Here is a 72,089-nt window from a genome sequence, read left to right as displayed (position 1 = left end):
AAGATCTGTTGAAAGGGGATAATAGTATTAAATTTGTATTATAATTGTATTATATTCAGTAATAGCCGTATATCTCCAGTATATACGGCTATTTTGAATACCAGTATTCGGAAGTATACGGTATTCTGAATATTTTGGTCTCATATATTTCCAAATCCAATTAATTCTGATTTTTTTTTTTTTTGCACAGCCCTAATTATAGCTTGCCCTCAGAGCCAAATGGACCACATGCGGTTCCAGATGGCTCTCCGGGACCCTTGGCCCCCTGGTGATTCCCTAGATGAGCTAGTGGAGACCTGGTATAACAGGCTCACCCCAGCCATCGATGAAATCGCTCCCAGGCATCCTCTGCACCCCCGTTCAAAGCTGGCATCCTGGTATACACCAGGGCTACGGCAGATGAAACAGCGGCTCAGTTGGCTAGAGAGGCAGTGGTGGTGAGCTTGCAACAAAGCGTCAAGAACAGCTTATAGGTAGTATATGAGAACCTATGAGGTGGCAGTCAAGGCCACTAAGAAAATATATCTTATGACCATGATTACATTTGCAAATTCATGCCCAGCACAATTGTTTAGAACAATTCGGTCTCTAACTACCCTTCCATTGGGTATACCAAATGCTAGAAAATTGGATATTGGCTGTGAGGCATTCACGAACTTCTTTGCAGATAAAGTCTTGTCACTCTGCCATGACCTCTCGGCCACCATAGAAACAGTAAATGAACTCGAGGCTCCAAGCATGTCTCCTAGTCAGGTTTTGGATTATTTCACTCCACTCAGCTTGGAGGAAGTTGACAGGATACTCTCTACTGCACGCCCAACTACCTGTAGGTTGGACCCATGCCTTTCTTGGCTAATAAAAGCTGGCCAGGAGGAGCTACTGGTTCCCCTGCAGGAAATTGTCAACAGGTCCCTTCTTCAAGGAATCTTCCCCCAGCCTCTTAAGGAGGCTGTGGTATGCCCCCTTCTAAAAAAGCCATCTCTGGACCCGGCTGAATTGGCAAATTACTGGCCGGTGTCTAACTTGCCATTCTTAGGCAAGATTATCAAAAGGGCAGTGGCGGTGCAGCTTCAGAGTTTTCTGGATGACACTTCCGTGCTTAACCCACATCAATCCAGCTTTCATCCAGGTCATGGGACGAAGACGGTTCTGGTTGCCCTCACAGAAGATCTCCAGAGGCACCTGGATAGAGGTGGCTCGGTGGTGCTGATGTTATTGGACCTGTCGGCGGTGTTCGACACGGTTGATCATCAGCTGCTGACCCATCGCTTCGCCGATGCTGGGATTCATGGGTTTGCCTTGCAGTGGCTTTCCTCATTTCTCCAGGGTTGGGGACAGAGGGTGGCAGTTGGGGACAAACTATCCCGACGACACCCACTCACGTGTGGTGTGCGGCAGGGAGCAGTTCTTTCCCTGATGTTATTCAACATCTTCATCTGCCCCCTCGCCCAGGTTGCTCAGAGGTATGCCTGTGTTGAAAGGACATTATCAAGGACAGAATGAGCAGGCACATTGATGAACACGGGTTATTGAGGAAGACTCAGCATGGGTTCTGTAAGGGAAGATCTTGCCTCACTAACCTGTTACATTTCTTTGAGGGGGTGAACAAACATGTGGACAAAGGAGACCCGATAGATGTTGTTTACCTTGACTTCCAGAAAGCTTTTGATAAAGTTCCTCATCAAAGGCTCCTTAGAAAGCTTGAGAGTCATGGAGTAAAAGGACAGGTCCTCTTGTGGATCAAAAACTGGCTGAGTAATAGGAAGCAGAGAGTGAATATAAATGGGCAGTCTTCACAGTGGAGGACGGTAAGCAGTGAGGTGCCGCAGGGCTCGGTACTGGGTCCCATGTTCTTTAACTTGTTCATAAATGATTTAGAGTTGGGAGTGAACAGTGAAGTGGCCAAGTTTGCGGATGACACTAAATTGTTCAGGGTGGTGAGAACCAGACAGGATTGTGAGGAACTCCAAAGGGATCTGTTGAGGCTGGGTGAGTGGGCGTCAATGTGGCAGATGCGGTTCAATGTGGCCAAGTGCAAAGTAATGCACATTGGGGCCAAGAATCCCAGCTACAAAGTTGATGGGGTGTAAACTGGCAGAGACTGACCAAGAAAGAGATCTTAGGGTCGTGGTAGATAACTCACTGAAAATGTCAAGACAGTGTGCGATTGCAATAAAAAAGGCCAATGCCATGCTGGGAATTATTAGGAAGGGAATTGAAAACAAATCAGCCAGTATCATAATGCCCCTGTATAAATTGATGGTGCAGTCTCATTTGGAGTACTGTGTGCAGTTCTGGTCGCCGCACCTCAAAAAGGATATTATAGCATTGGAGAAAGTCCAGAAATGGGCAACTAGAATGATTAAAGGGCTGGAACACTTTCCCTATGAAGAAAGGTTGAAACGCTTGGGACTCTTTAGCTTGGAGAAACGTCGACTGCGGGGTGACATGATAGAGGTTTACAGGATAATGCATGGGATGGAGGAAGTAGAGAAAGAAGTACTTTTCTCCCTTTCTCACAATACAAGAACTCGTGGGCATTCGATGAAATTGCTGAGCAGACAAGTTAAAACGGATAAAAGGAAGTATTTCTTCACCCAAAGGGTGATTAACATGTGGAATTCACTGCCACAGGAGGTGGTGGTGGCCGCAAGCATAGCCAGCTTCAAGAGGGGTTTAGATAAAAATATGGAGCAGAGGTCCATCAGTGGCTATTAGCCACAGTGTGTGTGTGTATATATATATATATATATATATATATATATATATATATATATATATATATATATATATATATATATATATATATATATATTTGCCACTGTGTGACACAGAGTGTTGGACTGAATGGGCCATTGGCCTGATCTAACATGGCTTCTCTTATGTTCTTATAAGCGCTACACTGGCTACCAATAATGTACCGGATTCGCTTCAAGGTGCTGGTTTTAACCTTTAAAGTCCTATATGGCCAGGGTCCTGCATACCTTAGGGACCGCCTTTCCCCGTATATGCCCCAGGGAGCACTTTGGTCTGGGACTCAAAACCTGTTGACAGTCCCCAGCATCAGGGAAGCTAGGCTTCAGTCAACTAGAGCCAAGGCCTTTTCTGCGACTGCACCTATCTGGTGGAATGAGTTGCCAGAGGATGTTAGGGCCCTTTGAGAGCTCTCACAGCACTCTTCCACCTTGCTTTTCCATAAGGACAACTTACAGCAACGGACTAGGCCCATAAACTGGAACTTAGCATCATTCTGGACTTCCTACCACGCTATGGCAATTTGGGGTCCCTTGGAACATCTAACACTGACTATCCAGTCCTACTGCTACCATCAAAATTCAATTGCATCATGAATTATTGTATTAGCATCTATTGTCATATTGTTTTAACTGATATTTTAATGTTGTTTTTATGTCTTATGTATTATCGATGTTTTTATCTTGTTTGGTCATTTTTTACCCTAACCTGAGAGCCGCCCTGAGCCTGCCTTCGGTGGGGAGGGCGGGATATATATAAAATTAAATAAATAAATAAATGATCATGGTGGTTCCCATTCTGCTGTCTCTGCATGTTGGAGCAAGGCAACTCAGCATGTCTGCCTTCTCTCTCGCTCTCCTTTTGACTACAGTATGGATGTGAATTGAATCTACCTGAATAAATGTAAGTTTTACCTTTTGCAATATACTTCTTTGATTTATTGCATGCAGTGCCACATTTCTATTACTGTGGAACTCTAATATATTAATTAATATACATCCCCAATACTACAGAGGAAACTTCCATCCTGTCCTCAAAGTTCTCGTACTGAAGAGCTTTTAGACAAGGGCCTCCTATCCTTCTTTTCACACTCCACTTGGCTCACCCTTTATCTATTCCCTTAAACTGTTTCCACTACAAGTTATAATAGAACCCTCCCTTATTCCTTTCACCTTGCAGCTTCTTCCATTCTCCTCTCCAGCTCTGAAACTCATCTGCCTGCAGCCCTAGAACTGGCAGCTCCCCTCCCCTCTTATGCCACCTCCCCTGCCCCCTTTGAGGACATTGTGCTTCACATGCAATCATACACAGGGAAGGCATCTTCACATCTTTCCCTAGTTGCATATCAGCTGGACACTTTTGCTGCTTATGCACTTAACTGTTTTACTGTTTGCATAGCATTTAAGATCACCTCTATTCTTCCTGCAGTTATCCCTTGCAGCCAATAACATTGAACCATTTGCTTAGAAGTTATCTTTTCCTCCTATCTGAGACATCACTTTCAAACACCATCATATATACATAGGCTTAATGATTCCATGCCTAGGTTAGGCAAGGTGAAGGTGCACACAAGCATAACCTCTTATTCAGTGGTAACAATATGGAAAATGTTGTGCCACTGAAGCATGCCTACACTATCCCAAGGTTTAGGGATTGCTGAAAATGCCCCTACATCACTGAAAATGCCCTTTAAGGATCCTTGGTACCCCCCAAGCATAGAGAAAAATCCTTAAGGGCCTAGAGGTACATTTGCTGGATTAAGAGATCTCTAGAAAAAGTTCAGATTCTCTTATCTAATTTTGAGCTTCTCTAATGTGATTTGTTATTAATATTGCATTAGAGAATCTCAGCCAGAGCACTGGAAAATGTGCACCCAGAGACTAAGAAAAAAAATCTCTAGTGTCAGTGCTGGCTAAATCACAGAGAAGCACTTCTGCAGCACTGCAGTTTAGGGATCCTGGCAAATTCATTCCAGTGATGCATATTCTCCAGTACAGCTGGAGACTGGGACCACTGGGGGAAACGTTTGAAAACTGTGGAAGTGGACTTCTTCAGTACCATGAAACTTAGATGTTTGCCCCCATGTCCATGGTCTGCATGACTTAAAAAGTCTGCATCCCAACATGTGTTCCCATAACATTTGGAACCATCCTCCATAGTCTCTGCAAACGCTGAAAATAAACTAGCATTTTTTTTAAAAAAAAATTAGTGAGCGCAGAGCTGGGGAATGGAGAGGACCCTTTTTTTCTACTACTGACACTCTTCTCTTCAAGTTTTAAGGACCTTTGATGCCCCAGGAGTGGAGAAGGATCAAATCCTCCATTAAGACAGATCCAGGGAAATCACATCATTGTTACTGGAATACTGCAGGAATTAGATATATTCTTTTTTTTTTTTTTGGGGGGGGGGGCAAAATGTTAGTATTTACAACAACATCACTGTATTCATTCTCTGTGTTTGAAATGACCCCTTATCAACTGTGGGGTAGAAAGACTACCTTGAGCTCAGCTGATAGAGTCTGGAAAAGCAAATTTCTTCCACAGTGGAGCTGAAACACAAAGCACGCTGTCTCCTCTAGCCACTTACGTTGTGGCTCCCTACAGTGTCTAATTAATTGAAAAGGCTTTTAGAATGCTTGAAATTAATACAGCTTCACTGCTACTCACTTGCCTGGGGTGAGTAAGAATCCCTTCCAGAAGAATAATTTGGCACTCCTACCACTCGAAGCTAACCAATAGCACAAAGAGACATGGGGGTGGATAGACAAGAGAGTACGATGGTTTGGTGAGTTGTTAACTTTTTAATGTGCTTATCTGCAAAGAAGGACTAATGATTTAATGAATTAATCACAGATATTAATCAGTTAAAGCTTTCAGGCTGGCTGCTTTGATAGCTGCTTGTAGGTCAGAGTTATTCTCTGTGAGCAGCTTTTTTGTTTGGTCACCATTTGTTTCAGAAATCTGACAAAACTGGCTGATCAGAGATTCAGAGCAGAGATCAGCGTTAGAGCTTTGAACCCTTCAGGTGACTGGCCATGGCTTGAACATGGCTGATGGAATAAATAGAGCTCTCGTGCCACTGAAGCTCTTGATTCACTTTACTGTTGGCAGCCACAGAATGACTCATCAAATATATGGTAGTTTTGTTGTCTCTCGTTTTGCAAGCCAGAGTTGTTGTTCTTTTTTAAAATAAAGAAAATCAAAAGAGAAGGATATCCAGAAAGTGGAATGACAACCTTATCCATCCCAAAGTCTTGGCTTTTTCATTTAGGAAATATCATATTGATTTTTGTGATACAAAATGAACATGAGAACACAGACTAGCCCTGTTGGATCATCCATCTGGTCCAACATAATTTTGTGCCCAGCCACATGCCCTGGAAAGCCCACAAGCAGTGGTGCAGAATCTCAGATGTCAAAACTCCCCCCCAATTGCCACTAGACTTGCCAACCTCCAGGTGGGACCTGGAGATCTCTAGGAGTTACCACTGATTTCCAGACAATAGAAATAATTCCCTCTGAAGAAAACGGCTTTCTTGGAAGGTGGAATCTATTGTCTTTTCCAGGCTTCCTTGACTCCGTGAATCCATCTCATCTTGAGTCTTCCTCTTTTCCTGCTGCCTTCAACTTTCCCCACCATTATTGTCATTACCCCACTGAGGCCCATTTCCTCCCCAAACCTCACCATCTCCAGGCTCCACCCTCAAATCTCCAGGAGTTTCCCTATCCAAAATTGGCAACCCTAGTTGTTGCTTCCTCAGAAAATCAGAGATATTTTGCTTCTGAAAATGGAGGCTGCATCTTCCACTTGGGTCCTCCTAGCATCCTTCAGCTGCTCTGCTGTACCCCATCACAAGTTCAATACCTGACACTTCCGGTTTGTTTATTTATGTATTTCTAGACCATGTTTCCCCCACTAGTGTGGATATCAGATGGAATAAAATGAAAAGATACCAAGTAGCCTGTACCAAAGTTCTTTAAAAAACTGAGACCATAGCTTAGCAGTACAGCACATGCTTTGTGGTAAAGCATATATTTATTTATTCATTGACTTGTTTACTTCATTAATATTCCTTTGCTGAGCCTTAAGGCCGATATCATAAAATTAAAATCAATGAAATAAAAACAGTATAATGCATACCATAAGAAATGTAACAAAGTAGTATCTCATTGCCATAAACAATGTAATAAAACTGCCTGAGATTTTTGCAGAGACAATAAAATGACAAACTTATTCCCTTTATGAAAAGGCCTCTCAAATTAATTCAGTTGTACACAAGCTTCAATACCACCAGTTAAAGGATTTCATGCAGCAGGCCTGGGGGGGCCAGGAATAAACCCCTGAATTTGAAGCACTGGAGAGTTACTGACAGTCAGAAGAGATAATACTATGTACATGGCCGGCATATAGTAGGCCAGGTAGGCAGCTGCCTCAGGTGCTACCTGGCCTATGGGGCACCAGCTGCCCCTCCCCCCTCCCCTGAGTGTGCATCTAACACCACCGATTCCCCTTTGGGCAGGTGAAAGCACCAGGTCAGGACATGCCTGCACTCTTTGGAGCCTCCTCCCCTCAGATAAAGGGCAGGTTCACAATGTCCTGTCTTTTTTCTGGTATTATTTAGAGTTCAACTTTCTCACAGAGACTCAAGGCAGATTGTGTGTGTGTTAAGTGCTGTCAAGTTGCTTCCAATTTATGACAATCCTATGAATTAACAGCCTCCCAAACTACCTACTGGTAACAGCCTTGCTCAGGTTTTGCAGACCGAGGGCCCTGGCTTCTTTTATTAGAGTCTCATTTTGAGTCTTCCTATTTTCCCGCTGCCTTCAACTTTTCCTAGCATTATTGTCTTTTCCAGTGACTCTTGTCTTCTTATAATATGACTAAAGTCACACTGATCATTTTAGCTTCTAGGGAGAGTACTGGCTTGATTTAATCTAGGATCTGCTTATTTATCTTTTTGGCAGTCCGTAGTATTGGTAAAACTCTCCTCCAATGACACATTGCAGATCAATCCACTTTCTTCCTGTCAGCTTTCTTCATTGTCCAACTTTTACACCCACATATTGTAATAGGGAATACAATGGCATGAGTTACCTTAACCTTGGTCACCAATGACACATCTTTACACTTAACAAACTTTTCTAGTTCCTTCATGATTCAAGGTAGATTGCTCAGAGTAAATCAAATATAATAAACTGAGTGGGATATACAATAAACCATGTGATAGGATTTGGACTGGAAAAATCTGGAAACAAACAAAAATTTGAAACAGGGCTGAAACAAGCCTGAAACAAAGCATAAGCATTTAAACACAACAGGTTAAACAATGCAGAAATGACACCTGAAGCAACAGGGAGTGAAGTAACCAGCCATGCCATTCTAAGCAGTTATAACTTGCCAAGTCCAATGAAATCAATGGATTTGGAAGGTAGAATTTTGCTTAGTATGGCATTGTCTACAGCAGGGGTGGGGAACCTCTATCCCGAGGTCACTTGGTGTGGCCCTCAGGGATTGCTGGACCGAACCGAGCCATGTGGCAGCCTCCCTGGGGCCTGGCTGGCTAGTCAGGATTGTGGGGCCCAGCTGGGCTGTGCAGCAGCCTCCCCAGGGCCAGGCAGGGATCACAGGGCCCAGATGTACTGTGCATCAGCCTCCCTGGGGCCTGGCTGGCTGGCCAGAATTGCTGCAGGGCCTGGAAAAGTTACTGTCACAGTTCAGTTTGCACTTGATTATCCCAGATGATGTGACCGAATATGCTAATATTAGGAAATGTGGTCTAATATGCTACTGAGTTCCTGCTGGGCTTTTTCTACAAAAAAGCCCTGGACCTATGCATTTGCTTAGGGCGGGCGAGCTCTGTGTGTGTGTGTGTGTGCGCGTGCGCACCAGATTAGGCTATCCCCACATGACTTCAAATAGGAAAACAATTATCAGATGGAATAAAATGAAAAGATACCAAGTAGCCAGTACCCTGAATCATTCTCCCTCGGCGGAGTACTGTTTTTTAAGTTGATAATTTTTTATGGCCTGCGAATGATGTTATAAATATCCATATGGTCCTTGGCAGAAAAAAGGTTCCCCACCCCTGGTCTACAGGGAGTCTATGTAGGATTGCACTGTGATTATCACAAGAAGGCAGATGGCTTCACCTTGTGAAACTTGCCCTGCAGCAAACTATAGAAGAAAACTCTCAGTGGGGCGTAGCCTCTTACCCTCATACGGTTCCATATCACTGTTGTTTTCAATGAGATGATGACCTGTGAAGGTACAGAACAGATGGAGGAAAACAAGAAAATATCATTATCATGTAAACAGTATGTTAGATTTACATGGAATGATTGATTTGAGCAGATGTTGTTTTAGCCAGTTTCAGTTCTGAGTGTTATCATTCAGTCCTCTTGAAATGTTTTTATTTCTCTTGGTGTTTTGTGGACTTTAACCTTAGTGGTCCCATTTTGTTTGTTTGTCACATTCCAAAGACTGCAAAGTCGAAAGCATAAGATTTGAGACTGGGTACCATGAATCTGGATCTTTTCCAAGCTGTTCAAAATAGATAGACATCATCTTTCCTAAATTCAAGGTGCTTTACATTAAAATACAGCCAGATAATATAATTATCATTAAAACATTACAATATACCTCCCGAATGAGTCATATGTTTGCGGGTGCCATCAAGTTGCAAGCAATTTACAGCAAGTGACCCCAGCAAGGGACTTTCAAGGCAAGTGAGGTGGTTTGCCATTGCCTTTCTCTGGAGTCTTCCTTGGCAGTCCCTCATCCAAGTACCAACCTCGCTTAGCTACTGAGAACTGATGAGATGGGGCTCTACCAGGTCACCTCTCCTGCTATGGGTCTTACAGCTCTTTATAAGGCCAGAAAAATCATTCTTATTACCCTGCCTTCTTCAGAAGGTAAGCGGTAGATTCTTGATCATTTTCAAAAACAGCCTCGCATAAAATGAATTTTGCAAGTCAGTGTTTAAAATCATGAAATGGATGCTCAACCAGTGGGGTACAGCAATTAGATCTAAACTGCTCAGTGCAACAAAACACAAGAACAACATTACGGGAAATTTATGGTGGCATTTTGAACCAAACAGGCGTTCCTTTATTTTTTAAAGGCTGTTCCTCACAGCTGCCACATGGCTGAGGAGAACCCAGCTCTTAAAAAACAAGCACATCCAGTTTGGCCCTCAGAGCCAGGTCAGTGGACTCCCAACCTGATTCACATTACAAATCTCATGTAGATGAGCCCTTTATCTATTAAGACTACTGGGGCATCTGCTGGGTACCAAGAGAATGCTGGGCTACATGGACTTTTGGTCTGAATCCACATGACAGCTCTTATGATCTAAATTTCAGTGTGGCTACTTAGACCTAAGGAGTTTGTGGACTGCAGCAAAAAAAAAAAAGTTAGCATTTGTTTTGTTTTGTTCCTTCACCTCTGCCCTTTGTGAATTCTGTTATAAAGCATTTGTTGATGGGAATCACCCTCTGCTTCATTTTATATGCTTTTGAGGGTCCCCCCCCCCCATTTTATTAAATTCCAAGTAGTCTTCTGATTGTGGATAAGAATGATAGAACAAGTTTTGGATAGGGTGCATGCACTTCAAGGACTTGGCCCATTGTCTCAACAAGCAGCACATTAACATTTGTCTATCTGCAGGTAATGCTGAATATTTGCCCAGTTAATGGCTTTGAAATACCTTTTTTTTTCTCATATGTCACTTGCATTCATTAAAACCAAGACTCATGGTCCCTGAAGTAAAATTAAGTGGATTGTAATTGGAACACTGGCAAGAAACTGGAACATCCCCATTCCCAATGGTTTTGTTTTCACAGATGCACTGGACTCACATTGCTGTTGAAATATGAAATTTCCTGAATAAGGATGGGCATAAACTGGATCACGACTTAAAGTTTGTCATTAATTTTGGCTGGTTTGCAAAGCAGCATGAACATTCCATGGACTTTGATGTTGTTTCTGGTGGTTGGTGAATGTATACATTTCCAGACATACCATCTCCGCTCAATTAAACTGCTTACAAAACTTCCAAGCAACCCAGGGGGTAGAATTCTCCAGCCTTGGAAACACCAATAGGAGCCTTCCAAAGCTTAACAGTCACTTCTGGCTGGCAATAACAGAGCTCCCATTCTGCTCTGTGGGATCAGAAAGTGATATATCAGCTCATTTCCACACCCTCTCCTCTTTTGGCTATTGGCAGACAGAGAGGCAGGGAGCTTGTAAAAAGCAGGGTAGCAGAGCACATTCTGTCTCTCTGCTCACCAATCAGAGGGGCTAGTGGGTGCCTTGGCTGATAACCTACATTTAATACTCTCCTGATTATGAACTTTTCTCTCCTGCTGGGGTTTGAGTGTTAGGTGGACTCAAGGCTCATGGTCATGCAAGAGAGTTCAGGCCAGATGACAGCCTTGTGTGACCAATACTCCAGGGGATTGGCATTGGTGGTCTCAGGGAACTTGGCAAGGTTCTCTCTCACCATCACCTCTGTTGCAACCTCCATCATTGCATGCCTGGCATTCCTGCTGCTGGTCTCTCAGTTCTCCACTGGCATCCCATAGCGGGGCTTCTCCCTGGTTGGGGTCTTTGAGGCAAAGATGCTTGGCTGAGGATCCTCCACTTCCTCCCCAGCCTCTTTCACCTGCTGTCCCCTCTGGCCATGTCAGTTGACCTGTAACCTCTGCACTTCTTTGCAGAGTTCATGCTTCCATTGCAAGAGCTCTGCATTCAGGAGATCAAAACTGCCTTATATTTGGGGTCACAGATACAGGCCAGGTTGTACTTCCCTTTCTTGCAGAGAAGATGCAACCTGGGAATGATGCCCACCTGCAAATTCTCTGCCAAGGCCCTGACTCATTTGAGAATAGCCGTCTCCTTGAAGTCTGGCTCTAGTGCAGAGGCCAGTACCAGGTCCGGGCCCACAGGACTCCATCCAAAAGAACAGAGAGCAAATAATGTGCCACCTCCAGAACTGTGCTTTAGAACAGTAGTGTTCACTACCTTTTTGTTCACCATTTAATTCAATTATTTAGGAGAGCAATGACATAGGTACATTGGGCTGAGGCTCAGTTGTAGAGCATCTGCTTGGCATGTACAAGGTCCCAGCTTTAATACCTGATGTCTCCAATTAAAAATGTCAGGTAGTAGGTGATGTGAACGACCTCCACCTGAGACCCTAGAGAGCTGCTGCCAATCTGAGTAGACAATACTGACCTTGACTGATCAAAGCTCCAATTTTTATAAGGCAGCTTCATGGGTTCATCTACAAATTCCACTTAATTAATCCTTTTGGGGATAGAATATAAAACCCAGGGGATGCAGACAGCACCGTGTGTTTCTAAAAAAGGCTGAAAGCTCTTGAACAAGGGTAGACATGCAGCTCATTATACTGAACAGATAGTAACCAGCCATTGAAACGTAAAGCAGTTACAAAATTATCCCTGTCTAAATAAAAATATTGTGATATGTCTCTCCTCTGAAAGTGTCTAATAATAGCAGACTTCATCTGAAAAGGAATTCCACTAGACAGGGGTTCTACTTAAAGTTGCAAAGAGCCAGCAATTCCTGTCGGCTGTAATCAAACTTTTTAAGGTCCTTTGAATTAGACCCACAAGCAAACTTGCAGCTATTATAAATTGCCCAATATATGTCATAAAAGTCATAATTTCATTTCTGGCTAAACCTATGGGTTGCATTCTCTAAAAAGTTTGGCAGATGAGGAATGTGCATTCAAATTCAGGCATGAAGGAAAGTGTATATTTTTACATTAGGATCCTTAAATAGTTAAACGCTAAACTGAAATTTTCAGAGGGGGGGGATTGCTGATCAAGCTATATATTTCTGTTCTGACACATTCTGTTTCTTCTATTTGCTGCTGCTGTTGTTTTTACTTATTACTTTTAAAAGTAAAATATGATAGTTAAAGGGAACACAAGCATATAAATAAAATGTGGGGGGAAATATAGAAAAAATGTAGGAAAAAAAAAACATGAGAAAAGTTAAACCAAGTAGGTTTCATTGCAAAAACAACAGCACAATAAAACTGCCAATGAAAGAGGGAATAGCCAGTGAAATGGAAGCAACCCTAGAGTTACATCTATTACTTCAGAACATATTTATCCATGCATTATTTCAGTGTATGAACATAATATCAACCCCTCAATCCACACTTGGTTGGGCAAGAAACTGTAAACAGTCTTTATTATGCAAGACAGTGTGCATCACTAATCACTTAAAATGGAAAAGTCTATATATTAACATATTATTTCCAAACAAACAGAAGAACTTTTTAATAATAATAATAATAATAATAATAATAATAATAATAATAATAATAAATTTATTCTTATATCCCGCTCTCCCCCGCCAAAGGGGGAGGGCGGGATATAAAACTTCTGACTGAATTATTCCCATTATTCTACAACTAACAAAGACACAAAGCCAACATCGAGTTTTAAGAAGCACACAACTTCCATTCACTGCAATGGGTCCTGGGCAGAGAATCCCACAGGAATTAATAGAAACTGCACAGCAGTCATGCTCTCATGATTGCTCCCAATACTACAAAATATGGTTAATACATTATGGAGGCTTAAATACTGGGTGCCTTGGCTGAGGACCCAGACTTTTGAACCTTACATTTATCCCAAAAGCACTTTACTAGGGGCATCTTTTTCAGGGGGCTATAACTTGATGGATGTTCTCTGGACCTGTGTGTTTGAGCCTTGAAGGGGGTGGAGGTAGGCTGTAAGAGTTGTGGGCACACTTTCTCTGCTCATGTTGTATGGCCAATGTGCTCACCAAGCTGTCATGGGATTACTTTGGAGAGCCTCGGTAAAAACTCTGGGGAAGTCTGCCTTTCGATCATTCAGAACCTGCTTTTGGAGACTTGGGGGTTGTGAACATGGGGGGGGGGGGAGAGATGCTTGCCTTTCTTCCAGTGTCTGACTGTGGGTAGGTGGGGGGGGGGTGTTGCCCAGGAGAAGTTTCCCTGTGAGTTTGGTGTTACTGACCTATTCCTGAGCAGTTCTATAGACACCTGTAACTGCAGCTGTCTTTTCGTAAGAACACAAGAAGAGCCCTGTTGGATTAGACCAATCCAACATCCTATCTCACTCAGTGGCCAACCAGTTCCTCCACAACAGGGAAAAGAGGCCATCCCCTGATGTTGCCTCCTGGCTCTGGGATTCAGAGGCTTAGAGCCTCTGAATGTGGAGGTTCCCTTCAGTCACCATGGCTAGTAGCCATTGAAAAAATTATATTCCATGAAATCTATCTAATCCCTTTTTAAGGCTGTTTTAAGGCTGTTTATCCCTGTGGCCATCCTTTGGCAGCAAACCCCACTTTCAATGTTTCAATGTTTCATTGTTTCATTGGATACCCTCGAGTTCTAGTATTTTGGGAGAGAGAAAAGTTCTGTTTGTCAACTCGCTACATCCCATATATAATTTTACAAACCTCTGTCATGTCCTCCTTAGTTGTCTCTTTTCTAAACTGAAAAGTCCCAGACTCTTCAGCCTTTCCAGAGAGAGCACTAGGGAGACATTTTCGGGGGGGTCTGTAATTGGAACCCCAGAAATGTAATCCACCCCTAAATTGGAGAGATTGTAGAGGGGTGGGTGGAAGGGTGAGGTTCCCTGCGCATTTGGTGCAATCAACTTGCTTTCTATACACTTTTGAACCTGCACCTGACACTTTTCCTGGGTTATCTTCTTTGGGAGGTCATAACTTAGACCCTCTAAGACCAATCTGCACATAACTTAGAGAGCATGTAGAGAAGCATCAAGAGGAGGCCCCCTGTACATTTAATGCCTCTAGCTTGCACAGGGTCTGTTCTATACACTCCTGAGTCTCCTGAACCTGCAGCTGTCATTTCCCCAGAAAGCATGTGGGATACCCTTTTGGGGGGGGGGGGCTGTAAGTCAGACCCCCTAAGTCCAGTCTTCATCAGACTTGGAGAAACGGTAGAGTCAGTTAGAAATCTTATGTGAGTTTGGTGTCTGTAGCATGCCAGTGTGGGTGTTCTACCACATCACAAAACACGGGTTTTTTTTTTTTTTTTGAGCAGGAATGCACAGGAATGCAGTTCCGGCTGACTTGGTGTCAGGGGGTGTGGCCTAATATGCAAATGAGTTCCTGCTGGGCTTTTTCTACTAAAAAAGCCCTAACAAAACACATGAACTGAACCAGTTCATTTAGCCCCTAAAAGTTTGTGATGGTCTGTGGTTCATGAACCAGGCACACCTTGAACTGAGCTGCATTTTTTTGGTGTGTGCCTATCCCTATTCTTAAAACTGATGTCAAGAATTGTGGTTAAGAAATTTCTCATCTTAATCCTGGAAATCCTGGCAGCCATTCCAATTCTGTCATGCTGTTGACAAATTTGTGTACATCATGTTTATAGGAACAAGTACTCTGTACTCAGAGGCTATCTGCATTCTTGCCATATTTTAGTGTTTTTCGCATCAAAATTATCTGTATTCTTCAAATATTTTTACCCCCTTGTGCACTCTGCTGGAAATCTCAGGGAAAACTCAGTAATTTGTTGAAATATACAAGTGCAGAGTCCAAAAAGTGAACTGAGTAATGTAAGGCTTCTTTTAGTTTTTATACTGTTGTTTCTTTCTAATAGAACGACTTGTGAGACATCCAGATTGTTTAAATAAGACAATGCCAGTATTTCTGTAAGTTTATTGTACATAAGGCCATGCCTATCCAGGGGATATTTTAAAAGTGGCTGTCAATGAAGGTCCTATTTGCTCTTGTTCTTCTCATCCTTTGCTTCCTGTCACTTTTATAGCTCAGCATCTTGGTAAAGCTGGCACATAAAGAAATGAGATGAGTTGAATCATTTAATTGCACTCACAAACCACTACTGGTGTTATCAAGAAACTACTAGTACCTTTCATTACAAGATGGAGAGTGGTGATGTCATATTAAATTGGAGTATAGTCAGGACAAGGAGTAACCTAACTATATAGTAACCAAAAGGTATTTTGGATATCAGATAACAATTTAGTTATTTATTTAGGGAAACATGTATACCCTGCCTTTCCTTGTGGGTTAAGGCAGCTTACAGTAATAGTTTTTTTTTTAATCCAATTAAAGCCAAAATAAAATATGAAACCCTAAATCTCTTCATCCCTTCTCAACCTTAAAAGTTGTCTGCCAATTCAAACCCCCTCAAAAGTCCTGGGAAACAGGTGGGCCTTGCAGTGTCTCCTGAAATGTCTTGAGAAGGCTCCCCACCTTTTCAGGGAGCCCATTCAACAGATTAGGAGCCATGACAAAAAAGGCCTAGGCTCTAGCTGATGCCAGACAGGTGACCCTAAGTGATGGAATAGCCAACAGATGACTCCCTGAGAACTGTAGTTAGCACACAGAGACTTATAGAAAGAGACAGCTCCATGAACCTAATATTTTATAGTAACTTTTAATAATGTGACTACAACTGGGTAGAAATAAAACCTTCACATGTGATTGTTACTTTAAAAAATTCCAGTCAACCAGTGTGGTGTAGTGTAGGGATTGGGCCTCAGTTTCAGTGGGAGCTCACAGGAGCGCAGCTCCTGAACCTTTCTGAGAGTTCCACCTCCACCTTCTGAGAGTTCCACCTCCTTGTCCATTGAATAGTATGTGCAGCTGCATAACAATCTCTGGATGAGCTCCACCACCTATTTTTCTACAAAATGACCCCTGGTAGGGATCATAGAGCTGTACTAGGTTTGGGGCAAACCAAGTCCAAACCATGCTTGCAACAGCAACAACAAAATCACTGGATGACTTTCAGCCTATCATTCTTGCTCAGCCTAACCTACCTGATGAGTTGTTGTGAGGATAAAATGGAAGAGGGGAAAATGGTATACACTGCCCTGAGCTCCTTGGAGAATGGTCAAGATTAAAAAAAAACCCTGTAATTATTAGTAATAGATCCAAGCGGGCAGCCGTGTTGGTCTGAAGCAGTAGAACAAAGCAGGAGTCAAGTTGCACCTTTAAGATCAACCAATTTTTATTCAGAATGTAAACTTTTGTATGCTCTCTTAAGCACACTTCATCAGACGAGGGGATTAGGTATTGTGAGCTGAAATACAAGCAGTTTGTTGATAAAGAGGGCAAACTAACTGATCACATGGTCACATAAAACAGTGTGGCATTTGGTCTGGATAGCAATAAAAGGTAATAAAATTTCCTTCCAAATGGTGTTTCTGAAAATCTAGGTGAATCACAAAAGGACATGTATATCACAGTTGTAGTCCACCCAATCTACTTATCAACATCAATCCATATATTATAATATACAAAGTATATTCTTACAAAGTATTAGTAATAGTTCACTGAAGGTTCCAGCCACATGGAGTGGTAAGGAAAGGGAGGGAAATATGTGGTAAAACTTGCAAGAGGCAACTTATTCCCCATATGGTTGGAATGTCTACTTAAGTATTCTTGAGTGGTGACTTCACAACAAGTGAACCGGCATAACAATTGAGCATCTGGGTTGCCAACCTACTCTGTTTATCATTATTACTATGCATATTTCTAGGAGTGGGAGTTATGATTGGGAGCCCTTTTAGAATAAAGAATTCAGAGGAGCTTCATCTAGTAAGGTTGTGACTGAAGAAACCAAGCACACGGGAATCACAGGTGCTAAATTTAAGCATGTCTTTGATGTTTAGGGCCCTAAGAGATGTGTTACTGGGAGATCTGAGGCTGGGTCTTTTATGAAGGTTAATGACTGCTCCAATGGGGCCCCAATTCAGATCAGGGGCATTACACAGAGGTGGGGATGGGTGGGGAAGGACTTCACCATTCCATCCCTGTATGGTTTTGCTAGTTAACCCCCCCTCCCCACTGACACACTTTATTAGCCTTGGAAGGGAGGAAGGATAGGCATTTTCTCTGTTCATTTTTGTCCTTTTTACACTATGCTGATATGGAAGGGAGGAAAGGAGTTCCTCTAGATGAATAAATCCATGCGGGGGCAGGGGAGGTTAAACCCATTTTCTTCCTCCCCCAAATGTGTGGCAGCTATTAGATTTTGGGAAATGATCCAATAAAAGATCTCCCACTGTTACAACTTTTCAGCCTGGAGTACCATTTTTTTTGGCCTGGTATGAGAAACATATGCTTCCTTCAGTGTGGGATTCATGCTTCCCCATTCCAAATATTATACATATAAACAAATGCAAGTAGCGTGATTCCGTAGCCTGATTCATGGACAACAACTCCTGACTCCACCCTTTAAACCCACCATTCCTGTGAAATATCTGTTTTAAATCCTTATGCCCAGGAGGATGACATTTGGTAATATCCTCCCTTCATTTTGCTGTTTCCCCCACTGCTTAGGGTTGCCGGCTGGTTTCTCTAACTTCCCCTTTAATATCAGTGTGATGGGCAGCAGTGATCAGTGAGGTCATTTAGTTCCACACCACTAAATGATTCAGCTGCCAATGTCTGCATCTTTCTCTTAAAGGGACAGAATGCCACCCCCCCACAGCCGGCAGCATTGGTGGTGGAAAGTACTGTCAGGTCACAGCTGACTGAACACAAGGACATGGGCAAGAAATGAATTGAGGTGGTTTGCCATTGCCTGCCTCTTTGTGTAGCAACCCTGGATTTCCTTAGTGGGCTCTCATTCAAATACCAACTGGGGACCAGCCTGCCTAGCCTGATGAGATCTGATGAGATCAGTCTACCTTGGGTCATCCAGTTCAGGGCAGTTGGCATCATTGCCACTAACAAATTTAACATTGTTAGTTTCTTGGACCAAGGACCTGTTTTTCTTGTGTGACTTTGCAGGAGACACTTTCTCCACTGAAGGAGCTGTACACAAGATTATTCATTGCACTAGGACTTTCCCAATATGTAACAACGCCCACGCACCAGGCTGGGCACACACTAGACCTGATCTTTGCGGTGGGAGTAGTAGTGGGTCAGATATCTGCCGAGGCAGTGCCATGGTCTGACCACCAGGCCCTGAAGGCCCGTGTGGACATGCCACCCCTGTCCCGTTTAGGCGGTGAGCAGATTTTGGCTCACCCGCGTAGTCAGATGGACCTGCTGCGGCTTCAAATGGCTATACGGGATCCCTGGCCCTCCGGCGACTCGTTGGATGAGCTAGTGAAGACCTGGAATAACCGGCTCTCCGAGGCCATTGACGAAATCGCTCCCCGACATCCTCTTTATCCTCGATCACGATCCGCTCTGTGGTATACCTCGGAGCTGCGATCAATGAAGCGACGATTAAGACGACTAGAGAGACAATGGAGCCACGCTCGTGAGGAAGCTACGAGAACATCAAATAGGTCATTTATGCGGACCTATGAGATGGCTATTCGGATTGCAAAGAAGGATCACTTTGCGTCCAGAATCGCATCTGCGACCTCGCGCCCAGCACAATTGTTTAGTATAATTCGGTCATTAACAGAACTGCCGCAGGGCAAACAAAATATTAGAGAATTGGAAATCGGCTGTGAGGCTTTTGCGAGCTTTTTCGCAGATAAGGTCTCGTCACTCCGACATGACTTACCCGCCATAATTAATACAGTAGAAGAACTTAGGGCACCGAGCATGTCTTCTGGTCCAATTCTGGACTCTTTCGGTCCACTCAGTCTGGAGGAGGTCGACAGGATCCTTGCAGCTGTGCGCCCTACAACCTGTAGGTTAGATCCGTGCCCATCTTGGCTTATAAAGGCTAGCCAAACGTGGCTGCGTGAACCACTACAGGGCATTATCAAGATCCCGACTGAAGGGATCTTTCCCACACCTCTTAAAGAGGCAGTGGTCCGTCCCCTCTTAAAAAAACCATCGGCAGACCCGGCCATATTGGCAAACTATTGGCCGGTGTCAAACCTTTCCTTTTTGGGTAAGGTCATAGAGCGGGCGGTGGCAATTCAGCTGCAGGGATTCCTGGAGGACACTCCTGCACTGGATCCATTCCAGTCCGGCTTTCGGCCAGGTCACGGGACGGAGACAGTTCTGGTCGCTCTCATAGATGACCTCATGCGACAGCTGGATCAGGGCGGCTCTGCGGTGCTGTTGTTATTAGATCTGTCAGCCGCTTTTGACACGGTTGACCATCAGCTACTGACTAGCCGCCTTGCCGATGTGGGGATTCAGGGATCTGCCTTACAGTGGCTGACCTCCTTTCTCCAAGATCGGGGACAAAGGGTGGTGATAGGGGAGGAAGCATCCCAGAGGCACTCTTAGTTGTGGGATGCCGCAGGGAGCGGTCCTATCTCCGATGCTATTTAATATCTATATGCGCCCCCTTGCCCAGATTGTCAGGAGGTATGGACTGGGTTGCCATCAATATGCGGATGACACCCAGCTCTATCTATTGATGGGTGGCCAGTCTGACTGTACCCTGGAAAATCTAGACCTGGCGCTACAAGCCGTGGCTTCTTGGCTCAGACTGAGTCGGCTGAAACTGAATCCGACGAAGACGGAGGTTCTCTACCTGGGTCGAGGCGGTCTGGGGGGGAGAGATCCAGCTGCCGGCTCTTGATGGGGTACCATTAATACCGGTCCCTAAGGCCAAGAGCTTAGGCGTGCTTCTTGAGTCCTCCCTTACAATGGAGGCCCAGGTAGCAGCCACGGTTAGATCTGCCTTTTCCCATCTTCGGCAAGCGTGGCAGCTTGCCCCTCACCTGGAGCGCAACAACTTAGCGACGGTAATCCATGCTACGGTCACCTCAAGAATAGATCACTGTAATGCTCTCTACATGGGGCTACCCTTGACGCTAACCCGGAGACTACAACTAGTGCAGAATGCTGTGGCACGACTGTTAATGGGGCTTCCGCGATGGGAGCACATTCAGCCAGTGCTGAGGGAGCTGCACTGGTTGCCTGTTGTGTTCCGAGTTCGCTTCAAGATGTTGGTATTAACTTTCAAAGTCCTTTATGGTCAGGGACCTGCCTATCTACGGGACCGCCTTTCCCCATATATCCCCCAGAGAGCACTGCGATCAGGGACAAAAAATCTGTTGTCTGCCCCTGGCCCAAAAGAAGCCAGGCGGTGTGTGATGAGATCCAGGGCTTTTTCGGTGGCAGCACCAGGACTTTGGAACACCCTTCCAGAAGCCATAAGGGCCCTGCGGGATTTGTCTGCATTCCGCAGGGCCTGTAAGACCGAATTATTTAATCAGGCTTTTGCGGTTTGAAAAAGGGCTGCCGCCGGACATCTTACAGAATGCTGGCAATCACAGTTGAGAATTCGATACCGCCTATGTTGTACTGAAATACTGGTTTTAAAGTTGATATATGTAAATTATGGTTTTATATGTTTTATGGATTGATTGTATTTTATGATGTTGTGAGCCGCCCTGAGTCCGCTGGGACTCTGAGGGCGGGATATAAATGGAAAGTAATAAATAAATCCCCTGAGGGCGGGATATAAATGGAAAGTAATAAATAAATAAATTTTAGTAAAAAGCTTCCCCTGAAAGAAAGTTCTTTAAGTGTTTGACTGTGGGAAGTGCCACTGCTTAGCCCCAAGATCTCCTCCATCTCAGTTTGGGTAGGGACATGGCCCTGCAAGGTTTTGCACGCAATAAAGATGGATGTTGGCACTTTGCCTCTTCGAGTCAGAAGTCTTGGATGACCTGTCTTTTACTCCTCTATTAAAAGCCTCTGTTTTGATGCCTTAGGACTTTTACAGCTGAAATCTGTCTTGGACCTTTGGACCTAGGGATGCTTTGTCACAAGAGGTGTCTCTGCTTCTCCAGAGCAGCAAACTTGATGGCATGGTGGCATGCATAGGTGTAAAGTATGTGGGGACTTCAGGGCTCCCCTCCCATTTTTCCCTGGGGGCTAAGCCCCCTGCCCGCAATACTGCTTTGAAATTATCTTCAAAGGCATGTGAAGTGTTATTTTCCTCTCGGCTGCCAAGAAGGGAGTCAGAGACTCAGAGTCTATCTTTTCCCCCTTACAAATGCTAATTGGGCTACAGAGCAGAGATAAGTAAACATCCCCATTCTTTCCCCTCTCAGGCAGGAAACACATATGTGTGAGTAGGAAGACTGCTTTGTCTCTGGGAAAAGCTGTTTTGAGCAGACCTGCATCAAATGGGTGGAGAAACAACTTTGATAATGTTTATGTGTAAGGCAGCAGAAGTGTAGTACACTTATCAGTAGGGACAGATCTAGGAAAAGGTGCTTATTTTATCCTTTCATCTGGCCTGCCTAGAGAGCTGAAGGGGAACAATTGATATTGTAAAAAGTAAGTTTTCTGCAAAAAATTTTGCTGTATCTTTGGACTCACTAGATTAATTACTAAGGTTTTGATATGCAGAACACATCAATACTTAAATATGTTTGGTGTCTGTTGGAAAAGAAAGTATAGCCCTTGATCCTCCCTGGCTGCATCCATTTTCAGAGTGGTAATAGTCAGGCTGCAAGGGGCTCAACATACTTACAATATCGGGGAAAGTGAGATTGGGAAGAGGGAAGACTGGGAAGATCAGAGGCCTTTTAAAATTATCTGCCCCTCTGACTTCAGCTTTCCAATTCCTTCCCCCTCCCTGCAGCGTCTACAGTGGGGGGTGGGCAAAGCAGTTTGCATCATTCTCCTCTCCCCCCATGTGATCTGAACAACAACCCTGAGAGGCAGGTTAGGCTGGAAGTCTATACCTGGTCCAAAATTACCCAGTCAGCTTCCACAGCAAGAACCTGGGTCTGGCAGATCCCACTCTGAAGCCCTAACTTGTATGTCCCCCACCTCACCCAACCTCAAGGGGAGCTGATCTGCGCCATCTATTTGGATAGCAGTTGTAACTCTAAAAGATCTCCTCGCCTGGAGATTGGATGCTTGTGGGAGCAGAAGGGGTAACAGGGGATTGGGAGAATATTTGATTGTAGTGTAATTTCTAAAAGTAATTTCTAAAGAAACAGTTTGCTTTGTTAATTAAAAGTTAAAGTTGTATTTCAGCTGTCTGAAGATCATTTGTTGAAGCCCAATGTGTTTTGCAAGTTGAACCTGAAGAGCAGAAATATACCATGCACAGGAATGCAGTCATTTCCCATAATTTGAATCATTAATGATTTGTTCTGAATATCTGTGTTTGTAAGGTGGAATTTCTGAGCAGTGTTCTAAGAGGCCAAGGTATATAAAATCCTTGGTGGTATGGGGTCATGGGCCATGAGCACTGTTCTGAATTGCCTCAAAATGTACTTGTACTCACTTTGTAGGCTATGAGTTTGAAGTGAGAAGAACATTGCCACTAACTCTGAACTTTGTACATTGCACAGAAATTGAGCACCCAGAAACTGTTTTGTATTCTGCCCTGGGTCAGAGACCCATGAATTTATCAAACAAAGGTATCTGTGATGCCATTGTTTTGTCAATTTCAGTACAATTATACTTTATTAATGAAGCAGAAACAAGACACCTGTAAGTGAATGCCCAGGGAAACTTATAAAATGTTCCCCTAAAGCTTTTCTGTATTGCCTTTTTACTGTCAAATTTGTGACCATTGGTTTGTCCTATGCACATGATATGTATATTTGCAGATCTTAAAGTGACTATTCTAAAAGTGAATTTCAAAACCAGGACACAGCAAGAGACCTCTGAGATACCACTATAACCACTGGCAAACACTTTTCCTGGGTTTGGCCGAGTCCATCGGTATTGTTGCGGGAGTGCTCCCTACATTTATGGGGAGGGAGCTTCTCTATAAATTCATAGGTAGTGATAATGGAGGCCCCTCCCTGTGATGTTACTGGCTCCTCCCTATGATTTCACTGGATCAAATGCCTCTGGCTGAGCCCCAGCCCCCACCCCCCCGGGAAATTGAAAAGTCTATACCCCTGGTGGCATGAAAGGCAGGCATGTTCTGTTTGAAAAGCAGAGCACTCTTGGCAAACAGCAGAGCAGGGCTGTGCCCTGCATGTGTAATAAAGCCCAATTCTGCTGTTTCGTTTTGCAAGTGGCATTTGGTATATACTAGCAAGGCTATGCCTCCTGCTCTCTCAAGCCTTCACTTCCCACAAGGTGGTGGATGGGGGGGGGGGAGGGAATCCTGCTTTTTTTCTTTAAGTGGAAAGAAAGAAAGAAAGAAAGAAAGAAAGAAAGAAAGAAAGAAAGAAAGAAAGAAAGAAAGAAAGAGAAAGAGAGAGAAAGAGAGAGAGAGAGAGAGAAAGAGCACTGCAGCAAAAGCTGTTGGAGGGGGAGAGCAGAGGCGACTCACTTGTCTTTTCAGCTTCAGTGCTACGCCTCCACAGATGACAACTCAGTGACTGAGAGGCAGGTCATTCACTTCACACAACAGTGCAGTGCCATAAATGAGAGCGTTGCTAATCATAGCATCAGAGGGCTTGAAGGGATCCCTGGAGTAATTGCATCCAAGTCTCCTGAATGTGCACTGCAGAGTAATGTACTTGGGGCGTGAAGGAAGCACTACCAGATCTGCAGCAGAGGGCATGAAGGCAAGGTCGAAGAACCTTATTGGGTTTTTACCCAGGCACAGCAACATTTAGAAGCAAGGCAGGGTACAGTTTGCATATAGCTGGTGGAAGCAATCAATCACATGATACCAGTGAAGGAAATGTATAATATGGGTTGTTTGTATCCTGCATGCATCTGAAATTTGATGCCTAGAAAACAACAACAACAACATACACACACATACACAGTATAAAATGCATTATGCAGATCAATGAAACAATGGTGATGTCAGGGGATGTGGCCTAATATGCAAATGACTTCCTGCTTGGCTTTTTCTACTAACCCCCCCCCCTGGATTTTCCAGTAAGGTCTCTGTGGCCAGATAGACTACTATATCTGGGAGTAGTCTGTCTGAACCCAGAGACCTTAATGGAACATCCATTCTGCATTTCCTTGCAACTTTGTCTGTGCTGCAATGTATTTCAATAGAGTGGAGCTCAAGTAGTTTCATTTTCCAGCATTTGTATGACCATTTGAAGCTGTTGCTTGCTTTAGTAGTCTCTTTGCAAATAAAGGGTTGATGCTTTAAGCCAGCTTGTCTCTGCTGAATGGTACCTAGTGAGTACTCTAACTCGGGAATCCACAGCCAAAGGGGGATATTACACTGGAGAGCCATTGCCTATCTGAATAGATCGGGGTGGGAAGAGAAGCTTTCAATGCCCAGCCCTTTCATGTTTTCCTAGGCTCTGAGCATTTTATATTTTTAATTTGTGCGATAATCCTTGTGGTTTTTCTTGATGTTTTATTTTTAAAATTGCATTGCCAAATCCCACTATTTCCCCACCTTTCCATTTGTATTTTAAGTTAAAAAATTAATATTTTTTATTTTTTTCATTGTGTTTCTCTGTATGCTTTATGAAGTTTATATCTCCAGTACCTGGCATTACATTTTATGATATACATGACCTGGCCCCACAAAGTCCAATTTATGTCAGATCCGGCCCTCATAACAAATGAGTTTGACACCCCTGAACAGTTATTCATTTTTCAAATAAACAGTAGAACTGAAATAATCCATATGTCTACAGAATTAATTCTTAAAGTATACTTGGGGGTTCTTTGGAGTAAAGAAAAAGAAGCCTTAAATTGTGGCACTTCCCTTAGAGAGACCGTATGTCACAGACCCTACTATGTAGAGTAGGTAAAAAGCGACAAATCTTTAAAAACCTTGACGAAGCCCATGAAATCCTTACTTGGCTCCCAAAAGGCAACTAAATAATCCCCCATTATTCAGGTTGGGTGAGTAGATCAGCATCTTCAGCAGAAGCCTGCAGGCCAAAGGTGGAGCAGGTGAATATAGTTTTCCCATACAGGTGGCCAGAGTCACACAAGGCACTCAACCCAGTCATGAATCCATAAGAGCTTCATGTTCCGTCTATTTCTTTATGGGCCCCAAAGCATCCATAATTCTTTGAGTCAATGAAGTTTATGCCATATTAATAAAGTTTCACATAGCAGGTCCTGGGTTGGGTATAGCTAGTTTGTTGCAAGAACATCTACTTTTTAATGCAATCAAGTTCCTCATTGAGATTTGTTTTACTAAATTGTAACATTTTTTGATCAGTGGCATTTACATTTCCATTCAGCCTGAAGGATGGTAAACTGTGGTTTTCACAGCAATTTGATGTTAATTCTTCAATGAGGGAGGAGCCCTTAGAATTCAGGAGGTTTCGTGAGCACGGGATAATTTTGTTAGATGTTTCTATTAAAGTAATGTTATCACAGGTTCACGTGTCCCAGTTTGACTTAAGAATGAGCATGCGATTGTGAAGGGAAAAAAATGGTTCGGAATATCTTGAAATTCTCAAATGGGATTGTTTTTTATAGTGACATGCTCTTTATGAAAGACTTTTAGTTCAGCGAATTGTTTTTTCAAAGTGTTTTTTATGTTGTCTCTCTTGGGAACTTTCCATGATGCATTTTGTAATAATTAAGCATTAACTGCCTTTTAGATTATTTGCATTATTATATCCTAACATGCTATGTGATTTTTTAAATTTAGATTTTTCTGTGTAGTATGGATTAGAATTCATCCATAGTGCTGTATGTATACAGCTACGCACACTTGTGCATTGCATTCATTCTAGTGATTATTTTTTATCATCCTGCTTTTTTGGTTTTTTATCCTTTTGCTTATTTAAGATATTTATATTCCAACTCTTCTTGATGTGTCTGATGTGGCTTACAAGAAAACGAATGTGACTTACAAGATAAGAGTAAAACATTGTCAGCCACACAATCAGCAGCAAGAAGAAGAAGAAGGTGACATTGGATTCATATCCAGCCCTCCACTCTGAATCTAGAGTCTCAGAGCGACTCACAATCTCCTTTATCTTCCTCCCCCACAACAGACACCCTGTGAGGTGGGTGGGACTGAGAGGACTCTCACAGCAGCTGTCCTTTCAAGGATAACCTCTGCCAGAGCTATGGCTGACCCAAGGCCATTTTAGCAAGTGCAAGTGGAGGATTGGGGAATCAAACCCGGTTCTCCCAGATAAGAGTCCTCACACTTAACCATTACACCAAACAGCAATGACAGTACATGCAAATCACAAGATAAATTTCAATGCGCAGCAGAATACTTGACTTTTTCTTGTCACAAGCTAGGGAACATGTGAATTTCCATGAGAGGGTATTTCTGAGATGGGGGAAGGGAATTAAGAAATCTCTCTTTCTCTGGTGTGTGGCAACTCTCCCTACTAGAGTTGGGAAGCAGACATGGAAGAGATCCAGTAATAACACCCAGGCAGGGAAAAATGGGAGGAAGTAGCCCTTTAAGTACCCTGGTCTGAAACCACAAGTTTTTAATATGTTAAAACTAGCACTCTGAAGTGGACCTGAAGATCTTTTAAAATGGGAGTAACATTTTGAGGGCAACTGCCTCCACTAACTGATTTAGCCTAATCTAGTCCAAATTAGCCTGCAGCACAACTGTTATTCCATTCTAAGATTACAACTGCAGACTTGGATCTTTCCTGCAATGCCCTGGATAATTTATTTTCTCTCCTCCCTCCTTTTATTTATTTATTTTTCATACAAAAGTGTTCCAGAAAACTTCAAAGCTTTCACATTATTTTGATATTTTTGGCTGCCTGAAAGGCATTGCATGCCATTTTCGTTTCTGGAATGATAACCATAAAGTACCAGTCTTCCCATGTAGGTTAGGGAATGACATAGGGTGCCAACCTCCAGGTGGGGCCTGGGGATCCCCTGGAATTACAGCCCATTTCCAGACTATGCAGATCAGTTCCCCTGGAGACAATGACAGGTTTGAAGAGTGAACTATATGGCATTGTACTCCACTGAAGTCCCAGTCCACCCCAGGTTCAAACCCCAAATTTCCAGATGTTTCCCAACCTGGATTGGCAACCTTGTCCCCTCAATCCCCTGCTGGTGGCCAGGGGGAACCGGGCAGCCCTAAATGACTGTACAGCATAACCAGCTATGTGAGCAGTAGCCTTACATTGAATCAGATCATTGGTCCATGAAAGTCAATGTTGTCTATTCAGACTGGAAGTGGCTCTCCAATGTCTCAGACAGAGGTGCTTCATATTACCTACTGCCTGGTCCCTTTTATTGGAGACACCAGGGATTGAACTTGGGACCTTCTGCAAGCAAACTGGAGTTTTTTCAACTGAGCTGCAACCCCTCTCAAGACTAAATGTGGATTAATGATGGCCTTTAATGTAGATTTCAGACAATATTTTCATTTCCAAAAATCAGCATGGTATAATGACATTATATGTATTTACTAGAGTAACATTTCCAACCTAATTGATTTTTCTTTAAAATCAGCAACACCAGGTCAAATGCTGGTCAGTTGTCTTCTAAGGTATCTCCATATTGTCAAATCCTCCCCCCCCCCCTTAAAGTAAGATACAAACATTAGGCATTTGGGGGAACATAGCTGTGAACATGCTAGCTATGTATACATACTTTGTTCAGCCTCCCTTGATTACTTATAAAGTGAATTTCTAATCAGATCATCTTGATGTTGCCCGGCAGCCAGCCAATACATGCACAGTAGCTGCTTGTTATGGTAACTTCTGGCTGCCATTACCCAGTCTAGGAACGAAATCATCTCCTTTACTGGAGAGAACCACCACTACCCCCTGAAGTCTAAGTTATTTGGGGCAGTTGACCAACTTGTATAAACCACAGCAGGGCTTGCTATTCTGTTCTTTGTGCCTAAGTAATCAGATGCATCCATTTAACCAGCAGCAGGGGCTAGTTTGCAACACTTTTTTTTTTTTTGCATCTCTTGAGTCAGAGGCATCTATCTGAGAATTGATGTCAGGGTTATTGGCCAGACACTGAAAGCATACAGAGAGTGGTAAGTCAATTTAAAATGTCAAATAAAACTTTCCTCTTTTTTTTGTGTCTTTTAAAATTGAAGGTGTCAAAAGACAAATAGCTCTGGGGGTGGCTGCTGTGAGTAAGCCATGTTATTGTAAGAAAGCAGTGGAGCCATGAAGATGGACACATCCAAATTCATTTGGACATATCCAAACAATTCACTGAAATATCAGTTCCTTGCTCATATCCAGCAAGCTGGACATGAGCCCAAGCAGTCAGTGCCTGAGCACAATTAATGACCAGTGGCCAGCAATGAACCCTGGTAGAAACCATTGCATTCCTTGTTGATGTTACTGTGCTTAAGAACAAAGAGTGCCATCCAGACTGGCACAAAACTAGCCAGGCTGTCTGTACAGGGAAACTTCCCATGCCATTGGCATGTTAGTGTTGAATCGGAAGTGCAGACTGTCATTTATACCAAAGGGGATCAAGATGGAGTCAGAGCCAGTATCAACATGGCTGTGTTTAATCAGAACATCGGAATCTTCAAAAATATGCACGTCTGGTATCTCTGTGAGACTATGCTGTAATAAAGCAAAATATCTATCAAGCAGACCAGTGCGCTAAAGTACCTAATGCTTTCTCATATGCCATTCTAAACAATAAACAGAGCAGAGATTATTTCATATGGAACAGGGAGAGTGCAAACTAGGGCAGGAATGCAGTAAGGTTTGTGTTGAAAGTGCTTAGCAGTTGAACTTGTTTCATGGGAATGTAACAAACAGATGGGAGCCTATCACCCAGTCTGACCGACTGGCAGTGAACAACTGAAATGTCTGCCAAACGTGTTTCATCACTTTTCCTCCCTTAAAATTGTGCATGTACAAAGTGCTGCTGATCTAAGCTGGTTGGCAGCCATTAGCCAAAGGATTTCCTAGACAAAAAAATAAAGGGTCGCACTTTTTAAAAACACATTTATTTATGATTGATTTCACTATGAAAGGCTACATCCACTGTGAAACACCATTTTATCTGGTACTGAAACCTTTATTAGGCATGTGTTCATAAGCAACAGGAAGTAGGAGGCAATACAATTATATTATAAAAGAAAATGCCATTTAAAACTATAAATATCTAAGTTTAGTATAAAAAGACTAAATTTAGTATAAAAAGACTAAAAAAGATCCTGTCAATATTTCATTTATTTCCTAAGCCAATAAACCCATCCTATTTTCCCATCAGTGAAAATAGACAAGGAAATATTAATATTCATTGAAACATGTATACAAGTAAAGTCAAGATATATTTGTTCAAAATTTAAACAGTGTAAATCTAACTTCCAACTTTGCTGAAAATTCTGAGTTGGTACCAGTGCTAAGGGAGGGGGAAATAAACTGAAAGGTATAAGATGAGATGGGATACCATTTTATCTATATTTTTCACATGAAGATATTGCAGATATTTATTTAAAAATGGATAATTGCCATTTCTTAATTATAAATTTTGGGTGAATGCAGAAAGGTGGGCCTAACGAGGTACAGTATGACATCTCTGGTGCTGTGACTACGTTCCGGAGGATACAGTGCGGGATAAGGCATTTAGGTGGAAGTGGAAATCCAAATATTGGCATACAACGGGAACATTTAGGTGGAGTGATTGGGTTTAAAGGCTGAACAGAGGCTGGATGACATTTCCTGGGAAGAGGCAAGATTTCTTGCTTTGGCAATCTCATGCCAATGGGTTCTGCCCCCTGCTCCATTGATGGGGGATTAAAACAGTATTCATCAAAGCTACAATGTGTTGAATAGTTGAATAGCCAGAGGTGACATCACTTTTGTCATGGGATACTCTAGGATTCACTTAAAACTTGATGGTATTTACAATTTAAAGTGATTTATAGAGCATTCCATGGTGCAGTGAATGTTGCTTCTATCATGCAGCTGGAAGAGATGTTGTGGCATTGATGAACATCCTTTGGGTAAGCCCCACTATCCCAGGGGTTACCAACCCTCATTCCCAGGGCTAGTTTTTGCTGGAAATAGCTATGTTGTGAAGGTGGTACAGGGTTCTCAGGTTAGTGCCCTCAAAACTTGAGTCATTACAATTGGTGGGAGGGATTCTATAGGCAGAACTATAGACAGAATGCCTTTGCTCTCTGGAGCACTTCTGAAAGAGGGGTTTTCCCATGTAAGTGTGCCCAAGGAAGTTCCTGCTAGTTCAGGGGCTCCTGTTTTGATATAAAAGTGATATTTTATCCAGTGTTCTGTCAGAGGGTCTTTTTAAGGCAAGCAAATACAGGAGTCCCCATGGGGTGGGTACTTTGTATGCAAAGGTTTCTAGTTGTACAGCCAGGACAGGGACAGTCATGACTGCAGGAAAAGCCAGTTGCACTGTACTGCACTGTTAAGAAGGAACACAGTGTAGTGGCCATGAATGGGTCAGCAGTCACTTGAACCCATCATTGAAAACTTGGCCCCTAGTTTGGCAAACAAGGTATGAAATAAATAGGTTGGTGCTGAAGCATCCCAAATAGGGAAAGCATATATATTTCCTCTTGTATGGTGCGGTGTATGGAGAAATGTTCTTTTATTTATCTAACAGTGGAGAATGAATGTGCTACTCATAGGCTAACAGCATGAACAATATGAAAGAAATGGTCTCAAAATTATATCTTGTTTTACTATCATTCCATAATATCCTGAAGTCTACTCGGTATTTTATTATAGTTTCAGGGTATGGGAATCTAGATCAGTTCGAAGTCAAATGGGCTTATGGCTCTGTATAGAGTGGGTCTCTGTAAGCTGTTACAAAGAACTCTGGTGGGCCTCATTCTTCTTTTTTTGTTCCATTTTTACTCAGAACAAAATTATATTATTTTATGTAAGAACTCCTCAGTTGATTTCTGTCTACATTTCACACAACTGTTCTCAAAAGCTGTAATCTCAGGATCAGAGGACAAAATGTACTTGTGTGTTTAATAGGTGTCCATCAAATGTGTATTGGATGAACAATGGTTGATCCAACAGAGAAATCAAGTGATTCTAATGTCTACTTTGTTTTAATCCATGAACTGAGTGCATCAATGTTTCTTAGGCCCACTTCCATCAGAGTTGCAAGCTGATGTCTGGAACCTGACAAGAGATGGGGGAGTGAGGTTGCTGTTGGTGCATGTGATGTTATGTTCCACCTTTGAGTGGAACCAGAAGTGATGTTGTGATGCTCTAGGAATCCCTAGAAACTCTATGGTAAAACCACAGTGTGTCTGGTGATTCCTAGAGTAGTGTGATGTCACTTCTAGGTTTTCCCTGGTAGTGATGTCTCATTGTAGTAGCTGTGGTTATTTTGGGGTTTTTTTTAATTCTCCCACAGCCCAAAGGACCAGCAGTGCAGAGTGCTGGTTGCCAGCAGCAGGTCTTCTGACATATTGGGAGACCTGGAAACCCTCGTTCTGATGTCACACAAAGCCATATTTCAATTAAACTAATTAGTTAATGTGATAACTCAATCTATAGTTAGAGGTCATCAAACTAACACTCCAAGTTGGTCTTAACTATGCTGTTACGTGAGTTACAGGTGAGGACATCCTGGCTTATTCTTGGCTTGTTCTCTGGCACTACTATTGCTCCAGTACAGGCTGGGATAGCAGCTGATTCTCTATAGGGGAAACACCAGCAAATAAAACAATGAAACCAGCATGTGTTTAGCTAGATCAGAATTTAAATGGTGAACTGTGAGCTGAATTCTATTTCACATGGTAACCATAATTGAAATAATCCATGATTTTATGTTCTATCTGAACTCGGCCAATATGAACCAAGTCAATAACATGCTGAGAAATACATTCTTTCCTTTGGCAAAAATTCATACATTACTGTCAAAACGTGGTAGAATTAGCAAACATAGAATTTGGCTGGTTTTGTAGAAGTGATTTGCGGCTCTACAATGTCCATACATTACAATTCCAAGTCACAGAATGTGGTTGCTACCAAGATGAAGATTTTTTTTTTAAAAAAAATAGTTTCTAGCCCTTATGATTACGCAGTATGTATTGATAGATTTTGCTGAACTGCTGGGATCAAACATCAACAGAATGTGGTCAGCTTACAAGGTATCAAAGAAATAAGTATGTGTAAACAAAAGCTTTAAACCACTAAGAAGATGCAAATTTCAGTTAATGAATGATGTCCTTTCCAGGTCATAAATACTAGTTTCTTTGTATGATTGTCACTCTCTTTCCATCACACACTCTTGATCATCCTGGGATGTGTTATGTGTTCCAATTGCTCTTTGCCAAGAAGAGAAAAAGCATAAATCTGCTTGCACAGTTTCTTCAAGGCAGAAGATTGGGCTACAAAAGTTTGATGTTTGAGGGCAGGGGAATGCAGAATTCAGCAATCATTTGGAAGCCACTAACCCCCCCCCCCCCTCAAAAAAGCCAGAGAAATCTGCAAGCAGTGTTTGTGATCCTCTTCACAGCAAATCAATCCCCAAGAGCTGTATCTTACCCTGGCCTCCCCCTCGTCAGTAAATACCGAAAATAGGAAAGCCGCTTTTCATTAGTGCTTGACATTCTTTTATGTAGTCTGATTGTCAACACAAAAGGAGAGTAATTAAACTGCAGCTCCAATCTGGGCTAACAGATGGGGCTCTCCCTCAAAGCTTTTACCATGCAACTAAATTGTTACTATAAGAAATCAACATCTAATCTATTCACTTCAAAGAGGACCCATATGCCTCTCACTTATTCAGACTACTAGGATTGTGTGGAGGGAGGGACAAAAAAAAGATCTACTTAACAAAAGAAATTGGATGAAAAGCATGGAACACACCATTTATGCCTTCTGTTTGGATGGAGTAAAATTACTAATGAAATTAAATAATTAAGAGGTGGGGAATACACAGAGTAGCTCAGATGCATTTATATAGAGACTCTAGGAAACTGTAAACAAACAAGAAAATCAGAGTGAGAACCAAAAGGATGCAAAGCACAGCATCTCTAAATGCCCTTGAATTTTGCTGAGAAATTGCCTCCCGTAAGCACCCTCTATCGCAAACTGAATATGACGATCCCTTGAGTTTGAAAACTCTTCTGCAAATTTGATGCTGTATTGCAGAAGTATGAAACTAATTTTGTTATGAGGGATGGATCTGACATAAATGTTACTTCGTCAGGCTGGACATTGTATGCCAACTTTATAAAGGACATGGGCAAACCCAATTAACAAAACTATTTTTTACTCAAAATATAAACATGCTTTAAACACTAACACTTTTACATTGCTTCTTTAAAGAATCTCCCTGATGCCCATCCTCCCACTTCCACCGCCCATTGCTCATTAAGCACTGGGACAGTATACAGGGACATAAAGCACAGCCTCTGCCATCTGGCAGTCAAGGCGATGACCAGTCACCTGCAGACCAGATAGAAGCCCTGGGCAGGTCAATTCCATCCCATGGGCCTTATGTCTGACACCCCTGCTGCAGTGTACACTGCTTACAACTGCTTATTCCTGAAGTTCACGGGGTGATCTTGGCCCTTTGACAATTTCTCATCCTCATTTTCCTCACAGGGTGGTTGGGAAGGTCAAAAGGAGGAGTAGGAGAGGTACAGGATAAAAATGTGGTTGAAAGGTGTAACAACGGTTTAACCAAACACTAGCATCAGGATTGGTTGGCTTTAGGGATGCATGGATATACTTTTGCTTGATTCCATTTCGTTTTCATGTTGTCTCTGTGAGCCTTTTTATTTCTCCCATATTTCATGGTTGATATTTCTGATTCTCTTGTTTCTTTCACAGCATTTTTTTTTGCCAGGATACTCCATGGATACAAAAATAAGAGTAGTCATCCATTTTAGTGGTAATGTATCAGATATTGTTAGTAGAGTCTAGGGGGGAAATCCAGGGAAAAAAAAATAATTCTAAATCATTCTATGGGAATCCATGTCAGAAACTTTCTAATCTAAACTGTATATTTGCAAAATCTGGTCAATTTGAAATATTAGATTTGAAATACTAGATTTGAAAACATTAACATTTTTCATGATCTCTATCACAACTCCAGAAAAGAAAATGTCAGTCAGAACCATCTAACTGGAATGTCTTTTAAGGAGAAAGCCTTTCCCCATACTTTGTGTAAGAGAAAAATATTATTTACTTATTTTATTTATAGCACACCCTGAGATTCAAGGAGGGTTAACAGAATATGAAAAGATAATGTGTGAGGCAGGTCACAGAAACACTCTGAAGTACTTTGACTTGTCTGAAAATGTCAAGTGTAAATTGTGTTCCCCTGAATAGATTGATCTAAAATGACCTTTTGGGAAGTGGTAGTTGGGAATCTTTATATAACTTTGCCCATTCTTTCTACACAATGCCTGGGATTGAAAGAGTAATTTAGCCTCATTCTAGGGGATTAGGCTAGGCTACTGTGATTTTGATTTACTTCCTTTGAATAGCTGACCCCACCAAGATATACCACAACATGTTTTGAAGTTCAAAAGCAGGTTGCCCTGCAACCCAGGGCAGGGTGGATTGGCAACCGCTTTCAGATTTGAATGATAAAAATCAAATAAAATCCTAATCTTGGACTCAGGAAACACATTTCAAGGCCTTTGGATCTGTATGTTTATTTGCCACATAGCTTGAGACATACTGTGCCTGATTCTTTAGAACTTTAACTAATGCAGACAGCCAAGTTCTAGTCCAGAGAGATCTTAGTCCAGTATACCGATCTTCTTGCTAGGATCTTTCAATGTATCTGAAGAAGACTGCATGCACATGAGTTTATACCTTGAATAAAACTTTGTTGGCCGTTAAAGACGCCTCTGGACTAGGACTCTGTTCTGCTGCTTCAGACCAACACAGCTACCCACCTGACTAGATCTTCTTGCTGGTTTACTTGGCTGGGGAATGAAGAGGTGGCCTATTGCGCCACCTAATGGATGAAACTAAACCTGCGGCACTATCTAGACTGGAGCAATATATTTTGCTCATGAATGACTCTGTGAAGCTGACGGCGGCTTCTACTCCTCCTCCCCCCCCCCCCCCTTTCCTCCTCGCTGTCCTCCTGGATTCATTTGAGATCAAACTTGTGAAGAAGCTAGATGTGTGTCACAGGGATCAAAAACTCACATGAAATTCTTGGATAATCTCCTCTGGACAAGATTAGCCTTCCATATTCGGTTGAAACAGGAGGAAAGAATCCTTCATGCGAGGAGTTTTCAGAAGAAAGGTACGAGTTAGAGGTAAGAAGATAGAATTCGTTTGCAACTTGGAAAGGGGTATATAGCAAATATGAGCACCATATGTCTATGCATGTATAATTGTTGGCTGTTTGGGGGACAGGTGGCTCTGTCCTTATCACCTTTATCTGCATGCAGGTGTTTTTTTTTTTAATAATATGAAGATGCTGGAACAAACACTGCAGCTCCTCAGGGACTCACAGCCAATGAGCAATGCTTTAACATTGCTTTAAAGTAAACTGGGATGAAGTGTGGAAATGAATGAAACCCTCCTCTGTGAATGAGTGCCCAAGGGGAAAAGCACTATTTTGAGAAGGGTTTGGGAGGATGGTCGGGATGAATGGTAGTGTGGTTTTCCAGTAAAACTCCTTGCCTTGTTTTTTCTGTAATTGGAGGTGGAGTTCAGGAGAAACATCTTGAAGATGTTGGGAAGATAACAGCATGGAGCTGGATTCTGAGATCTTTCCTGCATCTGACCTTCATCAGGACAGCTAAGTCTGCAGGTGGAAGCTCGAAAAGTCATTCTTGTGAAAAACAAAAGAAAAGCACAAGCCCCACAGCGTGTGGACTGGATTAAAAAGTATCTGAGGAAAAGCCCCAAATGGGACTAAAGGACATTACAGGGAAAGGAAAGAAGAACTGAAAGGCCTGGTCCCCAGAAGGGAGAGGCTCTAAAGAGGACTGCTGTGCACTGCAAGAGGCTCCCATATCTCAGATCCTGCCTAGCCAAAGGCATTGGATGGAAAGGAGTCTGCAATGGATTCTCCATGCTTACTGGGCAATGATCTGTACTCTTTTTTAAACTGCTCCCTGAACAACTCCACCTTGGAGAATCAAACGTGTCAGACGAACAGAACCAAACAGATAAGGAATGAGGAAGTGGCCAAAGTGGAGGTGGCTGTGCTCTGCCTCATCTTCTTCCTTGCTCTTACTGGGAACCTGTGCGTGCTGCTGGCCATCCACACCACCCGTCACAAACACTCCCGCATGTATTTCTTCATGAAGCACCTGAGCATTGCGGACCTGACTGTGGCTATCTTCCAGGTCTTGCCTCAACTCATTTGGGACATCACTTTCCGGTTCTATGGGCCAGATTACCTCTGCAGGCTGATCAAATACCTGCAGGTGGTGGGAATGTTTGCTTCGACTTACATGCTCTTGTTGATGTCCCTGGATCGGTGCTTGGCTATCTGTCAGCCCTTGAGATCTTTACATAGGAGGTCTGACCGGCTGTCTGTCCTCCTCACTTGGATGGTGTGCCTCCTCTTCAGCATCCCACAGCTCCAGATATTTTCCATGAGGGATGTGGGCAATGGGGAGATTGATTGCTGGGCAAAGTTCATCCAGCCCTGGGGTTCTAAAGCATACATCACCTGGATAACCTTGACTGTGTACATCATTCCTGTGCTCATGCTGAGCATCTGCTATGGGTTGATCAGCTTCAAAATCTGGCAGAATGTGAGGCTGAAAACAATCCATGAGACCAACACAAACCTGGCCTCTGGCCATTCTCACAGGGGCACCCTCTCCAGGGTCAGCAGCGTGAAACTCATTTCCAAAGCAAAGATCAGGACGGTGAAAATGACCTTCATCATCGTCTTGGCTTTCATTATGTGCTGGACTCCTTTTTTTATTGTGCAGATGTGGATTGCATGGGATGAGGATGCTCCAAAGGAAGGTACAGTAAGCTGCCTTTCCTTTCCTGTATCTATACCAACTTCATGCCATTAATTCAGAGAATTGCCACACAGTAATTTCTTGAAAATATGGATGTATTTTTACCTGCTCTCATTATTGGGACAGTTGCTTTGCAGTATAAGAGATAACAGCAATATAAAGATTTAATAGATTTAATAGGCATTTCAGCATATATATACATGACTGCCCTCTGATAGTATTTAAGTAGTGAAAGTAGAAGATCACTTCCGAGGTGGAGGAAAGATGAGAGGTGGAGGAAAGATGAGAGGTGGATCTTGACATTTGGGGATTTATTTACTTGACCCTGGTCAAGTTATCTGATGCCTTCTTTCCCTTACCGTCTTGTCTGTAGAATGGGACGCTTGGATGTTTCAGAAATGATGTTCTATGACAGAGAGGTAAGGAATCTGTTTCCCTTATGGTGGCACTTTCTGTGAGCCTGTTCTGTCAGAGGAAAGTCTGTTGTGTCAGTGGAAAGTATCTGCGCCAGAGGAAAGTGCTGTCACTCATGGAACAGAATTGCAGGGTCCAGCCTTATGTTATTGCATATAGAGCTTCAGCAAAGTTGCTCTGGGTCAGTCCTGAAGGGGTACTTGACAAAGTGATGATACTGTTAAATTTCTTGATGTTGGGATGCTGTGAGGAAGCCAGAGGAATTCTGTGAATGGGTTGCCAGGTTGACCGCAGTGACTGATGAATTCAGAGCTGATTTGAAGGCTAGCTGTTTTCCAGGTCAAGGACTGGGATTGCTGTGTGGGTCTTAAATAAAGACAGATGTATAGCAGTGGCCTTTCTTTAGTAAAAAGAAACTGCTGGTCCCGTTCTTTTCCACTTGCAAGCTTCTTTCTAACTTGCTTACAATGGGGAGGTTTAAGTGCTTTTCTAGCATGTGGACGCACGTTGAGCATAACTAGCTGAGGAAATATGACTTGATTTCTTTATTTTTAACTTTTACATTGTCTCCCTAAAGCATGGAGAAGCCTCATTCCAAACTTGCCCCTCTGAAAAATCAGTGCCAATGCCATATGGCTGACTGGTCAATCATGTCTCATCCCACAGGAGTCTTCAGTTCTCAGTTCCAAATGAAAGATGCTGAGGCGAGACTGTTAGCATTCCAAAGCACTTGTTTTCACTTAAGTAGTTTAAGGTTACCTTTCCAACCTCAACTGCCTTCGGCATATAGCTTGCAGACTTTGGCAATCAAAATCAATCCTACAGAGTGACAACTTGAATCTATGGGGTTCACACATGCAGGGTTATTACTTAATAAGTGTAACATGGTGGGGTGACTATCGTGTATGAATGAAGCTCCACAGGTCAAATGTCACAAACAGAAATTTCATATCATACCAGGGTTGCCAGGTTCCCCTGGCTGATCATGGTGGTTGGGGGGCTAGAGTTGCCAACTCCAGATGGGAAACTCCTGGAGATTTGGGAATGGAGCCTGGACAGGAGTCTGCCACAAAGCACCCTTCAAAGCATCCATTTTTTCCAGGGGAAATGATCTTTGTAGTCTGGAAATGAGCTGTAATTCTGGAGGATCCCCAGGTCCCATCTGGAGGCTGGCATTCCTATACCATACTTTGCACACTCAGCCACCTCTCTCTTCTCTCTCTCTGTATTTTCATGGATACTGCTGTTGGAGATCAGAAATAGTCTGAAATCTTTCATGAGAAGCCAAGATTTCCTTCCTTCCTTCCTTCCTGCTTCACTCAGGAATCCCATGTATTTCCCTTTGCCACAGACAGTGGCAGCCCTGGCACAGGAAATCCAGTGGCTGCAACTGTTTTTTCTGCTCAAACATAGTATGAGACAATGCAGGCTGGAGTTCACACCAGGAAGATATTTATTTATTTATTTAAATATTTATATGCTGCCTTTTGTTCCAGTGGAACCCCAAATGGATTACAACATCATTCTTCTTGCCTCCATTTTATGCTTTTATCAACAACACTGAGTGACTGGCCACTTGCAAGCATCTACAATTGAACGGGGACTTGAACCTAGCTATCCCAGATCTTTGTCCTCTCTATCCAGTTAGGGTTGCCACTCCAGGTATATCCTGGCCACTAGCAGGGGATGGGGGGTAGGGTTGCCAGATCCAGACTGGGAAACTCCTGGAGATCTGGGGATGAAGCCTGGGGAGGACAGGTGCCTCAGTGGGGTAGAATGCCATAGAGTCCACCCTCCAAAGCATCCATTTTATGTGGGGGGGGACTGATCACTGTGATCTGGAAATGAGTGGTAATTCTCAGGTCCCACCTGGAGGATGGCATCCCTATCCACTACATCAGGGCTCCTCCCCTTTTTTTGTAGCAGGAACTCCTTTACATATTAAGCCACACACCCCTGATGTAGGCAATCCTCCTGGAGCTTACAGTAGACCCTGTACTAAGAGCCCTGTAAGCTCTTGGAGGATTGGCTACATCAGTGGTGTGTGGCCTAATATGCAAAGGAGTTCCTGCTACAAAAAAACCCTTGCACTACACCATGCAAATTCTTAATAAAATATTGAAAAATCTGTGAACTGGTCTTCAGCACTGTTTTTATTGTCTGATAGCAGCTCTAGGGCCCCAAACTTAGACTGTTGCTACAGTAGGAGGAGACAGGATTTAACTCATCTAACTACATGCACTGAGGACAATTTCCCCCACTGAAGCTTTTATTTATCTTATGGGTGTGTGTGAACTGTTCAGTATGCCATGCATGCTGGTAGAGATTAGGAAAGCTGTGGACTCTCAAATCCTATTTAACATTTAAAAACATGTTGGAGATCCATTTATATTGTCTTTTTTTCTATATAGCCTTTCACTTGGTGCTGAAAATGGTTCAGTTAGTGGTAAGGTTGCCAGGTCCTACCTGGCTGCTGGTGAGGGATTTTCCTATGGTGCCATAGAGTTTTATACCAAAATGCTAAAGTGTCCCCTGCAATACATACCTGATGTGATTACGCCACTTCCAGGTGATGTCATTGCACCCGGCACATCAGAAGCTGTTGGAGCTCTTTGGGGGCGGGGCTCCTCCATCAGCCAATCCTGTGCTGACAGGTTGAAGGTAGGGTGGCCAGACCGTCCCGGGCGCCCGGGAATGTCCCGGTTCTGGCCCCCTATTCCCGCCTCCCGGGCTGGCTATACCGGGACCATTTAGAGGTCCCGGTTTAGCCAGCCCCAGAGGCGGTGGGCCGCGGGCGCCGGCGGGGAAGGCGGCGAGTGAGGGAGGGAGCGTCCCTGCGCGTGCGCAGGGCCCCTGCACACGCGCAGGGACGCTCCCTCCCTCACTCGCCGCCTTCCCCGCCCGCGCGCAGGGCCCGGCGGCGGTGGCGGAGGCCTCTCCGCGGCCTCCGCTGGTCGCTGGAAGCCCTCCAGAGACTCTGGAGGGCCTCCAGCGACCAGCGGAGGCCGCGGAGAGGCCGCGGAGCAGCCGGCGCTGGTCCCGGAAGGCCTTCCAGAGACTCTGGAGGGCCTTCTGGGACCAGCGCCGACCAGCGAAGGCCTCTCCGCGGCCTCCGCTGGTCGCTGGAGGCCCTCCAGAGTCTCTGGAGGGTCTCCAGCGACCAGCAGAGGGCGCGGAGAGGCCGCGGAGCAGCCGGCGCTGGTCCCGGAAGGCCTTCCAGAGACTCTGGAGGGCCTTCCGGGACCAGCGCCGACCAGCGAAGGCCTCTCTGCGGCCTCCGCTGGTCGCTGGAGGCCCTCCAGAGACTCTGGAGGGCCTCCAGCGACCAGCGGAGACCGCGGAGAGGCCGCGCAGCAGCCGGTGCTGGTCCCGGAAGGCCTTCCAGAGACTCTGGAGGGCCTCCAGCGACCAGCGCCGACCCGCGGAGGCCGCGGAGAGGCCGGCGCTGGTCGCTGGAGGTCCTCCAGAGACCAGCGGAGGCCCTCCCCGGCCTCCGCAGCCGCCGCCAGCCTCGCCAGCAGCACCAGCCGCCGGGAGGAGAGGCCGTCACCCGCCCTGGAAGAAGGTAAGCAGGGAGGGTGGGGGCCGAAAGCGGGGGGGGGGGCTGGTGGGGGGGGGCGGTCTTCCTTCCCTCCCTCCTCCCTTCCTTTCTTCCTTCCCTCCCTCCTCCCTTCCTTTCTTCCTTCCCTCCCTCCTCCCTTCCTTTCTTCCTTCCCTCCCTCCTCCCTTCCTTTCTTCCTTCCCTCCCTCCTCCCTCCCTTCCTTCCCCCCCTCCCTCCCTTCCTTCCTTCCTTCTTTCCTTCTTCCCTTCCCTCCCTCCTCCCTTCCTTCCCTCCCTCCCCCCTTCCTTCCCTCCCTCCCCCCTTCCTTTCTTCCTTCCTTCCCTCCCTCCCTCCTCCCTTCCTTCCCTCCCTCCCTCCTCCCTCCCTTCCCTTCCCTCCCTTCCTTCTTTCCTTCTTCCCTTCCCTCCCTCCTCCCTTCCTTCCCTCCCTCCCTCCCTCCTTCCTTTCTACCTTCCTTTCTTCCTTTCTTCCTTCCCTTCCCTCCCTTCCCTCCTTCCTTCCTTCTCTCCCTCGCTCCCTCCCTCCCTCCTTATGTTCTTATGTGACACAGAGTGTTGGACTGAATGGGCCACTGGCCTGATCCAACAGGGCTTCTCTTATGTTCTTATGTGATGCAGAGTGTTGGACTGGATGGGCCACTGGCCTGATCCAACAGGGCTTCTCTGATGTTCTTATGTGACGCAGAGTGTTGGACTGGATGGGCCACTGGCCTGATCCAACAGGGCTTCTCTTATGTTCTTATGTGACGCAGAGTGTTGGACTGGATGGGCCACTGGCCTGATCCAACAGGGCTTCTCTTATGTTCTTATGTGACGCAGAGTGTTGGACTGGATGGGCCACTGGCCTGATCCAACAGGGCTTCTCTTATGTTCTTATGTGACGCAGAGTGTTGGACTGGATGGGCCACTGGCCTGATCCAACAGGGCTTCTCTTATGTTCTTATGTGATGCAGAGTGTTGGACTGGATGGGCCACTGGCCTGATCCAACAGGGCTTCTCTTATGTTCTTATGTGACACAGAGTGTTGGACTGGATGGGCCACTGGCCTGATCCAACAGGGCTTCTCTTATGTTCTTATGTGACAATACTGACTTTGGTGGACCCAAGCACTGATTCAGTGTAAGGGAGCTTTGTGTTTGTGACTGGAGTGGACAATACTGACTTTGGTGGACCCAAGCACTGATTCAGTGTAAGGGAGCTTTGTGTTTGTGTCTTCTGGTGCAATTTTGTTCTCAGATCCTGTATTTACTTCATCAGTATATGGGATAAGGCACTTTCTCAACTGTGCTGCATAATGCAGCCTATTTATTTTGTCCTGTTTGCTCTGTTGGCTCTAGCTGCGCCACTTTCATCACTTTCGGGGTGTGGATCCCCCAGTGGGGTGGTCTCCCGACTCCCTCCGCCGGCTGTTTCTGATAGCCCTGCGCCCCCTCTTTCATTTGATATGTGTCCCGTGCGGGTGCCACCCTCCCGCCGGGAGATGCCGCAAAATGAGCCCCCTTGAGGCTTATGGCGGCAGGGCTCGGGGGAAGCGAGCTAGACTGCTGTTCTTTTGAGGGGTTATAGAGTGTTTCGAGCCCGTCCCTGTGGCATCGGTCCCATCGTTGTACGGCCCAGGGGGCCGGCGCAGCGGCCCGCTGAAGCAGCCTGTCGGTCACTTCCGGGTTCCTGTCCTGCATCTCGACCTGTGTTATTAGTGACAGGCTGCTTCGGCGGGCCGCTGCGCCGGCCCCCTGGGTCCCACAATGATGGGACCGATGCCACAGGGACGGGCTCGAAACACTCTATAACCCCTCAAAAGAACAGCAGTCTAGCTCGCTTCCCCCGAGCCCTGCCGCCATAAGCCTCAAGGGGGCTCATTTTGCGGCATCTCCCGGCGAGAGGGTGGCACCCGCACGGGACACATATCAAATGAAAGAGGGGGCGCAGGGCTATCAGAAACAGCCGGCGGAGGGAGTCGGGAGACCACCCCACTGGGGGATCCACACCCTGAAAGTGATGAAGGTGGCGCAGATAGAGCCAACAGAGCAAACAGGACAAAATAAATAGGCTGCATTATGCAGCACAGTTGAGAAAGTGCCTTATCCCATATACTGATGAAGTATATACAGGATTTGAGAACAAAATTGTTTCCGGCGGTGATATTTGGGGGATTTTTGGGGACATCACAGGAAGTGCTGTGAAGTCACTTCCTGTTTCCAGCAGTGGCATTTGGGGGAAATGATGTCATTTGGGGGAAGTGATGTCACAGGAAGTGATGTCACTTCCCGTTTCCGGCAGGTGACGCGGGGAAATGATGTCATAGGAAGTGGTGTCACTTCCTGTTTCCGGCGGTGGCATGACGTCACCGGAAGTGACGTCACTTCCTGTTTCCGGCGCTTCGCGCGCGCACCCCTGCCTCCCCCCTTCCCTTCCAAGGTGTCCCTGGCTGGCCTTCAGAGATTATGGTCACCCTAGTTGAAGGCCCCAAGATCAGGGGAACCCTCACCCGCAGTGGGAGATTGGGAACACTAGTTGGTGGGATCAACATTGGCCCATCCACTCTAATCTGCACATCACCTTGGCCACACTGGGCAATTTCATGTCATGGATGGACATGTGATGATTCAGTCGTATGTTTGTGGTGTAGTGGTTGGAGTGTAGGATTAACTTGGGGGAAAGAAGTGTTTGAATGCAACTTTGTCATGGAAGCCCTCAAGGTGATGCTTTGTTAGTCACTCTCTCTCAGCCTAAGCTGCCTCAGAGTGGTGTTGTTGCAAAGGGGAGGGAAGACTGGGGTGGTAAGCTGGTTTGCGTCTCCATTGGGGATAAAAGTGGGATATAAATATCTACATAAATTCATAAGCATAAATGCACATAAACCAGTTTAGACCCACTCAAATTAATAAATCCTTGCCATTATATAATTATTAGTTCTCAATATTTAGGGGTATGTTCCTTACTGTACTTTTCTGTGATAACTGTAAATAAATAGATAACATTGTACCACAACTCCTGCAGGTCAGTATGGTGTATTGGTTAAAGTCTATGACTAGGAGATCAAAACTGAAATCCCCATTGTGCCATGAAACTCTCTGGATGACCTTGGACCAGTCTCAGTCTACCTCATGTGGTTGCAGAGGAGATAAAATGGAGGAAGGGAGAAACATGTACATAACTCTGAGCTCTTCATAGGAAGAGCAGGATACAAATCTGTTAGATCACCACCAATATCTATTTTCAGAAGCTCAAAAATTTCTTGCTAATTACATGCATAGCAAAAAAAATTTTTTTACATTAACATCTCTAGAAAGAGATATCAAAAACAATTATCTGAAATTATGATGTGCCTACATTACTATTTGGCCATAAAGACAAAGGTCTTTTTGAGGAACAGCCTTGTAAAGTTTGAAAACTTTCACATACTTTTTAATGTAAAGGGATTTGACAAAAGTTACTTGGTCCACAAGGAGACAAAAAAAAATGAAAAAGTACATTGAGGGGAAAAAGTAGATAGGAAAGTGGAGTGAAGAGATGCTATTTTATCTCCCAGCAGAGGTAACAGCAAAATGAAAAATGAGGAAAAAGCTTATTTGTGAAAAAAGGACTGATAAAACACTGTAGGTATATATATCAGAGCAACACATCAGAACAGTGTTGATGTGCTTTGTGATCTTTAGTGGGGGCAAATAAGTGCAAGAGATTACATCACCTCCAATATGGTTCTTTATGAGCCAAAAGAAATTACAAGATAGTTGCTAGTCCAAACATGTCTTTGGATATTTTGCTTACTAACTATTTCCATAGTGGATAAGGACAGAAGGCAAGTAAATGGAACTCTCTAATCTTGTGGGTGACCTTCACACTGAAAAATGTAGGTGACAGATTGAGAACCAGAAACATCCCACTTTAGTTATCTTTAAGGGGAAAAATAGACAAAAATCTCTGAGGTCCAAGGATGCTGTCAAGTGTCCAGCACAATTGTTTAGAATAATTGGAGACCTTATAACACTGCCACAAGGCAAACCAAATGTTAGAGAATTAGAGATTGGCTGTGAGGCATTTGCGAAACATTTTGCAGATAAAATCTCGTTGCTCCGCCAAGACCTGCCTACCACATTGGATACAGTGAGTGAAATTGAGGCTCCGTGCCTGTCTTCGGGTTTAGTGCTGGACCACTTCGACCCACTCAGTCTGGAGGAAGTCGATAGAATCCTCTCTGCTGCTCGCCCAACAACATGTGATCTGGACCCCTGCCCCTCTTGGCTGATTAAATCTTGCCAGAGGGAGCTTAGATGTCCTTTACGGGACATCATAAATAGATCCCTCTTAGAGGGGCACTTTCCAACACCTCTGAAAGAGGCTCTGGTCTGCCCTCTCTTGAAAAAATGTACAGCAGACCCGGCCGAATTGGCGAATTACCATCCGGTGTCTAATTTACTGTTTCTAGGTAAAATTATTGAGAGGGCAGTGGCGTTACAGCTACAGAGGTTTCTGGATGACACTTCCGTCCTGGACCCGTGCCAGTCTGGTTTCCGGCCGGGCCATGGGACAGAGACGGTGCTGGTCGCCTTGGTGGACGACCTCCAGCGGCAACTGGATCGAGGCGGCGTTGCGGTGCTGATGCTGTTAGACCTGTCGGTGGCATTTGATACAGTCGACCACCAGCTACTGATGCGCCGCCTTGCCGACATTGGGGTTGGGGGGGTCGGCCTTGCAATGGCTTTCCTCCTTCCTCTTAGGCCGGGGACAAAGGGTGGCTATTGGGGATGAGCGGTCCCAGAGGCACACACTGGATTGTGGAGTGCCTCAGGGAGCAGTTCTCTCCCCGATGTTGTTTAACATCTATATGCGCCCCCTTGCCCAGATTGCCCGGAGGTTTGGGTTGGGTTGCCATCAATATGCAGATGACACCCAGCTCTATCTACTAATGGACGGCCGGCCCAACTCCGCCCCAGGGAATCTGGACCAGGCCTTACAGGCTGTTGCGATGTGGCTTATGCTGAGTGGGCTGAAGCTGAACCCAGCGAAGACAGAGGTCCTTTGTGTGGGTTGCGGCACCCTGGGAAGGGAAATAGCTCTCCTGGCCTTCGACGGCGCGCCATTGAAAGCAGCGCACCAGGTAAAGAGCCTGGGTGTTTTACTGGAGCTTTCATTATCGATGGAGGCCCAGATAGCAGCCACTGCCAAGTCAGCATTCTTCCATCTGAGGCGGGCAAGGCAGTTGGCCCCTTTCCTAGAACGTTGGGACCTCGCAACAGTGATCCATGCAACGGTCACCTCAAGATTAGACTACTGTAATGCCCTCTACTTGGGGCTACCTTTGTGCTGGACCCGGAGGTTGCAGCTAGTGCAGAACGCGGCGGCCAGGCTGTTGTTGGGACTCCCGAGGTGGGAGCATATACAGCCGGGGCTACGTGGACTGCACTGGCTGCCAATTACATACCGGGTCCAGTACAAAGTGTTGGTCATTACCTTTAAAGCCTTATATGGCCGAGGACCGGCCTACGTGAGGGACTGTCTTTCCCCATATGAACCCCAGAGAGCACTGAGGTCAGCCGGGAAAAATAAAATGACTATCCCTGGGCCGAAAGAGATTAAGCTTCAGAACACCCGAGCACGGGCCTTTTCAATCGCGGCCCCTGCCCTATGGAATCAGCTTTCTGAGGAGGTCCGAGCCCTGCGGAACCTTGTTCAGTTCCGCAGGGCCTGCAAGACCACCCTCTTCAAGCTAGCATATACGGACTGCTGAATAAGGTTGTTAATCAAGGATCTGCCAACACGGTCCTGTCTAACGACCTATGTCATTATGTAAATTGTGCAAACTGACAGAAACTAGCGTCAAAAATGCCATCGTCACTGTCAGATTAAGTTATAAAATTTTAATTATATTGACTGGTTTTTAAATGATGTTAAATCTAAAGTTTATATTTGTTAAATTTAAAGTTTTATATTTATCATTGTATGTTTTTTTGAAATGCTGTTAGCCGCCCTGAGCCTGCCTGGGCGGGGAGGGCGGGATACAAATAAAATTTTTTTATTATTATTATTATTATTACATACCCAGTTGTTCAAAAGAATTAAATAGTGAGATGGGTTCAGCATGGCAGCTGTTTTGGTGAGTTCCCTCTATAGACCTAAGGTTGGCTGGTCATGCACGCATTGACATGGCTTAATTACACACCAATTGAAGGCTCACAATTGCTTTATAAAAGATCTGTGTCCTATCCTGAGAAGAACCCAAATCTCCAGGTATTTCCAATCCAGAGTTGGCAGCCCTACAGGCAGGCTATCCTAAGTGAGGGAACAGCCATCAGGTAGCAGCCTGAATACCATAGTTGGCACACAGGGACATGTAGAAGAAGACAGTCCTTTAGATATGTGTGTCTTAAGCTTTAATAGTCATAATCAGAACCTTGAATTAGAAACAAACTAGCAGCCAATATACTTTTTTTTTTTTTAAAGATAGGTGAGGTATGATTCCTTTGGCCAACTCCTGACAATAATTGGGCTGCCATATTCTGAATCAGCTGGAGTTTCTGGGTTGCCTTCAAGGGCTGCCCAATGTAGAGTGTATTCCAGTAGTCCAACTGTGAGATTGCAAAGGAATGACTGTAGGTAGAAAGGCATGGGAAGTTGTAGATGCGTGCATTGTGAATTTCCTTCCTGGTTTTTTTCAGGAACTTCAAGTGGGAGATAGGGATTTTTTTCCCCCTGGTGGGTGTGGGAGGCACATGAAATGCCACAAAATAGAACATATGGGCAAGGCAGGGGGGAATTGCTCCTCCTTGGCTTACCAGGACAGCCCAGGCTAGCTTAGTCTTGTCAGAATTCGAAAGCTAAGAAGGGTTGACCTGGTTAATATTTGGATGGGAGACCACTAAGGAATTCCAGGGTTGTTATGCAGAGACAGGCAACTGTAAACCACTTCTGAAGTCTCTTGCCTGAAAAACCTTAAGATGTCGCCATACGTTGTCTGTGACTTGACAGTGCTTTCCACCACCACCCATCTTTCCATCAGGTGTTTCCTGAATTTTCTGCCAACCTTTCAGCAAGATAAGGTCAGGCTACCTCCCCTTCTCCATATTTTAAAGGTGGGGTTATCTCCTCTCCTCCATATTTTAAAATGAGGTCCAGCTGCTTTACAGGTGGACTTGTACATATCAGATCTTCACAAGCCTGCTGTAAAAAATAACAGACACCCCAGGCATCCCAGTTGTTGAATCAGCAGTTCATTCTCTCAGAGAGACATGGTCTATTGTTTGACACCACTAAACTTTTTAACATTTTCTGTGTTCTTGTTGACTTGCCTACTATAGCAGAGGAGGGAGCCTTGAGAGCCAGTTTGGTGTAGTGATTAAGTGCATGGTTTCTTATCTGGGAGAACTGGGTTTGATTCCCCACTCCTCCACTTGCACCTGCTGGAATGGCTTTGGGTTAGCCATAGCTTTTGTAGGAGTTGTCCTTGAAAGAGCAGATGCTGTAAGAGCTCTCTCAGTCCCACCTACCTCACAGGGTGTCTGTTGTGGTGGGGGAGGTAAAGGAGATTATGATCGCTCTGAGATTCTGAGACTCAGAACATAGGGCGGGATATAAATCCAATACCTTGGCCTCTATCCCTGCTCATCTGCCATTCTCTAGAGAAGGGTAAGAGTTCTATTTTCCTCTTGTTTCAGGTGCCCTGCCTACCATTGTGTACAAACAAGACCCTTGCAGGCCAGACAGGCTGGTTGCCTGTTATGAGGCACGAAGGTTCTTCCATCTGAATGGGATTGGCAGCTGTGGGTTGGACAAGGACCTCAGCAGGGTATAATGCCATAGAGACCACTGTCCAAAGCAGTCATTTCCTCCAGGGAAAGGAGAACTGATCTCTGTCATTTGGAGATCAGCTGTAAGTTGGGGAGGTCTCCATCTGGAGGTTGGCAACCATATATCTCAGTCTTTTTGAGAAAAGATGTCTATAAAAGATGTAAAATATCCCCCTTCAAAGTAGGTGAGATTTCTTGAGGCAGGGAACTGGGAGGAGGGAAGCTGTAGCCTCTGCTTCTAACTGCCTATCATAGCTTCAATATCTCTCAGCCTCAGCCTCAGGGTGTTGCTTCCCTAGTCTGCAAAGCAAGCATTTTGCCTGTTGGGCTAAAGGAAAGTCATCATTCCTGACTAGCACACCCCAATCCAAGCCACAGAGTAGCTCATGTCAATACAAGACTCATGCTTATGAAGAATTAACCCCCACTAGCTAACAACGATGCTGTTAGAAGTGTTGGGTACAGATGAGAAATAACAAGCAGGACAGTCCTGTTTGGTGAGTGAGACAAATGAAATGTAGAAGGTTTTCTGGCCTCAAATGCTGGAAAGAATCTTGTTTAGAGTTGAAGTATTTATTATTTTTATGAATTGGGTGTGGTTGGTGTGACGTTGTGATTAGTACATTCATGGTGGTCCCAACTGAAGCTAGAGCAGCCAGGTTCCTACTCGGAACTTTGAAATTTGAAGAGGTGTAGGATCTATGAGAAATCTTTGTAAGGAATATAGCTTGGATAAAGCTTCTTGCAAAAACAGGGCCCTAGATAGTCCAGAAATACTCATCATTAGCTGGGTGGCTGTATGCCTGAGGTTTTCACCTTGTCCTGAGCAGAATCCTCCTCTTCAGTGGATGGAATGGGATCTGTTCTGTTGTGAACAGAGGCAAAAGCATGGACTTGTCTATTAACTACCACTAAGTACTTTGTGATATATGTCTTACACTGTACCTGTTCCACTTTATGGTTATTCCGTGGATTGTTAATTAATTATTCTTCTATCAAAGATTTCAGGTTTTCACCGCTGGTAACATCATTAGGGTTTGTAGAATCTTTTGGGCTCAAGTGCCGTGTTCTACTGGAGAAAGTTTTTCTTCCAGACGTTTTGTTCTCGGCTGCAGAGAACATCCTCAGTGGCGTTGCAACCGGAGCAGGCGCTCTGACCTTCTTGTGTGTGCATTGAGTGAGGCCAGGGCTGTGCATTGAGTGAGGCCAGGGCTGTGCATTAAGTGAGGCCAGGGCTGCTGGAGAGCTGCTATTTCTAGGCTGGAGGGGGTGTGGTGAAAGGGCAATAGGTTTGTGGATGTGCCCATTGTTTGGTGGGGCTTCCTGGAAGGGTAGTGATAAGGAAACTGGCTGTTGAATGTGACCATTGTTCTGTGTTAATTGCTGGGAGGGTTGGAAGGGGTGTGAAGAAAAGGAAGATGGTTGTTGATTGTGGAATGTACTGGTTGTTCTGTGAATTTCTGCAATTTATAGTCTGTATACAGAGTATAGTATTACAGACTATAAATTGCAGAAATTCAAAGAACAACCAGTACATTCCACAGAAAAATCAGCACAGTCAACAACCATTTTCCTTTTCTTCACACCCCTTCCAACCCTCCCAGCAATTAACACAGAACAATGGTCACATTCAACAGCCAATTTCCTTATCACTACCCTTCCAGGAAGCCCCACCAAACAATGGGCACATCCACAAACCTATTGCCCTTTCACCACACCCCCTCCAGCCTAGAAATAGCAGCTCTCCAGCAGCCCTGGCCTCACTCAATGCACAGAAGCCAAGAAGGTCAGAGCGCCTGCTCCGGTTGCAACGCCACTGAAGATGTTCTCCGCAGCCGAGAACGAAATGTCTGGGAGAAAAACTTTCTCCAGTAGAATATGGCACTTGAGCCCGAAAGATTCTACAAACCCTAATTATTCTACTGTTTGCACAAGAATGAATATTAGTAAGTCTGTGTTCTAAGCATTCTGAATGTGTTTGAAGCAGGACCGGAACTAGGCGGGGGGCAGAGGGGGTGCTTGCCCCAGGCACTGATGGAGGGGGGGGGCACAAAATTGGGTATGGAGTCCATTGTATTCTATGGGACCATAAGATAGAGTGGCCCATAAGGGGGCATCATTTTTTAATTTTGTCCCCCCCCCCCCCTCAAAAACATGTCAATCCGGTCCTGGTTTGAAGTCTTGAGTTGAGTTACAGGACGATTTTCATGGGGGCAGTGCTTTCCTTATCTCCCTCTCTATCCGTGATTCTCACTTTTGTTGCCATAGGTTCCAGGTAGTGGCTGGAGATCTCCCAGAATTATCGCCAGTCTCCAGGTTACAGAGAGAGATCTGTTTCCCTGAAGAACTTGTGGGTGCCCCGCTGCATGATATGATATCTCTCCTGTTCCAGTTCTACGAAATCTACTATAAAACATTTGTAAAGTTTTGTTAGTAGGTAACAGGATATGAAGCTGCCTCAGCCTGTTAGGCAGTATTTGTCAGGATATTGCAATGTTTTCTATGTTACGTGACAAGCATTGCCTGTAGATCCAGGTGGGTACTGGTAGCCATGTTGGTCTGAAGCAGTAGAACAAAGTTTGAGTCCAGTGGCACCTTTAAGACCAACAAAGTTTTATTCAAGGTTTGAGCTTTCATGTGCATGCACAGTTCCTCAAAATGAAATGAAACTTACCAGTCCAAACATATAAGGCAGAGGTTGAACAGCAAATTAGCATACAATATAATGAAATGATTTAACAGATGCAAACAGGAATAACAATAAGTTTATAAGGTCGTCATTGTTTGGATTTAATTCTGGGGGAAAACAGAGGGGCAAATAAATATGTCAAAATTGGCCATAGCTGTGTAAATGGAGTGTTAAGAAGAATAATCTGAGACGGTTATGTCATATTTCATCTCTCTCCTCTCAAACATAGAGGTAACTAATAGCATCTTTTTCTATTAGTGATTTCTAGTGCCCTGCTATGTCTCCTCTTTAAGCAGACCAGAGGAAAGCATTCCAGTAAACCATTCTAATGCATTGCATCACGTTACAATCACTATTCTAATCTACTATTCCAAATAAGAAATACACTAAAATAAAAAGGATGTATAGCCCTTCTTGGTGAGAATACAGATGTAAGGACAAAGGAGTGAATGGATTTAACAAATGTAGTGAGAGATAAGAAATCAAAATCCCTGTTAAGTCCTGGATTTTTGTTGTTGTTGTTCTGCATTCTTATGCCTCACAAAGAAGGCAGTGTCATGCAAATTTGGCTCTTTTCCCCACCTGCAATGGCAAATTGTGCTACTTTTTCAGTGCTTCTTTGAATTGCAGGTTCTGGAGCTGTCATCCCTCCTTTCACATGACACATGCTGTGACCAGTGTTCCCTCTAAGCTGAGCTAGCGTGAGCTAGCTCACAGATTTTTAGCCTCCAGTTGACACATTTTTGTCTTAGCTCAGGAAAAATGGCCCCAGAGCACAATAATTTATGCAACAGCTCACAACTTTAATACCAGTAGCTCACAAAGTAGAATTTTTGCTCACAAGACTCTGCAGCTTAGAGGGAACATTGGCTGTGACATAATTAATTGTGATGAACAGAGTCCAAATAGAATGAACTACATTACTTCTTTACCTGCTACCAATAGGATTCCCAAGTCCAATCCCAGAAATATCTGGGGACTTTGGGGGTGGAGCCAGGAGACACTGGGGTGGATCTGGGGGGGGGGGAATGGCACCAGGGAGCGTGGCAAACTGCCCCGTCTCGGAGCGGGCGCCGCCGCTGCGCCGCTGCCGCCTCTTCTCCGCTCGCCGTGGCTGCTCCTCTGAGATGGGCTCAGCCTGAGGAGGAGCAGCCACGGCGAGCAGAGAAGAGGCGGCAGCGGCACGGCGGCCTCGCCCGCTCCGCCTCTGGGGTGGAATCGGGGGGGGGGTGGAGGCGGGCCGGGGGCATGGCGAGCCGTGAGTCCGGGTCCTAGAAGGGCCCGGATTCGTGGCTCGCCATGCTCCTGGCCTGCCTCGCCCTCCCCTGCGCTGCTGCCGCCTCTTGGCTGCTCCTCCGAGATGGGCTCAGCCTGGGCTCGTCTCGGAGGAGCAGATAGATAGATAGATAGATAGATAGATAGATAGATAGATAGATAGATAGATAGATAATTTTATTTATATCCCGCCCTCCCCGCCGGAGCAGGCTCAGGGCGGCCAACAGCATCATTCAAATCACCATTATACAAAAGACAAAGTTACATTTAACATTAACATTAAAATTCTGATAAGTTTAAAATTAATTAATTAAATTGATAAAAGTGCTAATGCTATTTGTTCTTTATGATGGCGGTAATCATTAGCAATTTCTTTCTACGTCAGCGAAAGCCAGTCGGAAGAGGAAGGTCTTGCAGGCCCTGCGGAATTGTTCAAGGGCCCGCAGGGCCCGCATTTCCTCTGGAAGTTGGTTCCATAGGTTCGGGGCTACAGAGGAGAAGGCCCGATTGCGGGTGCATTGCAGCTTCACCTCTCTTGGTCCGGGGGTGGTCAACAAGTTTTTTCCAGCTGACCTCAGTGCTCTCTGGGGTTCATATGGGGAGAGACGGTCCCTAAGGTAGAAAGGTCCTCGACCATATAGGGCTTTAAAGGTAATGACCAGCACTTTGTAACGAACCCGGTATATGACTGGCAGCCAGTGCAGCTCGCGCAGTCCAGGCTGTATGTGCTCCTATATGGGGAGCCCCAGCAACAGTCTGGCCACTGCGTTCTGCACCAGCTGCAGCTTCCGGGTTCGGTACAGAGGCAGCCCCATGTAGAGGGCATTACAGTAATCCAGCCTCGAGGTGACCGTTGCGTGAAGTACCGTTTCCAGATCTTGGCGCTCTAGGAAGGGAGCCAACTGCCTTGCCCGCCTCAGATGGAAAAAGGCTGACTTGGCAGTGGCTGCAATCTGGGCCTCCATTGATAATGAAGGCTCCAGTAAAACTCCCAGAATCCTAACCCGGTGCGCCGCTTTCAGCGGCGCCCCGTCAAAGACCGGGAGAGGTATTTCCCCTTCCTGGGCGCCCCGACCCAGACAAAGGACTTCTGTCTTCGCTGGATTCAGTTTCAGCCCGCTCCCCTTCAACCACATTGCCATATCCTGCAAGGCCCGGTCTAAATTTTCAGGGACGCAGTCAGGCCGGCCGTCCATCAGCAGGTAGAGTTGGGTGTCATCTGCATATTGATGGCACCCAAGTCCATATCTCCTGGCAATCTGGGCAAGAGGGCGCATATAGATATTAAATAAAATTGGTGAGAGAACTGCCCCTTGAGGCACTCCACAATCCAGTGTGCGCCTCCGGGACCGCTCGCCACCAATTGCCACCCTTTGTCCCCGATCTTCGAGGAAGGAGGTGAGCCATTGTAAGGCAGACCCCCTCACCCCTATATCGGTGAGGCGGCGGGTCAGTAGCCGATGGTCGACCGTGTCGAACGCGGCCGACAGATCTAACAACATCAGCACCGGCACACCGCCCCGATCCAGGTGCCGTTGGAGATCATCTACCAGGGCGACCAGTACTGTCTCCGTCCCATAACCCGGGCGAAAGCCGGACTGGCAAGGGTCTAGGATGGAAGCGTCATCCAGAAAGCTCTGCAACTGCGACGCCACTGCCCTCTCTATTATTTTACCTAAAAACGGTAAATTAGAGACCGGTCGGTAGTTTGCCAATTCGGCCGGGTCTGCTGTACTTTTTTTCAAGAGGGGTCGGACCAAAGCCTCTTTCAGGGATGATGGAAAGCGCCTCTCCGAGAGGGATCTATTTATGATGTCCCGTAGAGGACATTCAAGCTCCCTCAGGCACGATTTAATTAGCCAGGAGGGGCATGGGTCCAAATCGCAAGTTGTAGGGCGTGCAGAGGAGAGAATTCCATCAACTTCCTCCAGGCTGAGCGGGTCGAAATGATCCAGAGTTAAATCAGAAGACAGGCATGGGGCCTCGGGCTCATGTACTGTATCTAAGGTGATGGGCAGGTCCTGGCGGAGCGACGTGATTTTGTCTGCAAAAAATTTCGCAAAAGCCTCACAGCCTATTTCTAATTCTTTAACGTTTGGTCTGCCCTGGGGCAGTGTAGTTAAATGTCCAATTATTTTAAACAATTGTGCCGGGCGCGAATTTGCAGACGCAATCTTGGCCGCGAAGTACTTCTTCTTCGCGGCCTTGACTGCCATCTCATACGACCTCATAAACGTTCTGTAGGATGTTCTCGCCACTTCGCCACGAGTGTGCTGCCACTGCCTCTCTAGTCGTCGGAGTCCTTGTTTCAACCGGCGTAGCTCCAGGGTATACCAGGGAGCCAGCCTTGAACGAGGGCGCAGAGGACGTCGGGGTGCGATCTCGTTGATTGCCCCAGATAGCTGGTCTTGCCAGGCATCAACCAGGGCATCAAGGGAATCGCAAGGGGGCCAAGGATCCCGAAGAGCCGTTTGGAACCGTTCCGGGTCCATCAGGCTCCGCGGGCGAGCCAAAATAGGCTCTCCGCCCTTACAGGGTTGTGGTAGCGTCTCCATACGAGCCTTGAGGGCTAAGTGATCCGACCATGGTATCGCCTCCGTTGCTTTAATCCCGGCCGCAAAGATCAGATCTAATGTGTGCCCAGCCTGATGTGTGGGAGTCGTAACAAGTTGGGAGAGTCCCAGTGTCGCCATGGAAGACACTAGGTCCATCGCCTGAGTGGAAACCGTGTCATCGGCGTGGACATTGAAGTCACCCAGGACCAGAAGCCCTGGGTACTCCAACGCCCAGCCGGACACCGCCTCCATCAGGGATGGTAAGGCGCTGGCCGGTGCGTTAGGCGGACGGTACACCAGCCAGATCGCCAACCTCTCTCCGACATCCAACACAAGGCCGACACATTCAACACCGTCAATCTTTGGGGCCAGGAGGGCCCGGAATAGGGTGACCATAATCTCTGAAGGCCAGCCAGGGACACCTTGGAAGGGAAGGGGGGAGGCAGGGGTGCGCGCGCGAAGCGCCGGAAACAGGAAGTGACGTCACTTCCGGTGACGTCATGCCACCGCCGGAAACAGGAAGTGACACCACTTCCTATGACATCATTTCCCCGCGTCACCTGCCGGAAACGGGAAGTGACATCACTTCCTGTGACATCACTTCCCCCAAATGACATCATTTCCCCCAAATGCCACTGCTGGAAACAGGAAGTGACTTCACAGCACTTCCTGTGATGTCCCCAAAAATCCCCCAAATATCACCGCCGGAAACAATTTTGTTCTCAAATCCTGTATATACTTCATCAGTATATGGGATAAGGCACTTTCTCAACTGTGCTGCATAATGCAGCCTATTTATTTTGTCCTGTTTGCTCTGTTGGCTCTATCTGCGCCACCTTCATCACTTTCAGGGTGTGGATCCCCCAGTGGGGTGGTCTCCCGACTCCCTCCGCCGGCTGTTTCTGATAGCCCTGCGCCCCCTCTTTCATTTGATATGTGTCCCGTGCGGGTGCCACCCTCTCGCCGGGAGATGCCGCAAAATGAGCCCCCTTGAGGCTTATGGCGGCAGGGCTCGGGGGAAGCGAGCTAGACTGCTGTTCTTTTGAGGGGTTATAGAGTGTTTCGAGCCCGTCCCTGTGGCATCGGTCCCATCATTGTGGGACCCAGGGGGCCGGCGCAGCGGCCCGCCGAAGCAGCCTGTCACTAATAACACAGGTCGAGATGCAGGACAGGAACCCGGAAGTGACCGACAGGCTGCTTCAGCGGGCCGCTGCGCCGGCCCCCTGGGCCGTACAACGATGGGACCGATGCCACAGGGACGGGCTCGAAACACTCTATAACCCCTCAAAAGAACAGCAGTCTAGCTCGCTTCCCCCGAGCCCTGCCGCCATAAGCCTCAAGGGGGCTCATTTTGCGGCATCTCCCGGCGGGAGGGTGGCACCCGCACGGGACACATATCAAATGAAAGAGGGGGCGCAGGGCTATCAGAAACAGCCGGCGGAGGGAGTCGGGAGACCACCCCACTGGGGGATCCACACCCCGAAAGTGATGAAAGTGGCGCAGCTAGAGCCAACAGAGCAAACAGGACAAAATAAATAGGCTGCATTATGCAGCACAGTTGAGAAAGTGCCTTATCCCATATACTGATGAAGTAAATACAGGATCTGAGAACAAAATTGCACCAGAAGACACAAACACAAAGCTCCCTTACACTGAATCAGTGCTTGGGTCCACCAAAGTCAGTATTGTCCACTCCAGTCACAAACACAAAGCTCCCTTACACTGAATCAGTGCTTGGGTCCACCAAAGTCAGTATTGTCACATAAGAACATAAGAGAAGCCCTGTTGGATCAGGCCAGTGGCCCATCCAGTCCAACACTCTGTGTCACATAAGAACATAAGAGAAGCCCTGTTGGATCAGGCCAGTGGCCCATCCAGTCCAACACTCTGCATCACATAAGAACATAAGAGAAGCCCTGTTGGATCAGGCCAGTGGCCCATCCAGTCCAACACTCTGCGTCACATAAGAACATAAGAGAAGCCCTGTTGGATCAGGCCAGTGGCCCATCCAGTCCAACACTCTGCGTCACATAAGAACATAAGAGAAGCCCTGTTGGATCAGGCCAGTGGCCCATCCAGTCCAACACTCTGCGTCACATAAGAACATAAGAGAAGCCCTGTTGGATCAGGCCAGTGGCCCATCCAGTCCAACACTCTGCGTCACATAAGAACATCAGAGAAGCCCTGTTGGATCAGGCCAGTGGCCCATCCAGTCCAACACTCTGCATCACATAAGAACATAAGAGAAGCCCTGTTGGATCAGGCCAGTGGCCCATTCAGTCCAACACTCTGTGTCACATAAGAACATAAGGAGGGAGGGAGGGAGCGAGGGAGAGAAGGAAGGAAGGAGGGAAGGGAGGGAAGGGAAGGAAGAAAGGAAGAAAGGAAGGTAGAAAGGAAGGAGGGAGGGAGGGAGGGAAGGAAGGGAGGAGGGAGGGAAGGGAAGAAGGAAAGAAGGAAGGGAGGGAAGGGAAGGGAGGGAGGAGGGAGGGAGGGAAGGAAGGGAGGAGGGAGGGAGGGAAGGAAGGAAGAAAGGAAGGGGGGGAGGGAGGGAAGGAAGGGGGGAGGGAGGGAAGGAAGGGAGGAGGGAGGGAAGGGAAGAAGGAAAGAAGGAAGGAAGGAAGGGAGGGAGGGGGGGAAGGAAGGGAGGGAGGAGGGAGGGAAGGAAGAAAGGAAGGGAGGAGGGAGGGAAGGAAGAAAGGAAGGGAGGAGGGAGGGAAGGAAGAAAGGAAGGGAGGAGGGAGGGAAGGAAGAAAGGAAGGGAGGAGGGAGGGAAGGAAGACCGCCCCCCCCCCACCAGCCCCCCCCCCCGCTTTCGGCCCCCACCCTCCCTGCTTACCTTCTTCCAGGGCGGGTGACGGCCTCTCCTCCCGGCGGCTGGTGCTGCTGGCGAGGCTGGCGGCGGCTGCGGAGGCCGGGGAGGGCCTCCGCTGGTCTCTGGAGGACCTCCAGCGACCAGCGCCGGCCTCTCCGCGGCCTCCGCGGGTCGGCGCTGGTCGCTGGAGGCCCTCCAGAGTCTCTGGAAGGCCTTCCGGGACCAGCACCGGCTGCTGCGCGGCCTCTCCGCGGTCTCCGCTGGTCGCTGGAGGCCCTCCAGAGTCTCTGGAGGGCCTCCAGCGACCAGCGGAGGCCGCAGAGAGGCCTTCGCTGGTCGGCGCTGGTCCCGGAAGGCCCTCCAGAGTCTCTGGAAGGCCTTCCGGGACCAGCGCCGGCTGCTCCGCGGCCTCTCCGCGCCCTCTGCTGGTCGCTGGAGACCCTCCAGAGACTCTGGAGGGCCTCCAGCGACCAGCGGAGGCCGCGGAGAGGCCTTCGCTGGTCGGCGCTGGTCCCAGAAGGCCCTCCAGAGTCTCTGGAAGGCCTTCCGGGACCAGCGCCGGCTGCTCCGCGGCCTCTCCGCGGCCTCCGCTGGTCGCTGGAGGCCCTCCAGAGTCTCTGGAGGGCTTCCAGCGACCAGCGGAGGCCGCGGAGAGGCCTCCGCCACCGCCGCCGGGCCCTGCGCGCGGGCGGGGAAGGCGGCGAGTGAGGGAGGGAGCGTCCCTGCGCGTGTGCAGGGGCCCCTGCGCACGCGCAGGGACGCTCCCTCCCTCACTCGCCGCCTTCCCCGCCGGCGCCCGCGGCCCACCGCCTCTGGGGCTGGCTAAACCGGGACCTCTAAATGGTCCCGGTATAGCCAGCCCGGGAGGCGGGAATAGGGGGGCCAGAACCGGGACATTCCCGGGCGCCCGGGACGGTCTGGCCACCCTAGCCCGGAAGGAGTAAGCCTCCCGTATGAATACTGCCCCCCCCGCCTACTAATCCGCGACTGGTGGAAGACCGAGTAACCTGGGGGAGTCATCTGGGAGAGTGCCGTTGTCTCTCCCTCTTGAACCCAGGTCTCGGTCACGCAAGCCAGGTCTGCATCCTGCCGAAGCAGGAAGTCCTTAATGGTCTCGATCTTATTATTTATAGACCTGGCGTTGCATAACACCAGTGTCGGACGTGGGCAAATTCTCTTGGTCCCCCTACTTGTCACCGTTGGGATGGGAAGTAGACTAGAAGGGGGCCGAGCACTATTTTGTCTCTGTCTCCTTCTCTCATATCTCCGTCCATTCCCACCGTCATATCTTCCCCTCCCCAGGAGCACTGGAATCCCCTGACCGGTCATCCCAAGCCTATTCTTTGATGGTGGGCGGGGAGGGGGCGGCAGCGGCGCAGAGAGGGGGGTGGCAGCGGTGCGGCGGCCTCACCATCTCCGGGATGCGGCGGCTCGCCATGCTCCCCGGCGCCGTTTCCCCCTTCCCCCCGCTTCTGTTTTTTTGGGGAGCGGGGGAAGAGGGTGGAAATCCTGGGGTCCCCCGCCAGGGCGAGAGGGTTGGGAAGCCTAGCTACCAATGAAAATTAAAATGGGGTGGGGTGGGGGGAGGAAGGCAACTTCTTCCCATGATTATTTGAGAAGGAGCTCTCAAAAATGCTGGTAGCCCAAAAGCCCACCGGCTAACCCTATCCCAACTAGTGCTCCAAGTTACTAAACTGGAAATGAAACAATGGCATTTCAAGCAGAGGGACTGCCAGGAAGCTAAATGGTCCAGAGCTTTCACTTGAGATCCAGGCTGGGTAGGAAGTGGGTGGCCATGTAAAATCAGGGTGCCTCTGTAGCCTTTCCCCTTCCCATCCAGTTGTTAATCCCAGCTCCACCTAGCAACCTTGAGCCTTATCGCATCATGGCACAGAAGCAGACTTCCCACTGGTACCTGATTTATTCTAATTTCCACTACTTTTTTCATATTCTGAACATTTACAGTCAGCTATTGAGACTGCTGAGTTTTTTGTAGGCATGACTGAGGTCACAGTGACAAGCCTGTTCATTTTTGAAGACTAGGAAAGATTATTTTACATTCTGTGGTAGTGTTTTGTTGCAGATTATTTGTTATTATGGTTTTTTTACGATTTGGGTGATTATAAATGGATAAGGTGATGCAGGAGGGACATTATGTAATACCCTATGCCATTGGATAGAGAATTTACAAGAACTTTCTTTTTTATTTGTATAAATGTCTCTGATTAAGCCATGAGTGGCTAAAAGAAGCCCTCACAAAAGAAAATCCTAATATTAAACAAGAAAAATGACTGGTAATTTTAACAGCAGTTAATGCATGGAAAGTGTCTTTTAGGATTTTATTTGTCCCCCCCACCCAATGCATCTACAGCAGTTCAAAAGATCTGTGTTCCCTTGAACATTACACAGTGGCAACCAATTATCCTGTAATTGCACTTCAGTGATTTTACACCTTTATTGTAGAACAAACAAAGAACAAACCATAATGCCTCCGTGCCAGTGCAAATGCAGCTTTGGCTTCACTGTAAATGTTTGTTGCAACATGACATAATACTCTTTAAACTTTAATGCTGTGTAAGGGGACTAGCGTCCAGAATAGGGTTGCCAAGTCTAATTCAAGAAATATCTGGGGACTTTGGGGGTGGAGCCAGGAGACTTTGGGGGTGGAGCCAGGATCAAGGGTGTGACAAGCATAATTGAACTCCAAGGGAGTTCTGGCCATCACATTTAAAGGGACAACACACCTTTTTAAATGTCTCCCTTCTATAGGAAATAATGGATAGAGGCACCTTCTTTTAGGGCTCATAGAATTGGACCCCCTGGTTCAATCGTTTTGAAACTTGGGGGGTACTTTGAGGAGAGGCACTAGATACTATACTGAAAATTTGGTGCCTCTACCTTAAAAAACAGCCCCCCAGAGATCCCGAAACCTCCAGATCAATTCCCCATTATACCCTATGAGAATTGATCTCCACATAGGGAATAATGAAGTGCTCAGCAGACACACACACACCCCGTTTCTGGCGACTCTGAAGCGTGGGATTGGCCTCTCTACTCAAGAGTTGCTGCCAACTTCTTCAAAGTAACACAGACACACTATCCCAAGAGGAAGCCTTTCAATCGAAGACTGAAGCTTCCGGAGGTGGAAAGGCACATGGTCCTCTGGGGGCGGGGCTTCCCCCCGTCGGCCAGCTGACTGGGGGTGGGCAGGAGCCTGGGAAAGCGGAAGAACCCCCGCTGGGACCTGGGGATTGGCAAGCCTAGTCCAGAATCAGGCTTTGGGCCTAGAGTTTGGGGGACCAAATAGGAGTGAATTATTGCATCCTGTATCTTTTAATGTTGCCTTTGTTGCTTTTTGCTGCCCCATATCATTCTGTCAAAGGCTTCTGTAGGTCATCTCATACTATTGCTCATTACCTGCTGTAACATGATTACTTTTGTTCCTGCCATTCTGAAATTTATGAACATGTGTGCGTGTTACCATACTTCCACAAATATGTGAACATATATTCAGACAAAAACAGGGAATTGGATTGCATCTTTATACAGGGAGAGGAGGATAGATATAATTTACCCAAAGAGGTGGCTGTGAGTAGCATGTTCACCAGAAAAAGAATGACAGAGACCAGATATACAGGTTCTAAAAGAAATACAGATTTTATTGGGGGAATTTGGTACAATATTAGGGAGGGGAGCGACATCCTAAGCAAATGCTCAATCATAAGCATAGACAAATGGTACATTCCTACCCAAACATATCACATAGGGTTGCCAAGTTCAATTTAAGAAATATCTGGGGACTTTGGGGGTGGAGCCAGAAGATTTTGGGGGTGGAGCCAGGAGACATTGGGGTGGAGCCAAGAGCAAGGGTGTGACAAGCATAATTGAACTTCAAGGGAGTTCTGGCCATCACATTTAAAGGGACTGCACAAATTTTTAAATGCCTTCCTTCCATAGGAAATAATGAAGGATAGGGGCACCTTCTTTTGGGGCTCATAGAGTTGGACCCCCTGGTCCAATCTTTTTGAAACTTAGGAGGTATTTTGGGGAGAGGCACTAGATGCTATACTGAAAATTTGGTGCCTCTATCTCAAAAAACAGCCCCCCCGAGCCCCTGATACCCACGGATCAATTCCCCATCATTCCCTATGGGAATCGTTCTTGGAGGTGCATGATGGCTCTGGGGGGTGGGGCTTCCCCCGCCGGTCAGCTGGCTGGGGGAGGGGGGAAGCCTGTAAAACCGGGGGATACCCCTCTGGGACCTAGGGATTGGGAAGCCTAATATCACAACATCAACCAGAAATCAACCAAAGCTACTCCAATTTGAAGCAAAAGCTACATTTAAGCTTGAGGTGTGAATGTGAGGGAAAATGGGATAAGAAAAGGAGAAGAGGGTCTATTGGAGAAGAGATGCCTAGTCTTCCAAGTATAAGGCCCTAACTAGCAGAGAGAAGCAAAATGCCAACTCTCTCTGTAGTGCAGAATGGGTTGGAAAATAAGGGGAGATCAGGGCCAGTGGTAGGGATTTTGCTGCCCCAGGCAAGATCAGTGGGGGAGGGCCCCCAGCGCCAGGCCAAATTAGGCCCCATTTGCATGGAGGAGTCCTTCATGCAAACACCGCCACCACTCTACTTTTCTGCGGCGCAGGAAAGCTGAGCAGGGCCAGATGGTCCTGTTTATACAGCTGGCTCTTCTTGAGGAGCCCCCCATGCAAATCCCCCCCCCACTCAACCTTTCTGTGGTGCGAGAAAGTCTCAGGCAAGGAAAAGAGGCCATGGGTCAGCTGGTATGTGGGGAGGGGGTGGCTACCTGCGCCCCATAGGCCGTGCAGCACCCCAGGCAGTCGCCTACATGGCCTACTCCCATGCACTGGCCCTGGGGGAGATAGTTTAAGATGGGGGGAATCAAAGATAAATCTTTCCTCATCTGCATGGAAATCAGGAAGGAAGAAGGAGGGATTCAGTGGCTGTGATGCAGTGCAATGTCAGACTCAAATTGAACTAGTGGGGAAGGACAGGGGAGTGTCACAAAATTAGTAGAAATTGGTACAAAGACAGATTTTTATTTATTTATTTATTATTTATTTCCATTGATTTATACCCAGTTGATTTATTTTTCAGATTGCAGGCATGACACTGAGTCATACCTGTGGCAGGAATTTTGGGACAATGGGAAGATCTGAATTGGAGGTTCCCATCTGTCACAAGGTGATTCCTCATCAGAGCAATTCCTCAGTGGAACAGGCTTCCTCGGGAGATGGTGGGCTTTCCTTCCTTGGAGTTTTTAAACAGAGGCTAGATGGCCATCTGACAACAAAGAAGATCCTGTGAATTTAGGGGGAGGTGTTTGTGGGTTTCCTGCATTGTGCAGGGGGTTGGACTAGATGACCGTGGAAATCCCTTCCAACTCTATGATTCTATTATTCTAAGGCCCTTACTATTTGAATAGTATTATGTGTGTGTAAAGTGCCACCAAGTTGTAGCCAATTTATGGCGACCCCAACAAGGGGCTTTCAAGGCAAGTGAGAAGCAGAGGTGGTTTCCCATTGCCTTCTTCTTCAGTCTTCCTTGGTGGTCTCCCTTCCAAGCACCAACCCTTGCTTAACTTCTGAGATCTGATGAGATTGGGCTATCCATACTACCCTCCTGCACTTGAATAGTGTTAGTGGTCAGTAATAGCATACCATGTGAATGGGGGGAAAACATCTTTGTCTTCTAGCCTGGTGTAGTTTGATTATTTTCATCCTGTTGGCATTCTTCTTTGCTTTCTCTCACCAAAAGGCTTCTTCTTTAAGGGCTGTCATTGCATGCAAGATTATTGCTGTGCTACTAAAATATCCAACTTGAGCTGTGTGTGTAGAGTGCCATCAAATCGCAGCCAATTTACAATGACCCCAGCAAGGGGCTTTCACACGTGAGATGCAGGGGTGGTTTTCCATTGCCTCCCTCTGCAGAGTCTTCCTTGGAGGTCTCCCTTCCATGTACTAACCCTGCTTAGTTTCTGAGATCTCATGAGATCAGGCTATGCCATGCTGCCTTCCCTCCCATCTTGAGCCAAAGCAATTGCTCCCCATGATCTGTGTTTGCTTTATGGGGGCTGGGACTTTCTCACAGTGTTACACATGCAGTATGTACATTCAAGCTAGGAGTGAGAGCTACACAGATGAAAGGAGAGGGGTCTGGCAACATGTATGTGTATGTGTGAGAGAGAAAAATTCAAAATAATGATAAGAACATAAGAAGACCCCTTTTGGATCAGACCAATAGTCCAATTAGTCCAGCATCCTGTGCCACGCAATGGCCAGCCAGTTCCTCTGGACTGCCAACAACACAGCATAGAGGCTGAGACCTTCCCCTGATGTTGCCTCCTCACTTTGGGATTCAGAGGATTAGTGTCTTTGAATGCCCTTGAGTGCTAGTATTTTGGGAGAGGGAGAAAAATTTCTTTGTCAGCTCTTTCCATCCCATGAATAATTTTATAGACCTCTATCATGTCTCCCTTAATCATCTTTTGTCTAAACTGAAAAGTCGCAGACTCTTCAGCCTTTCCTCATAGGGAAGGTGTTCCAACACCCTAATCATCTTGGTTGCCCTCCTCTGAAGATAGAGTTGCCAGGTCTATGCTGGAAAATACCTTGAGACTTTGGGGGGTAGATCCAGAAGAGGGTGGGGTTTGGGGATGTGAGGGGCCTCAGCATGGTATGATGTCATAGAGTCTACCCTTCAAAGAAGCTATTTTCTTCAGGGGAGCTGATCTTGCCAGCTGGAGATCAGTTGTAAAAGCTGGAGAACTCTGGGTCCTGCTTGGAGGCTAGCTATCCTATCTACACTTTCCCCAGCTCTACCATGTCCTTTTTGAGATAAAGTGACCAGAGCTGTACACTGTGTCCCAAATGAGGCTGCACCATATTTCTACACATGGGTATTGCAATATTGGTTGCCTTATTCTCAGTCTCTTCCCTAATAATCTGCATCATAGAGTTTGTCTTTTTCACTGCTGCAGCATGGGTTGACAGTTTCATTGCACTATCCATCACAACCCTAAGGTCTTTCCCCCTTTCACTCTCAGCATTTTCAGACTCCATTAGCCTATACTTGAAACTGGAATTTTTTGTCCCAGTGTTCATCACTTTACACTTATGAACACTGATTGTCATTTGCAAGCGAAAGAGTATTGGAAGATGATACAACAAGAAATCTCTAAAATTCTGGGTTATGACTTTAAGAAAACTGCAGAGACTTTTTTGCTTGGATTACAATTAGAAAAATTTCCAAAGGAAGACAGGACTTTAATTTGGTACTTGCTCTCAGCTGCTAGGACATTGTATGCGCAGCTGTGGAAACAAGGAAAAATACCAGAGAAATGGGATTGGATTGTGAAAGTTTTATAATGGAGTGAGATGGACAAATTAACTAAAACTTTAAGAGACTATGACTTAGATATATTCAAAAAGGAGTGGAAGAAATTTAAAGGATATATGGAGAAAGAGTGGAACGTAAAAAGACATTGGACAATTCTTTAGTATTAATGAGAAAAGAAAAGTATTGAACTTTGATAGATTAGTGGTACCTTTATAATTGAACTTAAATTTATAACTTCGGGAAAGTCAAATATTGGAGGGAGGGGGGGGGCGGAAATATCATATGGGTTAGTATAGAAAAAGACAATTAAATATTGTAACCATATGTTATTAATAAATTGTTAAAACACAAACACTGATTGTTATTTGCCACCTTGTCACCCACTCACCCAGTTTGTCGAGCTATTGGAGCTCTTCACAATCAGCCTTGGTTTTTACCATCCTGAATAATTTTTTGTTATCTGAAAACTTGGCAACTAAATTAAATAGTATGAGGACCTACTTCTATAGTCTTAATATCTGAAAAGAATTGATTTTGTGTGTTGAGTGGAACATCTGGAAAACCATGCCTAAAAATGATATAGGGTGGTCTGCCAGTTCTCTCTAAGTACTAAAACTGGATTAGACACAGTGGGATTACCAACAATTTATTTTTGAATGAATAAAGAAGCAGTAAATTTAATAGATATAAGCAAAGCTTTTTTCAAAAAGCCTATAAAAATATTATTTCCTCACACTTGAACACACTGTTTTTTTTCCATGTCTATAACTCCCCACCCCCTAAGTTGTCCTTCAGGAAACAAAACCCTTGGATTCAGTCTTCTCCATAAGATCAAGGGCCATGAATGCACAAGAGATTTTGGAGCACAGCCTGAGGCGGTATACATAAATGACATACCTAGTTATGAGAATTTGCAGGCTGCCTCATGGCAAGGGTTGCCAGGTCCCTTCTGGCCACTGGCAGGGGATGTGGGGGGGGGGGAATGGGGTGGCCAGACCCAGGTTGAAAATGCCTGGAGATTTGGGTAGAGCCAGGGACCTCAGTGAGGCACAATGCAATAGAGCCCACCCTCTGAAACATCCATTTTCTCCAAAGGAACTGGCCTCTGTAGTCTGGAGAAGAGCTGTAATTTCAAGGGATTCCCAGGTCGCATCTGGAGGCTGGCATCCCCATAAAATCATGTCACTTATGGTACGGCCAGCTCTTCTACTATCATGTGTTACAAAAATAAACAAGAATCTTGTAGCACTTGAAAGACTAACAATCTTTTATTCCAGCATAAACTTTTGTGGAACTGGGCTCTAGTCCTGCCACACATCTAGTACTTACTGGCTCATGTTTTGTTCCATCTATCTCCCAGTTGCCAGTGCCTGCACCATATTTTCAGTAAGAGCTGTGATTTGGTAAACAGGACCTTCCCATTTTCCCTTGACTTTCATGACCTTGGGCACATTGGTGATTTTGATTTCACTGAAAATTCACAGAAGAGCATGTTACTTACTCCCTTTCTTATGCTTTTTCTTCAACAGCATTACCATTCATAATCACTACACTCCTGGCGAGTCTGAACAGCTGTTGCAACCCTTGGATCTACATGCTTTTCACTGGTCACCTTTTCCATGACCTCTTGCACCGATTCCTCTGCTGCTCCTCCCGCTATTTAAAATCACGACAAGGATGTGACCTCAGCGTCAGCAAGAAAAGCAACTCCTCCACGTTTGTACTGAGTCTCAAAAGCTCCAGTCAGAGGAGCTTCACACAGCCATCCACAGCATGAAGGACAACCTAGGTCTCCATGAAGTATATCACCATGAGTTGGGTGGACTGGCTTCAGTATCTATGTGCTTAAGGATGTAAAGCTGTAGAAAACAGTGGTGTTGGATGTAAATACATACATACATACATACATACATACATATTATATATAAAATATGTTAAAATGTGTGTATGTAAATGTGCAGGATGTTTCTTATTTAACTGAGAGTGAAGATAACAAGAAAACAGTTATCAGTAGCAGCCTCTGTAGCTGGAACTTTCAAGGGGTAGTCTAAATAATAATTCACACAAGGGCTTGGATTTCCCATTCTGCAAATGGAAGGGTTTTTTTAAAATGTCTTTCTTCCACTGCAGAACTTCAACTGCCCATCTCATGGTGTGTCTGGGGCTGCCAACCTCCAGGTGGGTCTGGAGATCTCCTGGGATTACAACTGATCTCCAGGTGAGACAGATCAGTTCATCTGGAGAAAAGGGCCACTTTGGAAGGTGGATTCTATGGCATTATACCCCACTGGAGTCCCTCCTCTCCCCAAAACTCACCCTCCTCAGGACCGCCCCCCCCCCTAATCTCCAGGTATTTCCCAACCCAGACCTGGCAACCCTACTGGTCCCTCAGGAGTAGCATTTGGGGGATCATTTTGGCAGCAGTGGATGAGAGGAGGTGAGAAAGTCTTTTTCAAGGGTGGGAATCCCTTTCATCGGCAACAATTTACCATGGGATCCAAGCCAATAAATAATGTAGGGCTCATTTGCTATACTTTTACAATCATAGGCCTCCCCCTGCTGCTTTTTCCACTTACTTTCACCATCCTCCTGGCTTTCAGTGACTTGCCTGCTGGGTCCGATGGCACCTCCCAGGCTCTTCTGCCCCCTCAGTAGCATCCTCTGTTGCTGGAACTTGCAAGGATTAATGCATTGTCTATGCATGCACAGACAATGCTTTTTAATTTTATTTTTATTTGGGGGGTATTTAAAACCTTTCCTAATATTTTTTTATCTTTTCAGTTTTTTCTGCAAACCTTGGGAGTCACCCAATTTATGGATTTAGATATCCACAGATAGGAGGCACACTTGGGAATTAGATACATAGATTCAGAATTCTGAAACTTTTATTCATATTTCCCAATAGAATTTTTGAAACTTTTTTTAAAAAGGAGCTTTGACTCTCAAAATCTTATGTCCCCAAAATGCTGTTGCCCTCTAAGGTGCTACTGGACTCAAAGCTAGCTGTTCAGACCAATATGGCTGCCCTCTGAAATTAAAATCTTACAGATATCTACTATCAGATATATCATCTATCACTCATTGTCAAATACAGACATAAAGCATTCAGATAATATTTGGGCATTCAATTACTAACATGAATGTCCACAGGGCTTTCTTTACAGATCAATGCAACTTTTTCATATTTGAAGACTTCTTATGACACATAAACCTTGTTCAATTGATTGTAGGGGAAGATCGGACTCAGTTCAATGACTGCCGAATTAAATCTGAGTATAAATTCTTTGACAGTTACTTTCAAAAAGCTTTATGTAAGATGGGTATTACTTTATTGTAGATAACTTTGATAAATATTATGTGGATATAACTTCACTTCTGTGTAACTCACTTTATCATGCAAGTGCAATGAAAAAAACTTCTATGTAAATATAAATTTTATGTTTTTGTTTAAGAGAAAAATATGGGGGGAAAATAGATGTAAACCCAGGAGGGTGGGAGGACCAAAATGCATTACACACAAAATGTAAAATAAATGTAAATGTAAAATGTACAGTAAATGGGAAAAATAATGCACCAAATGTGCACCATACCGTGCCTTAGCAGATTTTTTAATGGCTCTTCTTGATTTAATTTCTTTAGCAAGTCTTCCTGCTCCTGCTGTGACTGCTGTAGGGTAAAATGATAGTCCTGCTGGCCAGAGCACACAGAGGAATAGGGAGGAAGAGACCACCAAAAGAGGAAGGGGGGCAGGGGCCACAATGGTTGCACCCTGTTTCATTTTCTCAAAGTATTTGAATGAAATATATTTTAAAACTATATGGCAGCCAGGTAAGAGTCATTTTTGAAAAGTATTGTTCACATGAACAATAGAAATCCAAATAACAATAAGAACAGGTCTGCATGCTTTCAACAAACAGCTAAAAGATATAGTGTGCTGGGGTCAAATGCTGTGGAGTTGTGCTCAGAACCTTTGGCTGGCCATAGACAATGTATTATTATGCAGAACTGCACCCTTATATAATGTAGACTGGGATGTCTGACATTAGTTATGACAGATACTCTGAAACTAAATTCCCCAGGGTTCCTAAACTTGTCTGCTTGCTGGCTAAAGAGTAAAGAAACATCTAAAGAGTCCTTTAGGGATGCTTGACCAGCCGACAGTTAGGTTCATGTCTTATTTGCCAGTAGTGTATAGGGAGCTAATTGTTCAAGGACTAGTTTGACTGTTGCTTGGTCCGTTCATGTCAGTTCTGCAGCTGGCTTTGCTATATTCCTTCCTCACTGTGCAGTTCAGAATAATTGGCTTTTTGTGCAGGTACATTTTCGCACAGCTAGACAGAGTTTGACTGCTCCCCGTCCTTTCTGTGTAATTGCTGTGCTCAGTGGGCAATTATTTAAGTAGATGATTAAATCAGTCAGAAATCATATAAAATGGTCATAAATAAATGCCATGTTTTAATAAGATCCTCCCCTTTGATGTTTGTTTAAGTAGTCTCTAGGAATGCTGATTGCAGGTAGTTCTGCAGAATCCTGATGCAAATTGCAACACTGTTTGGCACTTGTTTGCAGATGCTTGTTATGAGCTGAACTAGCTGGGTAATTGACTCACATCTGACTGATACCTTTGAGCATGGTAAATTCAACAGTCTAACATGTTCATGGCAAAATCTCCAGCCCTAGAGTCTCTTTCCCTCCCTACCTCCCGCCATGTTATTCTGAAAATATAGAGGTTAAGGCCAAGGAAATGATCTGCTTTCTTCAGAAAGTCATGGAAAGGCTTTGGTATCTACATTCTGTTTGTTGTCCATCCATGGTAGCTATGTGGTGCTGGACTAGATGGTCTGATCCAGCAGGACTCTTCTTAGGTTGTTATGTCCTTCCAACCAATGGGCTTCTACAAACACATTCACAGAAGGAGAAGCAATTGTTGCACACATTCTGTTCCTTAAACATTAAGATATTAGTTAGAACGATGGGTACTATATAGGAGATATTAAGAAATCATTAACAATTGGAAAGGAAATACAGAGAAATGTTACTGGGACCTAGTTCTCTCTGCAGATGAAAAACCTAAAAAAAATACATATATGTGTTTATTTAATGTTCTTCCTACCACCCTCAACTCCTGCACATACTAGGCTTGTTCAAGTTTGTTCTGTAGAGCCCAGTAGGCCCCTCTAGCCCATCTCCCAGCTCCCTGCAAGGAGACCAGTTTTGGTAACCTACTAAGAGGGCCCTTTAGAGTTTATTCCAAAAAGGGAGGCAAAGCTCTGCTACCTTCCCCCACATAAGCTGCCACCAGACTGGGTGTTCAGGTTCCAGGGCCCAGTCCACCCTGTTCCCTTAGTAGGATCAATAATCCCCAAATGAACAAGGAGATACTTAAGGCATTCATACACTCCCTCAGGAGCACTCTTGGATAAGGCCAAAAAGCAACTGGTCCCTTCTGCAAGCCACTGACACAAACACCAGAACAAAAGTTCAAACAAAATTTATTCTGGGTACACAGGCATTTCACCACACATAGTGCAAAGAAAAATAAAAAAGCTTTTAAAGCTAACTAGGACCAATTTTGCACTAGACTTTTAATCTTGATCTAGCTCTATCTCCAAACTGACATTCTACACTAAAATCATAGAATCATAGAGTCACAGAGTTGGTTTCTCTGATTCTCATGTAGAATGTCAGTTTGGGGACAGGGCTACACCAAGATTAAAGGCAGGCCTGGTGCTAGGGGTTCTGCTGCCCCTAGGCCAAGCCCTGATCCCCCCCCCTTCCTGGTGTCTTCCTGTGTGTGCTTTGCATGAGTGCTCATCCTGGCCCTCCCCTGCTTCAAAGGGAGCCAAGAAGAGTCTCTTGCCAGCTCCTTCTGAAGCAGGGAAGGACCAGGTTGAGCGATCGTGCGAAGTGTGTATAGCTCTCTGCAGCTTCAAAGGGAGCCGGCAAGAGACCATGGTCTCTTGCTGGCTCCCTTTGAAGCAGGGGAGGGCCATGCGCACTTCGCTTGAGCGCTCTGGTCAGTGAGGACAGGGAGGGGGCACCTCTGGTCAGGTCAGCGGGGATGAGGAGGGAGTGCCTTTGGTCAGCGGGGATGGGAAACACCTCCGGTTGGGTTGGTGGTGCTCTGGTCAGGTTGACAGGGATGGCAGGTTGGCAGGACCCACCCCTGCAGCCAAATGGTGCCCGAGGTGGCTGCCTACTT

General features: G+C 45.6%; 1 protein-coding gene across 1 annotated transcript; it reads left to right on the top strand.

Moving 5' to 3' along the window:
• The first annotated feature begins 36,284 nt into the window (after window positions 1-36,284).
• On the top strand, window positions 36,285-67,861 carry OXTR (oxytocin receptor). The gene is made up of 2 exons (XM_060239601.1): window positions 36,285-37,430; window positions 67,417-67,861. Exons 1-2 carry the CDS (start codon window positions 36,509-36,511, stop codon window positions 67,662-67,664), a joined length of 1,170 nt encoding a protein of 389 aa, XP_060095584.1. The 5' UTR covers window positions 36,285-36,508; the 3' UTR covers window positions 67,665-67,861.
• Window positions 67,862-72,089: the final 4,228 nt, after the last annotated feature.

Source organism: Heteronotia binoei, chromosome 5 (assembly GCF_032191835.1).
Source record: "Heteronotia binoei isolate CCM8104 ecotype False Entrance Well chromosome 5, APGP_CSIRO_Hbin_v1, whole genome shotgun sequence".
Classification (NCBI taxonomy): domain Eukaryota; kingdom Metazoa; phylum Chordata; class Lepidosauria; order Squamata; family Gekkonidae; genus Heteronotia; species Heteronotia binoei.
The sequence above is the reverse complement of the archived record's forward strand: the minus strand, read 5'-3'. Positions and strand labels throughout refer to the sequence as shown.

Excerpts from the sequence above, each read along its gene's own strand:
- OXTR (XM_060239601.1), top strand. The coding sequence starts at position 36,509 with ATGGATTCTCCATGCTTACTGGGCAATGATCTGTACTCTTTTTTAAAC. Across the intron at positions 37,431-67,416 it reads TGAGGATGCTCCAAAGGAAG|CATTACCATTCATAATCACT; the intron begins GTACAGTAAGCT and ends TTTCTTCAACAG.